The following is a 58,749-nucleotide window of genomic DNA, read 5'->3' as shown; positions in this document are numbered from 1 at the left end:
TCCGCGGTGGTGCCTGGCAGGATGAAATACCCAAGGAAGAAAGGACCTAGCCGGCTGCAGCCAAGCCCGGCCTCGCTGGCCTCCTCCCGCCGCCCCTTCCTGGAGCCACTCGGGCTCCTCGCCCGGCTGCCGGCCGCCATGAGCCCTGATGGGAAATGCTCATTTAACGCTCCACAGTGGAGAGCTTCAACAAGCCGCTAAACGGTTCTGGATGTATTCGTGAGGCCTAACCTGTTGGAAGCCGTGGAATCTGAACTTGGCTTGGAGGGGTCTGATGGTGGTTGAGAGGACTTGGGGGGCCCCCCTCCCCCAAAGGTTCAGTGATCCTCACAGTGGGGGAGGAGCGTGCCTGTGATCCAAGGAAATTCTGACATGACAGATGAGAATTGCTAAGCCTTTTTAATACACTGAGAGAAAGTATATTTTCGGGCTACGCTGCCCACATCCTCAAGTGAACCCAAGCCTTCTGTTAAGTTGAATTTAACTACATTAACCGTTGAGGACTGAGTTAGTGACGTCAGAGACATTTTTAGTCGATTCAGAGTTTTTTGCCGAAGTTCTTTTTTTTTTTCATTTTCACTGAAAATTTTACTTGGGTAGATTTCATACATCTATGTGTACACACATGTAGATTATATATGTAAATCAGCAAATCTCAAAAATTTTAAACACTTAATTCATATTGATGATAATCACTGACATTATAAAATCTTTTTTTCCGCTCTTTCTTTTTCTTTTTTTTCTTTTTTTCGGTGCCAGTCATGAGGCTGAGCTTTTGTGCTCAACGCTAGAGCTATACCACTTGAGCCACAGCTCCATTTCCATTTGCTGAAGTTTTGTATCAAAGACGCAATGGAATGATGATCCCAGAAGTCATCCTAGCTCTCTTAAGGTTACTATTTTCCCCCCCTTGGCATCACATTTTAGCTACATCTTCCTTTCCTTGTCTTCTCATTCCTAGTGGGGTCTATTTTTGGACTGGCATAGTAGCACCTAGGTGACCTTGCCCTCAGACTCTTCCATTCCATTGTAAAATGGCCGTTGTAAAATTCGTCTAAAACACGTTTATTATAGCAGTCTCTAACCTAGAATTTGCATGCAAAGTAAAGTCTTATATTCACTGTCTTCCACATGAACCCGGGGCATGGGCTCTGTACAGACTCTGCGCTTTTGCACTCAAGGCTAACACCCTACCACTTTCAGCCACAGCACCACTTCCAGTTTTCTGTTGGTTAATTGGAGATAAGAGTCGCAAAGACTTTCTTGCCCAAGCTGGCTTTGAACCGCAATCCTCAGATCTCAGCCTCCTGAATAGCTAGGATTTCAAGAGCTACCAGTGCTCAGCCTAATCAAGATTTTTATGCCAATAACTTTACATCTTTTCTAAACATACTTGAGGGGCTTACTGACAAGGTAATTATAGTTTCAGATGTCCTTTTAATACAAGGAAACCTTATTTTCCTTTTTTTTTTTTTTTGGTATGGTATGGTACTGAATACCAAACCCAAATGTTCATACTTGCTAGGCAAGTAGGCAAGTCTACTGAGCTAAATCTCAGCCTGCTTATTTTCCTTTTTAAAATGAACTATTGGGGCTGGGAATGTGGCCTAGTGGTAGGGTGCTTGCCTAGCATGTATGAAGCCCTGGAATCAATTCCTTAGCACCACATATGTAGAAAAAGCCGGAAGTGGCGCTGTAGCTCAAGTGGTAGAGTGCTAGCCTTGAGCAAAACAGAAGCCAGGGACAGTGCTCAGGCCCTTTGGTCAAGGCCCAGGACTGTCAAAGAGAGAGAGAGAGAGAGAGAGAGAGGAGAGAGAGAGAGAGAGAGAGAGAGAGAGAGAGAGAGAGAGAGAGAGTTGTCAATGTTTACTGACTACAGTGGACATTTTCTCCATATTTGTAATTCTGGATCCCAGCAGCTAAACTCAGACATGCTTCAGTGTTTTTCACTTTCCTATTCCTCGTCGAATAAAACAACTTTTTGCAGCAGTGGTTCTCAATAAACATTATATTGAAACATTATATTGAACTATACAACTTGTGAGTGGGGATGGGAGGAAAAAACTGGGAGAGAGCAAGGGAACAGGTGACATTGTCCAGAAAGAAATGCGCTCTTTACCTGACTTATATAACTGTAGGCCCTCTGTATATCACCTTTATAATAACAGTAAAGTAAATTGCAGAAAAACACCTTTAGTGAGTCATTTGCATCAATTTCAGTAATACATCATAACCAATCATACTGATGACCTTCTCCCCCCCACCCCCCAGTTCTTCACTAGAGCTCAATTGAAAGTTCTGCATTTTCTGTCAACAAATGAAATTCCCATATGCTTCATTTTCTAATACTTCAGGGGTATTAGATTTTAAAATAATCTCTGATTAGCAAATAAGCAGGAATTCCAGTGTAGTCACTTCTTCCTGCCTGACTAGAGCCCAAATCTTTACCAACAGTTAAACTGTAGCAGTTCTAGAAAAAGACTAGTGTGGTGCATTTTGATATTTTATAGTAAATTTTAGTGGAAGTTATCATCTAACTGTGTCCATGAACTCTAGGACGATATGGGCACAAAGATGATGGCTGGATTTGGCAAATGATCTTTCTTGGTGTCCCTGATGAACTTGAAAACAAAATTTTTTACTCCAGGAAAATAAGGTTGAACTCAGGGGGCCTGGTCACTGTCCCTTAGCCTTTTGCTCAAGGTTAGTACTCTCTACCACTTGAGCCACCTTTCAAATTTAGGTTTTTTGTTTTGTTTTTGTTTCCTGTCCTGGGCGTGGCCTCAGGATCTGAGCACTGTCCTTGGCTTCTTTTTGCTCAAGGCTAGCACTCTACTTCTTGAGCTACAGCGCCACTTCTGGCCATTTTCTATATATGTGGTGCTGAGGAATCAAACCCAGGGCTTCATGTATACAAGGTGAGCCCTTTACCACTAGGCCATATGCCCAGCCCTAAAGTTTAGGCTTTTTAATGGTTAGCTAGAAATAGGAGTCTCAGACTTTACTGCCCTGGCTGACTTTGAAACGAAATCCTCAGCCTCCTGAGGAGCTAGGATTTCAGACAGGAGCCAACAGTGCCCAGCTGTGAGGGTTAATCTTGTTTGCCAACTGATTGCGTTGAGGAGCATCAAGAAGATTAAGTCAGTTTGGCAAAAAGAAGAAGATTAAGTCACATCTCTTGGGTTTGTCCCCGAGACTACACCATTTCCAGAGAGGATTAATTTGGGAAGAAAAACCCACCCTGATCACCCTGAATGTGGGGCAAGTCTCAAAGGCTGGAGCCCAAAGGAAACGAAAGAGGAAAAAGAGAGAGCCTACCTAGTACAGCCATTCATTCATTCTCTCTCTTCCCGCCTCCTCTCTTCTAGGGTCCTCTCCCTTTTGCCCTTCCTCTTTGCCATCTTTCTTCCTCTCTCTCTCCATCCCATGATAGCAGCTGCATGCCTTTCCTACCATGAATGACTGAAACCATGAGCCAAAATAAACACTTGCTCCCTTAAGGTTTATTTTATATATATTTGGTCACAATGATAAAAACCTTAGCAGACACACATAGCCTGGGTATAATCCCCTTCCTTTTTGGGGGGACACTACTATACCCAGCCCAATCAGCTAGGTGAGAAAGGATTGGATTTTAGGAGCCTCTGGTCAGGGACTGGGTAGCCAAATGTACCTGATGTCTACACAATAAGATAGCAGAACAAAATTGTCCCTAATACTGTGTGGTAGAATGTGAGTCACAGTGATGGCCTATCCACAGGAAAAATATATACCAAATAGAAAACCCTCCAGAAAGGTCAGAAAATCTAAGAAATCAAGTATATTGCCCAAGAGCTAATGTCCCCCCACCCCAATTAAAAAAAAGACCAGGATCAAATAGTTCTGTAGAGGAACTCAAACACTGACTAGGGTAATAGGTTTAGTGTTATTTGGAGTGGTATAACATATAACAAGAGAAAAGCTTCCAAATGCTTTTCCCAAACAAAATGCTAATTACAATTCTAGCAAAGATAACCTTCAAAACAAAGCAAAAAGATGGAAACTAGACTGAGATACTATTTTTTCATCTGCTATGATGAAGAGTTTTAAATTGATTTTAAAATTGAGGCTATGAAGAGAATGGCAATTCAGCAATTTCTGTCAAAATAAAAAATACACATATTCTTTTACTAATATTTCCATTTCTGTGAACCTATTTAAGAGCTACAAAAAATCTTGCTTATTTTTGTTCTCCCTGTCCACTTGATAAGTTAGATAAAGGCTTACCTATTTTTGTTTTGTTTTTGAGGAAGTAGCTCTTTCTTATATTCATCAGTAATAGTACTTTACCATTTTTCTTCTCTATATTTTGCTTTTGTGGGACAGGGTCTTGATAAATATCCCAGACTGGTCTGGAACCTGAGATTCTCCTGTTTTAGCATCCTGAATGCTGAGATTACAGGTATATGCCACCATACCCAGCTTCTGTTCATTAAATTTCAGAGTGTATTCGTTTTTCTTTGTATTCTTATGTTTATTTCAATAATCTTTTTTATTAATTCTTCATAAGATCCCTAAGTCACTTATTCTAATTTTTTTCTTACTAACATAGGGACTTAAGACCTGAACTTGTCTTTTGAGCATTAACTCTAATGTAATTTGAAGTTTCTTTCTTACACAAAAGTTAAAAGAAAAAATGTTGTTTAGGTGTTTGCTGTTTCTTTGGCTAGTCAGCTGGTTAGTTTTCTTTCTTTTCAAGAAATGTTTTAGGGGCTGGAAATATGGCCTAGTGGCAAGAGTGCTTGCCTCTTATACATGAGGCCCTGGGTTCAATTCCCCAGCACCACATATACAGAAAATGGCCAGAAGTGGTGCTGTGTCTCAAGTGGTAGAGTGCTAGCCTTGAGCAAAAAGAAGCCAGGGACAGTGCTCAGGCCCTGAGTTCAAGCCCCAGAACTGGCAAAAAAAAAAAAAATCCTCAAAAAATGTTTTAGGACGGGATTCTACTCAGAGGTAGAACACATGCCTACCCTATACCAAGCCTAGGTTTGATCCCATCTCTGTGCATGTACAACTGCTTTAGCCAGATATGGTGTTACATACCTGTAATCCCAGTACTTGTGAGGAGGTGGGAGAATTACAAGCTTGAAGACAGCTGGGGCTAAGAGTGAGACTTTATCTTAAAAAGTAAAATATTATGTATTGAGTATTATATATGTGTATATATATATATGTATGTGTTTATTGGAACTAGGAAAGGGAAGGGGAACATCAAAATGGAGAGACAAAGGATAAAAGACGAACCAATGCAACAACAGTATTTACAAAACTATATGCCATAATCAAACTGTACCACTCTTGGTGGGGGGAAGGAAATGGGGAGGGAGGAAGGAGGGAGAAAAATGAGGGAGGAGGTAACAATTGATTTGATAAGGAATGTACTCACTGCCTTATGTATGAAACTGTAACCCCTCTGTGCATCACTTTGACAAGAGATAAATTAATAAGAAAATATTACATATGGCTGGACACTGGTGGCTCACCCTTGAAGTCCTAGTTATTCAGGTTAAGATCTAAAGATCACAGTCTGTCTATGCCAGCCCAGGCAGGAAAGTCCATGAAACTCTCATTTCCAACTACCAAAAAAAATTCACAAGTGGAGCTGTGGCCTAAGTGGCAGAGCATTATCCTTGAGCAAAAGGAGCTCAGGGATACTACCTAGGTCCTGAGATAAGCCCCAGGACTGCCCCCACCCCAATTATATATCATTTATGTATATATAATAGTTTGCGGTGGCAGGCTACTTTTCTGTTTTAATAGGAATTACTTCTCTTATGGTATTGTGATTAGGAAATCCCTGCATTGCTTGTTGTTGATAGTTGAGGAGGATCCCTTCACTTGTGAGCAGACAGAACCCAGAAGGGAACCATGTTGTTTGGGCTAAAGTCCAGCTACCATGCATCAGCTTTGTGACCTCCACACAAAGTAAGCATTCTCTGCCTCAGTCCTCTGTTTTGAACACCTAAGCCATATCATCGATCTATTCCTTATAATTTGTAATATTTAGATTACCTCCAGACTGTACATTTTTATCTCACTTCTCATGGACCGCAATTTTCTACTATTACTATCCTTGTGTCTCTCATCGGTTTTATTTTTGAGTAGTGATGCTATTTTCCTTGCCACTATTATAACTTCATTGAATAATGGATTCTTCATCATGTAAAATGCATTTCTTTGACTTGCGTAATGACTTTGACCTGGTTTCAACCTTGCTTGATTGTGACACCTGCTCTCATTTCATTTACATTTGCTAATTGTACTGTTGCCCATCTTGCTTTTGTGCATCATTTTGCTCTGAGTCAAAGCAAACAACCCAGAGTTGGATTTTGCTTTGCGATCCAATCTGCCACTTTTTTTTTACAAGGTGAGTTAAACCATCTACATTTTTTTATATGGAGCTTATGGTTGGACATAGTCTTTCACATTATGTTAAATCATTTCTTCTCCTTTAAGCCTTTTAAAAAGTCTCCTAAAGGGCTGGGAATATGGCCTAGTGGTAGAGTGCTCCTCATATACGTGAAGCCCTGGGTTCGATTCCTCAGCACCACATATATAGAAAATGCCAGAAGTGTCGCTGTGGCTCAAGTGGTAGAGTGCTAGCCTTGAGCAAAATGAACAGTGCTCAGGCCCTGAGTTCAAGCCCCAGGACTGGCAAAAAAAAAAAAAAGTCCCCTATAGAATTATTATTTTGTGTACGTTACTTCTGATCATTTGAACAATGTATTTTTTGTTGTAGTGAGATGATTTTAAAACCTTAATTTTGTAGTCTCTTTGGGCATTGTCTATAATGTCCAATGATGAAAATAATGTGTTGTATTTATTTATATTTTGTTTTTAACTTGGTCTTATAAAATATATTCATACATCTGTGACTCAGTTGATCACTTTAAATATTTTAGATGCCATTTGGTAAAATATTTGGTACAACATATATTTTTCTCATCAATTTTTCAGTGACATTCTCTTCATGTTAACTTTTTTCCTAATTCCCCTTGTGCTAAATTTTTATATCTAGTTTTTAAAATAGACTATGTTGTTTGTTTGATTTGGTTAGTCATCTCTGAGGAAAATGACTTTTCCTGCAACAGCTGTTTTGACATATCCAGCTGTTGGGTGAGCCTTATGTCTACTTAATAGGCATTTACCTTCTGACTCAGAGATAGTGTGGGGGCAGGGCAGGTGTGCACACGTGCACGTGTGCATGTGCATCAGTGCTAAGGCTTGAACTCAGGACCTGTGTTCTCCCTTAGCTTTTTATTGAAAGCTTAAGATTGGTGCTCTACCATTTGGGCTCACCTCCACTTCTGGCTTTTTGCTGGTTAGTTGGAGGGAAAAAAGCATGGCTTCTTCTCCCTAGGCTGGTTTGGGACTGTGATCCTCAGGTCTCAGCCTCCTGAGGGGCTGGGATGACAGGTGTGAGCCACTAGCACCCAGCTTCTGCGTCGTGTTCACCGGCTCATGTGATGAGCCGCCGGGAGCTCTCACTCTGATGTCTTTTCTACTTCAAGGCCAAGTGTGATTTCTACAATGATGGCTTTTCTCTCTGGTTATTTTGCTCAGTCTTCTCTACTCAGAAATATATTTTAGATTCTGTCTAAATGTGTCACATTACAACAGAATATGAGGGGGGGGTGTGACACATTATCTTCCACACAAATACACACATAGAGGTACCTACAACCCTCCATACACATGGAAACCTCCCATCTCCTAAATACCGTTGGATCAACAGTTTGATGTCAGTGGTCAGTACTTACATTTTTATAAGCATATAAATGTTCTTTCCTGCTGAGCCATGAAGTCCAAATAGTCTTCCTTCCAAGCACACCTTAGTAATTATCTTCTCATTTGCATAGTTCCCCATATAGTTTACCTCAATACTATCACCTGAATCTCCTCTCAAGATTTAAGAAGTGAGGGGCTGGGGGCTGGGAATATAGCCTAGTGGCAAGAGTGCCTGCCTCGGATACACGAGGCCCTAGGTTCGATTCCCCAGCACCACATATACAGAAAAAACGGCCAGAAGCGGCGCTGTGGCTCAAGTGGAAGAGTGCTAGCCTTGAGCGGGAAGAAGCCAGGGACAGTGCTCAGGCCCTGAGTCCAAGGCCCAGGACTGGCCAAAAAAAAAAAAAAAAGAAGTGAGGGGCTGGGAATATGGCCTAGTGGCAAGAGTACTTGCCTCGTATACATGAGGCCCTGGGTTCGATTCTGCAGCACCATATATACAGAAAATGGCCAGAAGTGGCACTGTGGCTCAAGTGGCAGAGTGCTAGCCTTGAGCATTTGAATGACAGAATCCTTACAATGTCCAGAATTGCAGTTGAGAAGTCTAGTGTCATTCATCTATCAATCCACTCATGGTGTACAATTTGTGTCCACCTCCCCTCCAACAGATGTTTAAATTGTGTCTGTCTCTTGTATTCCTTTTTCTCTGTTACTTCTGTTGGTGCTCTGGACTGATACCCAGATTGAATTCCCATCTTGGAATAAATTTAAGATTTTTTTTAAAAAATAGCTTTATTAGCTACCTGCAGAACCTGTGGGTTCATATTCATAATCCCAATATTTGGAAGGCTGAGGCGAAGGATTGAGAGTCTGAAACCAGAATGGGCAACAGGGAGTTCTAAGCCAGCCTGGGATACATATGAGACCTTGTCTATATAACAAAGCTTTATTTTAAAAAATCAAGATTAAAGTGTATAATTCCATTTGTTTTGGTAAATGTATAATCATGGGACAGTACCATATGTATGTACTTTAATGATTTTCCTATAATTTGCATAAAGTCCTATGGCCACTTGCTCCAGTGATAGTATGTTAGAGAATACTCAGCATTCAAGAACTGTAATATACAACTCTTAATTGACACTGTTTCCAGAGACCCAGAATGTCATCATGGCCCTTCTTGGAGTTGGGGAACCAGTGTTGGCCATCCATCAATCAATATAAATAAGATTATATATTATTTTACATATAATATTGTGCATCCATTTATTTATATAATAACACATTTATTCTAGAAAAGTAGAAAAATTCAGAAAGAAAAAGAATATGGTTACTCAATTCCACCATTTGAAGCCAATCATTATACTTAAGAATATTTTCTTAAAAATTATTTTCTTAGAAGTAGAGCTTTGGCTCAGAGAGCTAGAGCACTAGCCTTGAGCAAAAGAGCTCAGGGTCAGGGCTCAAGCCCTGAGTTCAAGCCCCAGGACCAACTACCAAGTTTTTTTTTTCCTTTTGGTTCTGTCTTCTGTTTTACCTCAGGTGCACTGGTTTGCAGTTGGTCATCATCTCTGGCTTAATTACACTCTCACCAGTGATCCTCTTGGATTAACTATTTACAGTTTACTAGTACATTTATAATTCACCAAGGGTTACGCCCCATGACTCACCATCCACAGGAAAATGAGACTTGCTGACGCAACCTCTTCCCTGGCTCCTCCTTTCCCAGTAACCCTAACCCACCTCCTGACTTCAGCTTTCCTCCTTCCCTCCCTGCTTCCCTTTGGAGAATAGATGCACTCTTATTTTAGTTATCTTTGACCTAGAAAAGGCTATGGCTGTAAGCAACTGACTGCTAAGCTTCATTCACATTGTTTCAAGAAGCTAGGATTTCTTTTGTATCATAGTGGGACTCTAGTAGAGTTCATTTATGGACTATCCCAACCATGGATACTATGTTGCTTTCAGTTTCCTCTTGAGACAGTGTTGAAGAGATTGCTCTCAAGTGCTTGTATACAGGGGTCTCTTGGGCACAGAGTGAAGACTGCAATGGCAGAATGGTAGCATGATACAAACTTGTAAGACTGGGCATATATTGTTTCCTCAAAGAAACAAAAATTTATCTATACCTGAAAATAAATAATTGAATGATTGGAGATCAAATTTCAGCACGTGGAAGGCTGAAAGTCTCTCTCTCTCTCTCTCTCTCTCTCTCTCTCAAAACACACAAATCAAAGTTAGGATTAAACATCTAGCTGGATGCCAGTGGCTCCTGTCTGTAATCTTAGCTACTCAGGAGGCTGAAATCTGAGAATATTAGTCCAAAAATCCATCTATGCAAAGAAGTCCATGAGATTCTCATCTCCAATTACCCACCAAAACCCAGAAGTAGAAGTGTGACTCAGGGGTAGAGTACAGTGCTGGGAATGTGGCTTAGTAGTAGAGTGCTTGCCCAGCATGCATGAAGCCCTGGGTTCAATTCCTCAGCACCACATAAACAGAAAAAGTCGGAAGTGGTGCTGTGGCTCAAGTGGTAAAGCGCTAACACTGAGCCCGGAGAGGGTCAGGGACAGAGCCCCAGACTCCAAGTTCAAGCCCCGGGACCGGCAAAAACAAAACAAAACAAATGAGGTAGCATGCTAAGGATTGAGTAAGAAGGGCAAGGGATAGTACCCAAGCCCAGTACCCACAATACACACACACAGAAAGATTAAATGTTAACATATTTTACTCAAAGCTACATTTATGCTGTTCTTTTTGCTTTTTCGTGTGTGTGTGTGTGTGCAATGTGTGAGTGCGTGTGTACATGATTTTGCTGGAGCTTGGACTCAGGCCTGGGTGCTGTCCCTGAGTTTTTGTTTGCTCAAAGCTAATGTGCTACCCCTTAAATGACAGCGCCACTTCCAGCTTTTTGGTAATTAATTGGAGATCAGAATCTCATGGACTTTCTTGCTCAGGCTGGCTTCAAATCGCAATCCTTAGATCTCGTAAGATTACAGGCATGAGCAACCAGCACCTGGCCATGCTGTTATTTTCTTCTGTCATAATTTACTTATTTTTGCCTAAACTCTTGAAGTGTTGGCTTAAGATTTTCTTCTCCCCTATGGTCTTTTCTGTTTAACCTACTGCACAGTTTTCCCCCTTGGAATCTATCAACAAATGTATGAGCTATATTACCCTAGGTCTTTACTACCTTTAAAAGTACACGTCACTGGGCTGGGAATATGGCCTAGTGGTAAAAGTGCTCGCCTCATAAAAGTACACGTCACTATTCTTCTTTCGAATGTTGGTACATACATTTTCATGCTAACATGCTTATAATTTTAAAAACTTGAAAGATGTCTTCAGTCTACCCTAATAATCACTCCTTTGAAACTGGCAAAGGAGAATGTAACTAGTTGCATGTTTATAAAGAAAACTATCAGTAGAAGGGCAAGTGCAATTATTGAATTGTTGTCCAATTGTTTCAGTGGGAAAGAGCTGGGCTAAAATCAAGCTTGCTCTGAAAAACCTAGTTTGCAAACCTATGACTGTGCCTGCCATCTCAGCTACATGGGAGGCTGAGATCCGGAAGATTGTGGTTTCAGGCCCGTCCAGGCAAAAAGTACTCTCAAGATGTCATGTCAACAGAAAGAGCTGGGGGTGGTGGCTTGTTCTTGCCATCCCAGCTATGGTGGAAGCATAAATACAAAGACTGTGGTCCAGACTGGACCATGCCAAAAGGAAAACCCTATCTCAAAAGTACTCAGCACCAGGGGCTGGGGATGTGGCCTAGTGGTAGAGTGCTTTGCCTTGTATGCATGAAGCCCTGGGTTCCATTCCTCAGTACCACATAAACAGAAAAAGCTGCAAGTTGGCGCTGTGGCTCAAGTGGTAGAGTGCTAGCCTTGAACACAAAGAGGCTCAGGGACAGTGCCCAGGCCCTGAGTTCAAGCCCCCCTCTCCCCAGAAAAAATACTCAGAGCCAAATGGGCTGGAAACATGGCTCCCCGTAGTAGAGTGCCTGCTGGGGAAGAACACCGTTCTGAGTTGATGAACAATCAGAGATCATGGCAAATCCAGCTCTTCCTTTTAGGTAGTTGGTAAACACAAATGGACTATGGATTTTATATCTGGTTTTATGTCAGCCCTTGCTTTAGTTGAGAGGAAGCTTGAATTTACCTCAAATTACTCCTGGAACATAGTGAGATATAACTGACCAAATAAATATATGAATATAAAAAAATAAGCAAATTACATACAATGTACCCATGGCCCTCTCACCTGAGATTAGCCTCTCACGGTGTTTACTCTTTATTATCTGAGGCCTAAAAGGTGTGTTCTCCTATGATGGATGGTCCATGGTTAGACCTACTACATTTCTTTGTTCCTCCTTCCTCACTTCTTCTTTCTTCCTTCTCTTCTCTCTTTTTTTTTTAAACCAGTAGACTCAGGCGTCCTTGCCTTGCTTGTTCAACTAGCACTGTTACCATGTCAGCCATGCCTATAGTCTAGCTTGTTGTTGGTGGTGGTGGTAGTAGTCTTGGGCTTGAACTCAGGGCCTGGGCTCTGTCCCTGAGCTTCTTTGTTCAAGGGCAGTGCTTTACTACTTGAGCCACAGCCCCCACTTCTAGCTTTTTGGTAGTTAATTAGAGACAAGAGTCTCATAGACTTTCCTGTCTCAGCTGGCTTCAAACCACAATGCTCGGGTATAAGCCTTTTGAGTAGAGAGGATTGCAGGCTGGAGTCACCAGCACCCAGCTTTAATCGAGCTTCATTAGTCCAGGGCCGATACTGGGACTTGAATTCAGGGTCTGAGAGCTGTTCCTTAGCTTTTTTCCTCCAGGCTGGCACTCTACCCCTTGAGCCATACCTCTACTTTTGGCTTTTTGGTGGTTAACTGGAGATAAAAGTCTCACCAACTCGCCTTCCCAAGCTAGCCTTGAAATTGGTTCCTCAGCTCTCAGCCTCCTGATTAGCTACAACTACAGCCATGAGCCACTGGAAGCTAACTTAGTCTAGCTTTTGGCTGGTTATTTTAGAGATGGAGTCCAGTGAAATTTTCTACCCGGACTGGCTTTGAACTCTCATCTTCCCAGCCTTAGCCTCCTGAGTAGCTAGGATTACAGATACGAGCCCCAAATACCCAGCCCACAGCCTTCTGTTAGCCTTTTGTCCCTGCTGATGACATTAATCATCTACTGTATCCAGCTGTTAGACAGTGTACCAGTTCTCTTAATATCTGCTGTACCCTGCATAGGTTTAGCATACAACACAACAATCATCAGGCAGGAACAGGAATCCATGAGGTTTGATCTCACAGCTGCCTTGCTCCACCAGTTATCAAATGTGTAGTTCTTTAACCAGCCAGTAATTAAGAGTGTTCTATATGTGAGGCACTGTACTATGTACTGCTCATACAACTTCTGAGTGGACTGTAATTCAGCAAAGAGCCAAACCTAGATTCACCAGCTCTTCGTGGAAAAAGCTTCTTAGGAAATATCTACTTTCCTCTGTTGTAGACAGTGACCTGTGGGGCTCAAAACTTTTTTTGCTACCTTCACTGCAGTGCCAGGAAAGAAAGGGAGATGGCTTATGACATACCTGAGACCCTGTACTCAACACATGAAACAGAATGCCATGATAAAAACCAAGTAATAAACTTTAATTGGAATATAATACAGTGGTATGTAATAATTATTTTTAGGTACAAAAATAATTGCAAAAGATTTTGTTTTCCATTTGCAAGTACTGTATACTTCAAAACTATAAATAGTACATTGATGATATAAACTATATACATCACATTACATCACTATGCCTGGACCTTCCTTTCTCTCCATCACCGCCTGTGAAAAAACAACATGCAGCCTTAAACCCTGACAAGATGTTCAGAAGCAGTTTCCTTGATGACAGAATTGGATACACTTCTCTTTAGCTGAATCTGTATATTTCTGGCTCAATCTTACAGATTAAAAAATTTAAAAAGATTAGTCTAAGATTCTGCTACTTTTTGGAATATGCTTTCTTTCCCCTAAAAGACAAGTGACTGTCAGGATGAAGAGTAAATTGTTAAATTCAATAAAAACTCATTGAGCAGCAAGTCACCATTAGTGGAAAAGCTTTCCAAGTCAAGAAAATTTAAAAATCATAACAATTCACTGGAAGACAAAGTTAATTGCCAAAAGCTACCAAGGAGATCTGTTCATTTTTCCCATTATTGTGTTTACCAATATTTTAAGCAAGGTAAAATTTTACAGGAATAATTTTTTAAAATATAACAGATCTGACCCACCCCATACCTTTGGTGCTGAGAACTAATTTTTATTAAAACAGCAGGAATGACATAATAAGCAGTCTGAGAAGCCTGACAGGGATGTCACTTTGCTTTCCAGAATCTAGGCCAGTTGATTTTGATTTGTGCTCTAGAATGAGTGGAATACAAATGAGTGGAATATAAAAGATAGCAGGCCGGCCATCTTCCTGAGTAGAGAAGGACCCTTCCCATCATCCAGTGGTAGGGTTCTCTTCAGTGACTTATCTCTCTCCTAGGGTACCTTTAGTGTGGCTGGATGCCCATCGCCATTCTATACAACACTGCCTCCCCCAGGGGGCTGTTGGGGAACCAGAGGAAAAATCAATGCAGTAGAAGAATGATAGGAAGTCTTCTGATGTGACTGCCTCAAGGAATTCACACCCATTTTTGATGGATAAGGATGGCTCTGTGCTTTCTGGACTTCATAGTGGGGATAGTAAACTTATGAAAATCATATGATACAGAAACAAAGGTAATTAATATATAAATGGATATGGATCCATCTTCTGAAAATAGGCTATGAGCCTCAGAATGCTCTGCTGTCGAGGAGGTGTGTGTTAAGAGAGCTCGGAAACATGGTGCCGCAGTGCCCATTAATGAAGTCCAGCCGTGAGGAGGTCCCTGCCAGGCCATCATGCCACCGCGACTCACTATCGTCACACAGTAAGTGCCTACAGTAACTACATATATATTTGGTACCCCTACTTTCAAAATCTGTGTTTATTCAGCAGATATATTTAAACTCAATGAGCTTTGTTACCTAAAATACACTGAAGAGATGACTAATGAGACTTGTAGACTTCGTTTCATGAATTCCTTTAGAGACATTACAGAATTTTATTTTTTTTTTTGCCAGTCCTGGGCCTTGGACTCAGGGCATGAGCACTGTCCCTGGCTTCTCTTTGCTCAAGGCTAGCACTCTGCCAGTTGAGCCACAGCGCCACTTCTGGCCGTTTTCTATATATGTGGTACCGGGGAATCGAACCCAGGGCTTCATGTATACGAGGCGAGCACTTTGCCACTAGGCCACATTCCCAGCCCCATTACAGAATATTTTTTTCATGCTACTTACCTTTTAAAAAACCACAGAACTCAGTTGACTCCACTGTAACACTAACATTATTATCGTGGACAATCATTTACTGAGAGGGCGGAATCCCATAAGCATCTTTTCCAGTGATGGCTGGACAGTTTGATAGAGAATCTTATGGCCATTGTTAGTGTCACATAGCTAAGTAATTAAAACCCTGTTCTCCCAAGACTCAGAAATGTGTTACAAAACTCTTTATGGAATTCCCTTTAAAAAAGCGGGATAATTTTCATAAATGAGAGATGGTCAGATGACAAAGTGATAGTGATTCGTTATCATCGAAGTTACTTATTATTGCACTAGGAGAAAATACCATGAAACCTACCATGAAAAGGAATGTCTTAAATGACATGAGAGTACACTGAAGAAAGGCACCAGGTAAATCCAATGACTTATTGCTGGTAGGATCCTAACAGGGCCACAGCGCAGACTATGGCACTTGATTAGGCCAGGAGACTAGGTCTTAAACAGTCGGTTACTGATCTTGGGTCTTGAGCAACGAAGGTACATGTCAATCAAGTAGAGCTCTGTATCTTTGCTTCAACTTAAGGAAAACATCTTCCAATTGTATGTCAAAGTTGAAGCTGGTCCATAGGCTTAGACCACAGGGCTATTTTAGATAGGTACTCTGTTTTCTTTGGCCCATTTCTTCATGATTCGGATGATGTATTCTACTTGGGTGTTACCTGTGCTTCTCAGTAAATGGAGAACTTCTCGAAGTGTTTCTCTGAGGAAAAGGTTGGGATAACAGAATGTTTCAATAATGAGAAAAAATTGACAAATAAAATTAATATATAACTTTGTAACTATACAAAGTACAGTCTATACAACTTACATGTTATTTATAGTAGTGTGATGTACAGTTTGCAGTACTTTATTGCTGTACTGTAATTTGTAACTTTGTGGATGTGTAAGTGCACGTCTAGTAAGGCAGGGTAACAGACTCCTCTACTGCGTACTCACAACCTAACCACAACCTTCCTAGCTTTCTAGTCTGGTAATGGCAGTACAAAATGGAAATTCTGTGGAATCCATCCTGTCAACCCAAGTTTTCCTTATCGATACAGTCTACATACATATTATTCATCTTTTTACCCCTTTGAGATGATCTAACCACTCCTGTTTCTATGTTTATTTTGCATAAAAAGGTAGAAAGTATACATCCATGAGCAGGAGGTTCAATTAATTCTTACACCAGTACCAAAAGAAGGTAAGGAGAAGGAAGAGGAGGAAAGGAAGAGTGGAGGAAGAGGTAGAGAGGGAGAGGAGGAAGAAGAGGAGGAGAAAAAGAAGGGGAGGAGGAAGAGAAGAGGAGGAGGAGGAAGAGGTGGAGAAATAAGAAATAGTAGTAGGATATCCAGGAGTTGGACCTAGGGAGTTGGATTCAAATTCTATCTACATTACTAACAAGTAATATTATTTGTCTGAGTCTTAGATTTAAGTTGTTAATCATTTTAAATGGGGTATCACTATCATATTTCTTCAAGAAATTTATTCCAGAAAGGCCCACATAATAAAGATGGTAGAGAAGAGCATCAAACATGAAGATGTGGCAAACTCTCAGAATTTATGTTTTAAATGATTCCAATTTAATACAATTTAAATGCTCAGGCATCCCTTTTCGCTCACCTACATGGCTCACTACATAGCTGCCTACAGTTCCCCTTTCCTAACACTCATTTCATAGTTTCTACTTCTTCTCCCTCCATAAGCAACTTTCTTTACCTGACCAAATGCTTGAAACTTATTAAGGACTGGAAGTGTTGACAAGGTTATTTCCTTAAAAATTATTACATAAGGGGCTGGGAATATGGCCTAGTGGTAGAGTGTTTGTCTTGTATACACGAAGCCCTGAGTTCAATTCCCCAGCACCACATACACAGAAAAAGCCTGAAGTGGCACTGTGGCTCATGTGGTAAGAGTGCCAGCCTTGAGCAAAAAGAAGCCAGGGACAGAGCTTGGGCCCTGAGTCCCAAGCCCCAAGACTGGCAAAAAGAAAAAAAAAATTACACTTGGGGCTGGGAATTTGGCCTAGTGGCAAGAGTGCTTGCCTCGTATACATGAGGCCCTGGGTTCGATTCCTCAGCACCACATATACAGAAAATGGCCAGAGGTGGCGCTGTGGCTGAAGTGGCAGAGTGCTAGCCTTGAGCAAAAAGAAGCCAGGGACAGTGCTCAGGCCCTGAGTTCATGGCCTAGGACTGGCAAAAAAAAAAAAATTACATTTCTTATTCATATATGTCAGTAACAAATGCATTATGTGAAGCTATGTTTAGAGCCTGAATTTAAAGTATTTTAATTTTTGTTCAGATGGAGCTATATGTAATCTAATGGCTTAGAACAACCCAATAAGCAAAGAAAATAGTAGAAGAGTGAAAACCACTTTGTTTATGAAATTGGGTATTCATTTGAAACCAAATATACAACTTGCCTTTATATTTCAGAGCTTAGCTATATCCAATGTTCCTAGTAAATATAAGTTAGGATGATTTTGTTCCTTAAAATAAAGACATTTCTGAAGAAAAATGACCATATGTTAATTTTAAGCATCTTAACCTTTTTTAAATCATTCTAAAGCATGTTTCTAATTTTGAGTTTACAGAAGGTATCATCCAAGGACACAATTATTTCCCATCATACAACAGCAAATGCAGAGGCAGTAGTGTCTATCTGGTTACTTACTTGGGTTCTCTCCCTGCTAAGATCATCTGGAAAATGCCCACGCATGCGCCCCTTTTGCCTTCCCAATATTCAGGGTTGGGATCTAGCCTCTCCAGGACATCAAAGGCTTTGGCTGAATAGTAAAACTGGCCCATCTGAACAAAACAAGTGTGGGCTAACAGTTATACTCAAAAGGTTAGACATCATGAAACTAAACACACAGATAAGCACAACTATATGACACATAAATGTTTCAAGGAAACAGTATAAACATTAAAAATAAATTAAATATACATTTAAATCAAACATATAAATGCACAAGGAAGTGACACAATTTTTGACTAGCAACTTAAATTTCATTTACTCAAGAAAACAGGAATATATATAAACTGATTTTATATGTATTATGTAACTTGTATATAGTCATTATGTGTGTATTATATACACACACATACATATGTGTGTGTGCAAATATATATGTAGTATCTTCCCTCCCCTCTGCCTTGACAGTTTCTACTTCTTGTTTTTTGTTTTTTTTTTTTTTTTTTTTTTTTTTTTGGCTAGTCCTGGGGCTTGAACTCAGGGCCTAGGCACTATCCCTGAGCTCAAGGCTAGCACTCTACCACTTAACCACATTGCCACTTCAGGTTTTTTCTGTTCATGTGGTGCTGAGGAATTGAACCCAGGGCTTTATGCATGCTATGCATGATAGGCAAGCACTGGTAAGCCACATTCCCAGCCCCAGTTTCTACTTTTTGACACTTCGCTTTGACAGTCTCTACTTCTTTGGTTTATTTATTTATTTTTGGTGCCAGTACCAGGGTTTAAACTCAGTGCCTTGGGCTTTTGCTTGTTTGTTTTTTGTTTTCTATCACTCAAAGCTAGCATTCTACCACTTTAGTCACAACCCCACCGCCATTTGTTTCTAATATTTGTTTTGTTTTTTAATATTTCTTTTGTGCCAGTCCTAGAGCTTGAAATCAGGGCCTGAGCACTGTCCCTGAGCTTTTCCGTTCAAGGCTAGTGCTCTGCCACCTGAGCTACAGCTCCACTTATGGCTTTTTCTGGTGGTTATTAGGAGATAAGCTCTCACGGAGCTTGCTGCCTGGCCCAGCTTACAATTGTGATTCTCAGATCTCAGCCTCCTGAGTAGCTAGGGTTATAGGCATTAATCACCTGCACCTGGCCTCCTCATTGCTTTTGAGGGCTTCAATTACTACTTAAATGTTGGTGATGATTCCTAATTTATATCTAGACATCAAGAGAAATCTTCCTTGACTTTAGATCCAAAGTTTCAACCTCCACATGATTATTGCTCAGTAGATAGTACCTACAAATCCATAACTTTTAAACATCTAAAACTTTTGTATATGGATAAAACTCTGAAATCTGCCCATCTCTGAGTTCAGACCATTCATAAAGAGAATGGCATTTCTGACAGCACCACGCAAATATCCTCACCAATAGCTACTTCGCATCTAGGACACTTCTCCCTGCTATTTAGCCAGTACATCAACTGGACACGGATCTTCACTTGTTCTAGGTATTCGCATCCAAACTTACCTTGTAACAGTCATTAGCAATGAGCTGCAAGAGACTGAAGGATTCACCAGAGGTTTCCATCTTGAGATAAAGTTCCCAGGCTAATCTTGGTTTCTTATTCATGATATCTACAAAAAGAAACAAAGATTTATTTATCTGTACAGTATTTTTTTTTTTTTTTTTTTTTTTTTGGCCAGTCCTGGGCCTTGGACTCAGGGCCTGAGCACTGTCCCTGGCTTCTTTCTGCTCAAGGCTAGCACTCTGCCACTTGAGCCGCAGCGCCACTTCTGGCCATTTTCTGTATATGTGGTGCTGGGGAATCGAACCTAGGGCTTCATGTATAGGAGGCAAGCACTCTTGCCACTAAGCCATATCCCCAGCCCCCTTACGGTATTTTTGATATAGTGTCTCACTGTGTGGCACAGGTTGTCCTGGAACGAGCTCTCCTCCTGTCTCAGCAGCCTAAGTGCTGGTGATACAGGTGTACACCACCATGCCCATCTCCTTAAAAGAAAGTACCTGCCACTCTCTTCATACTTCCAGCCTAAACATTTTTGATAACTACAAAACCTTAATGAATATATATATTCCCCAATCCCGAGGCTTGAACTCAGGGCCTGGATGCTATCCCTGAGAGTCTCTGTACACTCTACCACTTGAGCCATAGTGCCACTTCTGGCTTTTTCTGAGTCGTTTATTAGAGATAAGAGTCCCTTGGACTTTCTTGTTATTGGCTGGCTTTGAACTGCAATCCTCAGATACTGCAATCCTGAGTAGCTAGGATTACAGACCTGAGCCACCAGCACCCAGCCTTAATGAATATTTTAATCTGAGTGAAAAACAGGAAAAAGAAATGTGTGTGTGTGTGTGTGTGTGTGTGTGAGAGAGAGAGAGAGAGAGAGAGAGAGAGAGAGAGAGAGATTTTATTTGAAATTTTGGCACTTTTCAGAGATGAAAAGCAAAAGTGAAAAATCAATGTAATGCCATCACCTCAGAAACAACACTATAACCAGAGCCTGGAGACTAACACAGCAAAAGAAAAAATTGGTATCTTTCATAACTCTAAGTGGCAAATCAAAAGAAAAATAGTGGGGCCAGATACTGGTGGCTCACACCTATCATCCTAGCTGTTCAAAAGGCTGAGACCTGAGGATCACGGTTCAAAGCCAGCCCAAGCACAAAAGTCTGTGAGGCTCATACCTCCAATTAACTCCAAAAAGCCAGATATGGTTCTGTAGCTCAAAGTGGTAGAGCACTAGCTTTGAGCACAAGAAGCTCAGGGATAGTGCCCAGGCCCTGAGTTCAAGCTACGAGATTGGTACCAAAAAAGAGAGAGAAAGAGAGAGGGAGGGAGGAAGGAAGCAAGCAAGCAAAAAGAAGATTCCTGTTATAATATTTAAAGCAAGACTTACAGCACCGAGCTAACCAGCTGAGGTAAATGTAATCATTTTTCATCTTCTCGCTTTGAATCAGGAGGAACACCTGCAACAAGAGGGAAAGGGATAGGGGCTGGGGATTTGGCCTAGTGGCAAGAGTGCTTGCCTCGTATACATGAGGCCCTAGGTTCGATTCCCCAGCACCACATATACAGAAAATGGCCAGAAGTGGCGCTGTGGCTCAAGTGGCAGAGTGCTAGCCTTGAGCAAGAAGAAGCCAGGGACAGTGCTCAGGCCCTGAGTCCAAGCCCCAGGACTGGCCAAAAAAAAAAAAAAAAAGAGGGAAAGGGATAAACATGAGGCTGTCCTTGCAATACGTGTGCACATGTGTTAGTGTATGTGTGTGTAATCACATATGTATCAGCATGCCTCAGGCTGATGATCACTATAGCCTCACAGATTAATGGCCAAATAAGACAATTTAAACACATCTTCCATGGAACTTGAAGTGTGGCCAGAAGTTAGCCCTGACAGAAGGGGGCTTCCTTAAAAAGAAGAGTGTTGTGTAAGTTATGGTTATGGATAGGCTTGCTTTGCATACTTCTTTGTACATAAGTTCTACTTCTAGAAAAGTGTTCAAAAAGGGAAAATATTATCATAGTGATAATAAAATCTTTGTCTATTCACTTTGTGCTTTTTTTGGGTCAGTTGTAGGGCTTGCACTGACATCCTATGCGCTGTCTCTGAACTCTTTTGCTTAAGGCTAGTGCTCTGCCACTTTGAGCCATAACTCCATTTCTGGTTGGCTGGTGGTTAACTGGAGATAAAAATCTCACAGATTTTCCTGCCTGGGCTGGCTTTGAACTGTGATCCTCAGATCTCTACTTTATGAGGAGCTAGGATTACAAGCATGAGCCACCAGTGCCCTGCTAACCTTGTGGGGTGTTTGGCCAGTCTTGGGCCTTGCACTCAGGGCCTGAGCACTGTCCTTGGCTTCTTTTTGCTCAAGGATAGTACTCTACCACTTGAGCCACGCCATTTCTGGCTTTTTCTATAGATGTGGTGCTGACGAATCGAACCCAAGGCTTCATGTATACGAGTCAAGCACTCTACCACTAGGCCATATTCCCAGCCTCATGTTTTTTGTTTTAAATTGTTCTTGTGTGAGGTACAGAGGGGTTACAATTATATAAGCCAGGTAATGAGTGTGAGGTTCTTTGGGGAAGGCCCCGGGCAGACTCCTCCCTCCTCTTGGTTAAGTGTCCACCCAGTACCTGCATTACCTAGATAACTGGCATACCAGGAGCTAGTTACCTCTGAGGTCACATGTGCATCTGGAGTGGCCACACCTTCTTTCTGCCCCAGCCCTAGACAAACCCTGGCCAGACAGTGGCCCACCCCTTTGGTCTCGCATCTCCACCACACCAGCAGACCCCAGGAGGGCGAGCAGTAGTTTGGGAAAATACAGTTCTCTCTCCAGCCTGAATACGGGTGTGATGTTCTCTTCATAGATTACCTACTTCACCTAACAAACAGTGCATTTCTTTTTGAACAGTGTAACCTCTTCCCTCATTTTCTCCAACTTTTTCCCTCCTAAGTTTTTTCCCCCACCACAAGTTGTATAGTTTATTTTCAACCTAGTGTCTAGTGAGTATCACTGCTGCATTTGTTCATCTTTTGTCCCACCATTTCAGTGCTTCCCTTTACCCTCTCCCAAATAGATAAACTGACATACAAGACAAAAGGAACAGAAAACAAAAACAGTGACAAAGGAGAGAAGAAAAAGCAAAGTAACAAAAATCCTGTTAGGTCTGCCTGGGAGAACAACCCCTCCCCCTTCCTCTTTGTGAAAGACAGCAGGTGGCCTTGCCAGAAACCAGTCATCACCTGAGTAACCAAACGACCCCAGTCATCAGTTACAGGTGACATTGTCCAAAAGGAAATATACTCATTACCTGACTTATGTAACTGTAACCCCTCTGTTACTATAAAAGTGATGTACAGAGCAAAAAGAAGCCAGGGACAGTGCTCAGGCCCTGAGTTCAAGCCCCAGGACTGGCAAAAAACAAACAAACAAACAAACAAAAAATAAATAAATAAAATCTTTTGGCCATATTGGTGTTTAAACTCAGGCTAGCAAGGACTCTACCATTTGTGTCCTATTTTTCAAATAGTGTTTCTCACTGGCATCAAGGACTCGCGGCTGTAATCCTGGCTACTCAGGAGGCTGATATCTGAGGATCATGGTTCAAAACCAGTTCAGGCAGGAAATTCTATGAGATACTTATCTCCAATAAACTACTAAAAAAAAGCCTGAACTAGCGCTGTGGCTCAAAAGATAGAGTGCTACCCTTGAGCAAAAACAATTCAGGAAAGTTGCTCAGGCCCTGAGTTCAAGCCCCAGGACTGGTCAAAAAAATAGTAAATAAATAATAAGGTCTCTCCTTTTTTTACCCTGGATAGCATTAATTCACAATCCTTCCATTTTCGCCTCCCAAGTACCTGGGATTACAGGTATATACTACTACACTTATCATGGCCATTTTATTTTAGTGAGAAAAAGGTAAGGATGCTTTAGACAGAATCATTCAACTGCCCTCAACAACAGGTACCTTAAGAAATGTTATCATTTACAAACCATAAGAAGCAGACACCTACCTCTTCTCCCTCACTGGTATTTCCTGTTGCAGCTTTGGCTTGGGCGTAATTAAAGTTAAAGATGTCATCGTTATAGAAGTAACTCTAAAAACAAATCCCAAGAACAGGTCATGTTGGGCATTAATAGTTAAAATATAAAGTCATCAGTTACAGGTGACATTGTCCAAAAGGAAATATACTTATTACCTGACTTATGTAACTGTAACCCCTCTGTACATCACTTTTATAGTAAAAATAAATTTAGCAACAATTTTTTGTTGTTGTTTTTGTTTTGTTTTTTTTTGCCAGTCCTGGAGCTTGAACTCGGGGCCTGAGCACTGTCCCTGGCTTCTTTTTGCTCAAGGCTAGCACTCTGCCACTTGAGCCACAGTACTACTTCTGGCCATTTTCTATATATGTGGTGCTGAGGAATTGAACCCAGGGCTTCATGAATACGAGGCCAGCAGTTTACCACTAGGCCGTATTCCTAGCTCCAACAACAAGTTTTTGAAAAAGAAACATAATACAAAAAAATAAAAAATCAGTGATATTGATTATACACATACACATATTCCTGAGGAATTAATTTATTGATGTTAGTAATGCCACCAGAGAAAAAGGACTATCTGTAAGAGTGCTGTAACTTCTGACAAAAGGTTGCATGTACAATTCCATACTGACCTTAAATGAGTTGAGGTAAATCAAGACATCATCAAATTGCTTCAGCAGGAAGAAACAGGAAGCCATGCACTGCCTCCCTGGTATTGTATCTGAAAGGGAGGGCAAAGAAAACCATGTGGGACATGAAACAAAAAAGTTATCTTTAGCTGAAATTTGGGATACTTTTATTTATTTTTGCTAGTCCTGGGGCTTGGACTCAAGGCCTGAGCACTGTCCCTGGCTTCTTTTTGCTCAAGGCTAGCACTCTGCCACTTGAGCCACAGCGCCACCTCTGGCCATTTTCTATATATGTGGTGCTGAGGAATTGAACCCCGGGCTTCATGCATGCTAGGCAAGTACTCTACCGCTAAGCCCCATTCTCAGCCCCAAAATTGAGATACTAATCTATAAAAAAAAAAAAAAAAGGTATTTTAAAATGTCTTCCTAGATTTTGAAAATAATTTCAATTTTTTCAAAACCCCAGCATTTCACAGGGGTCACGGTAACTGAGGGGTGACTAAGCATCTGAGGGGTTTAAACTGAATGCATGTCTGGCAGTGCACTGTCACAGCCGTGGATTCATCCATCCAACCTCATCCCCTGCAAACTAAGTTCATGTGGCTGGATGTCCATTTCTTTTCTGCCTAAGACAACCTGGCACCTCCAATTGTGAATCAAGCAACAATGTGCATGGAACTAACCTGATTATAATTCTGACTTGGACACAATTTTTTTGCCTGTAACAGACTTCAGTTGGGAGTAACAGACTTCAGTTGGGAATAACAGAGGACAGCAGGATCCCAAACTGAAGACTCCACCCTCTTCAATTTTTATCACTGTGACACTTTATCACAATCTTATATACTATGTATTTGAAAATTTTTGTTGAATGGGTGAATGACATTGGGAAGGAACTATTCTTCATATAAATGTTGGTGAAAATTTGTGAATTTCCAGGTGTGGTGAGAATATTTAACAATCTGTTCAGAATGAACACTGTTAATTAGAGTAGTTGTCTATGGTACCCACAGACAAGTGCTATGAATGTATTCATGCTTTGTATGGCCCATTCTTAAATCTTACACTATTAACGTTTTATGCACGGTCTCACTATGGATCCGAGGTTGGCCTTGAACTCACAATACTCCTGCCTCAGCCTCCCAAGTGGTGCAATTACAGATGTGTGTACCCTACCATACCCAGCTTTATTTCTTTATATTAAAGAAATTTAATAATTTCTTATTAAATTTTCTAAATGCAAAATTAAATTTTCTAAATGCAAAATTTTATAAATGACCCACTGAAATAAATATATGTAACATGTCAAAAAGACAAATATGTCTGGAGCTGTTGAAAATTCACTAAATCTTAACATTTCATATCTAAAACTGATTTAATTTAAATTTTTTTCAGGAGCTAAATAATATTGTTTTACTTATTCACTTACTTTTCTACTTTAGCTGACATGTTCAGGAGGGCCAATTCCAGTGTTTCTGACCTCCTGCTTCATAAGATAAAGCCCAATATATCCCCCAGACAGAGACTGTAACTCTACCAGTCAGTACTGCCCAAGGCTAACTACAAGTCAAGTTTCAAACACAGATTTCAGACATACCACATTCACTAGCTGAGCCTCCCACCAACTGGAAGAACTGCTGGGCAATCTTCATATGATCTCTCTGAAAAAATCAAAGAGAACTGGTAGACACAGATCAGGTAAAAGTATTTTATTTATATTGTACTCAATGGTACCAATGTATTTGTGATGATGCCATCTGGTGTGTGTGTGTGTGTGTGTGCGCGCACGCGTGCATGCATGTATATGTGTGTGTATAATATATATATAATACCCTGTTTTAAATCATGCTAGAAAATAATACTAATTCTCATTAATGAAAGCAACTAGAAAATGATAACCTGAAATGAAATGAAAATGTACACTGTATCAACAGAATAGGCTAAGTGAGAGAGAGAGAAAGAGAGAGAGAGAGAGAGAGAGAGAGAGAGAGAGAGAGAGAGAGAGAGAGAGACCTAATTCACCAGTTCTGTCCTTAAGGATCTATATTAAAGAAATTATTTTATTTTATCTTATATTTATTATTATTATTATTATTATTATTATTATTATTGCCAGTCTTGGGGCTCGAACTCAAGGCCCAAGCACTCTCCCTGGCTTCTTTTACTCAAGGCCAGCACTCTGCCACTTGAGCCACAGCGCCACTTCTGCTTTTTTCTATGGATGTGTTGCTGAGTAATCGAACCGAGGGCTTCATGTATGCGAGCAAGCACTCTACCACTAGGCCATATTCCCAGCCCCATCAGCAGGTTTTAAAGTTAAAGCTTTTTGTTGTTGTTTCTGAATAATGGTGGTGTTAACATGGAGTCTGGATTAGGGGATTCAGAGAAATAGCAGGAATAGGTGAAGAGTCTATTTATTGGCAAGGCTGTTACTGGCTACCTTTGAAATCCATTTACATCTTTTACAGGTCTCTAACTTTGAGAAGACTGGAGTATGAGTGATTCCATACTCACCGAACCCATTTCCTGGCCAAGGGCTGCATTCACCACTCCTTTAAGGATGTACTCCTGGAAACATGCAATTAAACAGATTAACAGGAAGATGAAAGTATGTTATGCCATCCTAGTTAACCCTTTGCAGCAAATCAGAATTTCTTATATTGGGTTATTCTGTGTTCTACCTCTGGCTTAATTGGAAGAATGAGGGAGGGGGGGCTTTCATTTAATTTCTAGCAGGCAAATGTCCACATAACAGAATTCACTATACCTGCAAATTCTCAATCTTAAGAACTCAGTGGAAGCTCTAAGAGTTAAGTTTTATTCCAATTCAAGATGGAAAAAAGTAAAGATTTTTTTTTTTGCCAGTCCTGGGCCTTGGACTCACGGCCTGAGCACTGTCCCTGGCTTCTTTTTGCTCAAGGCCAGCACTCTGCCACTTGAGCCACAGCGCCACTTCTGGCCATTTTCTATATATGTGGTGCTGGGGAATCAAACCCAGGGCCTCATGTATATGAGGCAAGCACTCTTGCCACTAGGCCATATTCCCAGCCCAGTTGTTTTTTGTTTTTGTTTTTAATTTTATTACCAAACTGATGTACAGAGAGGTTACAGTTTCATACGTTAGGCATTGAATACATTTCTTGTACTGTTTGTTACCTTGTCCCTCATTCCCCCCTCCCCCCTCCCAACAGTAAAGTTTTTACAAGATCATTTTTATTACCTTATCAGCTACTACTACTTTCTATAAACATATCATATATACATGTATATATACACACTATGTATATATAAAATATGAATGTATGCATGTATTTACATGCACAAATATGTATGTCTCCAGTGCTATAATAACCTTCACCATTGATCCTTTTCCTCAAAAACAAAATAAAGAAAATAAAAAATGTCTACTGAGGGCTGAGGATGTAGCTTAGCGGTAGAATGCTTGCCTAGCATGCATGAGGCCCTAGGTTCCATTCCTCAGCACCACATATACAGAAAAAGCCAGAAGTGGCGCTGTGGCTCAAGTGGTAGAGTGCTAGCCTTGAGCAAAACGAAGCCAGGAACAGCGCTTAGGCGCTGAGTCCCAAGCACCAGTATTGGCAAAAAAAAAAAAAAAAAAGTCCTTTGATTCCCACTTATCTTCTCAGTCCTGGGGCCTCTTCTGCTTTTGTATTTTTTTCCCTCTCATATTTGGTTCAATTTTTTTTTAGTAGATAACCTCCCTGATAGTTTTATCCATTTTCATTTATGGGGGCTCATTAAAAGAACACCACAGGGGCTGGGAATATGGCCTAGTGGTAAAGTGTTCATCTTGTATACATGAAGCCCTGGGTTCGATTCCTCAGAACCACATATATAGAAAAAGCCGGAAGTAGCGCTGTGGCTCAAGTGGTAGAGTGCTAGTCTTGAGCAAAAAGAAGCCAAGGACAGTGCTCAGGCCCTGAGTTCAAACCCCAGGACTGGCAAAAAAAATCCCAAAACCACACAAAAGAACACCACTTTTTAAAAAACTGCTGAAGCTTTTTTTTTTTTTTTTTAAATAGAGAGAACTTTCAAAGTATTTTTTTGTTCTATTTTTGTGCCAGTCCTGGAGCTTAGGCTCAGAGCTGGGGTGCTGTCCCTGAGCTTGTTTTGCTCAAGGATATAGCACTCTACCATTTGGGCCAAAGCTCCACTTCCAGCTTTTTGGTAGTTTTATTGGAGATAAGAGTTTCATAGACTTTCTGCCTTGGGTTGGCTTGGAACTGTGATCCTCATCTTCAGATGTCAGCCTCCTGAGTAGCTAGGATTACAGGTGTGAGCCATTGGTGCCCAGCTTAAAACAGTTTTTATTGACACAGAATATTTCTATATATTAAGAGATGGAAAGCCATGTTTTGACTTATGTAAATATAGGACAGTGATCAATTCAGGGTAAAGAGAATTTCTATCACATGAAACTGCTATCTGTACAATCACATTCCTCTTGTTTGTAGATATTTAATGTGTTAGTGTTAATTATGTTCACCTTGCTGTCTCATAGGATATCAAAACATTGCTCTTATCAAACTACAGCATTAGGTGGGCACCAGTGGGCTCACACCTATAATCCTAGCTACTCAGGAGGATCACAGATTGAAGCCATCCTGAGCAGGAAAGTCTGCGAGACTTTCCACTAAAACTATAAAAAAAAAAAAAAAAGAGAGAGAGAGAGAGAAAAAAACCAGATGTAGAGCTATGGCTCAAGTGGCAGAGCTCTAGCTTTGAGCAAGAGGCTTAAGAACAGAGCCCCGGCCCAGGACTTGTTGGGAACCAAGCCAGCAGCTAAATTCTTCCTGACCTCTGGCTGTGTTTTCAAGGACGTGCAAGGACATGGCTTAATGGAAAATCGGAAATGCTTTACTATGTCTGCCATGAGTCCATTCTTATGTTAACCAACCTCATCCGTTCTTAGCTATCATCGGGTATTGCTAACTCCAAGCCTTTTTGTGTTCTGGAATTTTAAGCCTATGCTATTTCCTGGTTTTCAAACTGCATATAAGCTGGATGTTAAGAATAAACATGGCTGCAGTCTTGAGTTACAATCTCCCCATCTTTGTCTCTTGTCTTTTTTCTCTTGTCTTGTATTTTTCCTTTTCTTTAATCCTCGCCCCCCCCCCCCCCCCCCATTCAGGATTCCCTTTCACTGCCAGGTGGCTCCGGCAAGGACTGGCACCAAAAAATGAATAAAGGAACTATAACATCATACCCCTGTCCCCTTTCCTCATTGCTGAAGCTTTCCATACACAAGAAATGCAGTGGTTCAGACTCCATGGGGTTACAGCTTTTCATTTGGTTTTCCATTCAAGAAAAGGAATGCTTATAATGTACTTAAGAGAAATTGCACAGTTTTGGGGGAGTTTTCAGGGCTGCCTCATGAGCCAGATCTCCAGCTCTCCAATATACTTGATATAGTCTGGGTCAGAGAGACAGACAACAATAGCCATGACACAAGAAGTGGCTAGTTTAACTGTGAGAAAAGACATACAATTATTCTAGCTAGATAACGGTCTATTTTTAATTTCATCAGAATTTTAGAGTTGTGTGTGTGTGCGCGCGCGTGCGCACGTGTGCACGCCAGTAATGCAGTATTAGGTTCTGAAATCAGAGCCTGGGTGCTCTCCCTTAGCTTTTTCACTTAATGCTAGCACTCAACTACTTGAGCCACACACAGCTCCACTTCTGGCTTTTTGGTAGTTAATTGGAAATAAGAGTCTCACAAACTGTCCTGCCCAGGCTGGCTTTTTTTTTTTTTTTGGCCAGTCCTGGGCCTTGGACTCAGGGCCTGAGCACTGTCCCTGGCTTCTTCCCGCTTAAGGCTAGCACTCCGCCACTTGAGCCACAGCGCCGCTTCTGGCCGTTTTCTGTATATGTGGTGCTGGGGAATCGAACCTAGGGCCTCATGTATCCGAGGCAGGCACTCTTGCCACTAGGCTATATCCCCAGCCCCCCCAGGCTGGCTTTGAACCTCGATCCTCAGATCTCAGTCTCCTGAATAACTAGGATTAAAGACATGGGCCTTCAGTGCTCAGCTAATATTTCTAACTTTAACTTCTCCCTCCTTTTTTGGTATTACTGGGGCTAGAACTCAGGGCCTTGGGCTTACTAGGCTAGCACTTGAGCCATACCTCCAACTTGTTTCATTATAGCCTGTTTCATATATAGACTCTTGTCAGGGGAGTGATCTCAAGCCACAATCCTCCTAGTGCCTCCATAATTCCTCCCAAGCAGCTGAAATTCAAGGCATGAACCACCATGCTCAGCTTGGTGAGATGTGGTCTCAGTTTTTGCCTGGGATGGTTTCAAATAGTGATTCTTCTGATCTTGACCTCCCATATAGCTAGGAGTACAGGCATGAGCAAGTATACTTTAACCCTTTTTGAGGAACCAACTACATATAAAGAAGTTTAGCCACAGCAAAATGTAGTATGGAGGTCAGATCTGGCCAGCGCCATCATTGGCCACATGGTGAGTTGCACTATCTGGCATCTTGTCTTGATGGGTGTGCCTGGATTCCTAGAGGGGAAGTACCACCCCCAGATTATGGGTATTCCTGAATCCCTGGCGACAGGGGTGGGCCCTTGGCCTATAGTTTACTGAACCTGTCAGTCAAGTGCTTGGGACTGGGAGCTTCCTGTGACCCAGCCCCCTGACCTGACCCTATTTAGGTTCAGACCAGCCCGGGTGTCACTATGCTATGCCACATGTTTCTGTCTTCATATCCTGTGTCCTGTCTACTGGCTTGTCTCCAGTCACCGTGGTGTCCCAAGTCATTTCTCTATTGAAGCTGAATTGGTTTGTTGGTATTGCTTTTGTTCTTTCTTTCCCTCTCTAGCCTGTTTCCTGATAGTGTTAAGTGTATTTGTGGACTGCCTACAGACTGCTAATGCTTTAATAAAGACTCTAAAATTCGATCCTTCAAAATGTGGCCTCCTCTATAATTTACTATTTTACCAAAAACCTGTGACATTCTTACATCCAAAGTGTCACATGTTCCTAGGTCATGGAGAATCAAGGCTCAAAGCCAACATTGGTAGAAAAGTCTGTGAGGCTTTATCTCCAATTAACTAGCAGAATGCCAGAATAAAGATGTGGCTCAAGTGGCAGAGCACCTGTTGTAAACAAGAAAGCAAGCTAGAGTTAAAGCCCTGAGTCCATGTCCTGGTATTAGCACACACACACACACACACACACACACACACACACACACACACACACACACACACACACACACACACACACACACACACACACACACACACACACACACACACACACACACACACACACACACACACACACACACACACACACACACACACACACACACACACACACACACACGGTCCTAGGCTAATATATATGGTTTTTCCTGGGACTCTACAAGCTGGAATATTCTCTAATATACTTTCTACTACATGTCTGAAGTTCCACTTTCTGTACTACTTGTTTAGTAAAAATGTACAACACTTGCAGTTACCTGAGGAGTAGTAGGTTCCAGATCCTTAATTAAGTTATAAGCTTCTTGTACATCATCTGAAATATAAAACATGGGTAGTTTATACTGGTCCTATGTGCCTGAAATCATCCCAAGAAAAATAAACAATTATCAGAGAAGGGGAAGGAAAACAATAGAAAATGAGTACTGAGTGAAGGTAGAGAGAGGAGGATAATGGGAAAAGCAAAAACAGAGAGGTACAGTGGGCAACAGCAGCAGAGGGAAGATAAAGAGAAAATACACAACAGATAAGCACCACTAAAATCTGTTTTGTCTCATGACAAATATATCTTTGGAAGAATTGTTAATTTAAAACCTACCTATAGTTCAACCACTGATTAAATATCTAAAATATGTCATTATAAGAAAGAATAAAACAAAAATTTCTAACCTTGACGAAGATAGTAAATCACTAGGTTTAGCCTTGCTTCAGGAATCACATCAACCAGAGGAGGTAAGACTTGCAAAGCCCCTTCGCCTCCCCGGAAAACCACCTAGACATGGAGAACTTGTGTTACTGCGGCCATAGGTAGGTACAATATGTTGGTGGAAATGTTAATCATAACTGGGTTCGTCCAACTACAACAGCACTGGGCCAGTTAATGTACTGAGAACTTTTACATTGGTTGAATTTAGTATTGCCTAGATGAGCCCATGCCTTTTATCCTCTTCTTTCCTTTCCCTACTGCTCTAGATCCTTCTAATCACCCCTGCTGTATTCACTTTCACTCTGCCTAAAACCTATCTCCACCCTCACTGTCGGTCCTGTTTCTCTTCTTCATTCATAGTACACATCATTGCATCTTATCACTTATTTCTACATTCGTGTTTGTTACACCTAGGGAAATAAGAGTGCCACACAACAAAGAACTCTTTATTTACTGACTGATATTGTTATCATGTTTATATATTTTTTATTTTTTGGCCAGTCCTGGGCCTTGGACTCAGGGCCTGAGCACTGTCCCTGGCTTCTTCCCGCTCAAGGCTAGCTAGCACTCTGCCACCTGAGCCACAGCGCCCCTTCTGGCCATTTTCCATATAGGTGGTGCTGGGGAATCGAACCGAGAGCTTCATGTGTAGGAGGCAAGCACTCTTGCCACTAGGCCATATTCCCAGCCCCATCATGTTTATTTTTTGAAGAGATAAGTATGTTTTTGAGCCTCTCTATATACAGACGGCCCTGACCTTATTGGAGGAAAACTATTATTTATATTACGGTAAGAAACAGAATACCACAGAACTTTTCTCTCTCTGGCTCTCAAGCTAGCCTTTGCCTCCTGAATGCTGAAACCACAGGTGTGTGCCCAGGAAAGTCTAAGTCTTGATGTACAGATTTCCTTTTCTCCTTGTATGAATGCAGAAAACCCCATTTCTTACAACTGTTTTCTCCATTCCCTCCTTTTAAAAATGTATTTGTTTGTGTCAGTGCTGTGGATCAAAGCTAGGGTCTCATGTATGCTGAGCATATATATTATCTACCAATTAGCTATACCCTCAACCTAGAAAATAAATTAGCCAGTAGTTAATACAATTTTTTCTACATAAAAAACTCCATGATGGGCTGGGAATGGGGCTTAGTGGTAGAGTGCTTGCCTAGCATACAGGAAGCCCTAGGTTCAATTCCTCAGTACCACATACACAGAAAAACCAGAAGTGGCACTGTGGCTCAGGTGAGTGCTAGCCTTGAGCACAGAGAGGCTCAGGGACAGGCACCCAGGCCCTGAGTTCAAGCCTCAGGACTGGACAAAAAAAAAAAAAAAGGCAATGCAACTAAGTGGAAGAGTTTTCAAGAGAACAAAAATCCCATGTGTTTAAAGTGAAGAAGTTGGGCCAGCCAGTATTCTAGGAAGTTTAAGGACAACCATGACTAGTGAAGAAACAAAGTCCAGATGATGTGAGAAGTGGAATCAGGAAGACAGGTGGAGGAATTGACTTTGGCAAGAGAAGGAATACTACAGACAGGAACAAAAAAAGATAGCCAAAAGAGATGTCCAAGGTAGAAATGAGATAGTACAGCTCACACTCTAGAATTTCTTTGTGTGTGTGAAACAATGTACTCTACTGGGCCATTGGACTTGCTTGTGAAACCTATTGTCCTTTTATCCAAGTTGTGTGTGTGTGTGTGTGTGTGTGTGTGTGTGTGTGTGCTTCTCTTTGTGGCACTCATGATCATCTGATGACATACTCATTTGTCTATTCGCTGAAGGGCACCTCCTCCACACTTGTAGTTTATATGGTGGCAGGGAAGTGACTTATTTAGTGAAACAAGTCCTTATTAATGGCAGGCATATAGATGCCACTAAATATTTACTGAATTATCCATTATCTACTATGTGCTACCCATGTAGCCCACTTCAACCCATTTAATCCTCAGAATAACTCTGAGGGGCTGGGAATGTGGCTTAGCAGTAGAGTGCCTGAACGAAGCCCTGGGTTCAATTCCTCAGCACCACACAAACAGAAAAAGCCAGTAGTGGCACCATGGCTCAAGTGGCAGAGTGCTAGCCTTGATCAAAAAGAAGCCAGGGACAGGGTTCAGGCCCTGAGTTCAAGCCCAGGACTGGAAAAAAAAAAAAAAAAAGGATAACTCTGAAAGCTGGTGAAGATGTGAGAAAAGGGATAAGAGGCTTAGAAAGATTATATAAATTTCATCTTTTGTGGTTTTTGTGATGCTGGGGACCACATCATCATGATAGGAAGTTTTTTTCTTGTTGTTTTAGGGTGGGTTTTTGTTGTTGTTGTTTTTTGCCAGTGCTAGGCTTGATGAACTCAGGGCCTGGGCACTGTCACTGAGCTTCTTTTTGCTCAAGGATGGCACTCTACCACTTGAGCCACAGCGCCACTTCTGGCTTTTTCTATGTATGTGGTGCTGAGTAATCGAACCCAGGGCTTCGTGCATGCTAAGCAAGCACTCTACTGCTAAGCCACATTCCCAGTCCGGCCCCATAGCTCTTTTTTTTGGTTGTTGTTGTTGTTGTTGGCCAGTCCTGGGGCTTGGACTCAGGGTCCAAGCACTGTCCATGGCTTCTTTTTGCTCAAGGCTAGCACTCTGTCACTTGAGCCACAGCGCCACTCCTGGCCATTTTCTATATATATGGTGCTGGAGAATCGAACCAAAGGCTTCATGTATACAAGGCAAGCACTCTTACCACTAGGCCATATTCACAGCCGCTTCTCTCCCCGCCGCCCCATAGTTCTATCTGGGCAGTGCCCTGCTTTTCTCCTTTCCTTCAGCACTCTTGCCACTAGACCATATCCCCAACCCACTACCCTCTTATTCTTGACCACCCACCAAACTGGTTTTTGTTCCTAGTCCACTAATAAACTTACTCTCCCAGGTCACAAATTAAACCTCTTAACTAAACCAAAGGATGTCTCCTTTAGTTTTCTCCACAAGTCTGCAGTTGCAATAGAAACTAAGCTACAGGATGACAGTTACAGCCCAGTTTTCCACATGCTTCCTACAGGTAGAGAATCTCTAATCCAAAAGTCCAAAATAGGAAATTTTCTGAGTGCTGAAATGATGCTACAGTGGAAAATTCCACACATGATCTCATGCGACAGGTTGTAGTCAAAGTGCAGGTTCAAGTCAGGAATGGTGGCACTTGCCTGTAATCCCAACATTCAACTCGCAGATGGATCTAGAGTTTAAGGTCAGCATGGGCTACTTAAAAAGTCAAAAAAAAAAATTGCTGGGTGCCAGTGGCTCATGCCTGTAATCCTAGCTACTCAGGAGGCTGAGATCTGAGGATCGTGGTTCAAAGCCAGCTCAGGCAGGAAAGTCCATAAGACTCTTATTTCGAATTAACCAACAGAAAACTGGAAGTGGCGCTGTGGTTCAAGTGGTAGAGTGCTAGCCTTGAATGGAAGAGCTCAGGGACAGCGCCCAGGCCCAGAGTTCAAACTCCACAACCAACAAAAAAAAATAATAAAAATAAAAGGAGGCCCACTGAAAATATTATCTGAACGACCTCTAGACCATTTATAATTAGATCTATATGAAACATAAGTGAATTTCTTGTCTAGATTTGGGTCCTTTCTCAAGATACCTCCTTATGCATATACAAATAGATATAGCACCGTGGTTTGAATCCAAAATGTCAGATTCAAATCTCAGATATTTTGTCAGTGATGCATAGTGGACTCAACACACAAATAAAAACTACAAATTCCATGGGCTGGGAATATGGCCTAATGGTAAAGTGCTTGCCTCATATACATGAAGCCCTGGGTTCGATTCCTCAGCACCACATACATAGAAAAGGCTGGAAGCGGTGTTGCAGCTCAAGTGGTAGAGTACTAGTCTTAAGCAAAAAGAAGCCAGGGATGGTGATCAGGCTCTGAGTTCAAGGCCCAGGACTGGCCAAAAATAAAAAATAACAATATGTCCAAACAAGCCACAGGATTGGCAAAAATAAATAAAATAAAATAAATGTAAAAAAATTATGAGTGATGTGTTCATTCAGGAAAAAAATCTAATATCCAGCATTTTAAATAAAAAAGAGGAATTTCCATATTCCTACTTATCTAATTCCACTTTCCAAAGACGATTTCTATTTACGTAAGTGCTGATAAGACTCTTTGAGTCATCTGCACAGCTAGTATTTCTTTACCTTGAGCTGTATATTATATTCATCTGGGAAGCTTTTAAGAAAAACTCTGGGGGCTGGGGATATGGCCTAGTGGCAAGAGTGTTTGCCTCGTATACATGAAGCCCTGGGTTCGATTTCCCAGCACCACATATATAAAAAACAGCCAGAAGGGGCGCTGTGGCTCAAGTGGTAGAGTGCTAACCTTGAGCAAAAAGAAGCCAGGGACAGTGCTCAGGCCCTGAGTCCAAGCCCCAGGACTGGCCAAAAAAAAAAAAAAAAAAAAATTATAAAAAAGAAAAACTCTGTACCTGGGGCCCCAACTGAACCATTAAATGAAAGTTCCTGGAGGGCTGGGCATGGTGGTGAATGCTTGGGAGGCTAAGGCAGGAGGATTGCTGGAGTAGGGGCTTTCCAGGTCAGCCTGGGCAACATAGACAGATCCTGCCACCCTTCCTGCTGGGAGACTGACATTTGAAATTCACTTTGCATCCCTGTGGAGAAAAGTAGCATTTGCTGAGGCATTTCCTCTCATTCTGCTCTCTAATTGCTATGATGTACCAAGTAGATGAGGACTGAAGCCAAGAAACAGTTATTCATACCAGATTGTGTCGGATGAGCTCTTTAGCAAATTCGAAGGGTGATGAAGCATTGTCCATCAAGCTTTTGAGTTCTGCCTGCAACATAAAAAGGAAAGACTGATGTGATGAAAGTAACACAGGCATCATTTTTCTTTCTTTTGGTTTTTGGGTGTGTGTATATGTGGGCTGGTTCTGGGGCTTGAACTCAGGACCTGGGCACTGTCCCTGAACATTTATGCTCAAGGCTAGTGCTCTACAATGTGATCCACCACTTCACTTCCAGCTTTTTTGTGGTTATTTTGAGATAAGATTGTCACAGATTTTTCTGCCTGGGCTGGGTTTGAATTGATATGATAGCCTCAGATCTCAGCCTCCTGAGTAGCTAGGATTACAGATGTGAGCCACAGGCACCCAGCCAGAAGCATAATTCTTAACCCATATGATTTGCACAATGCTTTCTAGTTTACAAAGATTAATATTTACTCACATTTAGCTTCATGACTAAGTCAATGTAATTACTATTGCCCGTCCGTTAACAAATAAGTATAATGGTTCCATGCCTTAAGCTTACACTTAGGCCACAAGTTTGAAAACACGCACACTCAAGCCAGAAGACTCCTCAAGTAGGTCTTTATTTTCAGTGACAAGCATTTAGGAGAAGCCAAGATCTGGTGGCTCACACTTGTAATCCTTGCAACTCAGGAGCCTGAGATCTGAGGACCAAACTTTGAAGCCAGCAAAAAGAAGTGAAACTGTAACTCAGATAGTAGAATGCCAGCCTTGAGCAAAAAGAAAAGCCACTTAAGTGAATGTGTGCCGAGTTCAATTCAACCCCCAGTACACACACACACACACACACACACACACACACACACACACACTTTAGTAGCTGAGCCTTTTTTTCTTTTTTCTTTTTTTTGCCAGTCCTGGCCTGGGCACTGTCTCTGAGCTTTTGCTTTTTGCATTCTACCACTTGTGCCACAGCACCACTTCTGGCTTTTTCTGGTTACATGATACTGAGGAATCAAATCCAGGGCTTCATGCATGCTAGGCAAGCATTCTACCACTAAGTTACATTCCCAGCCAAGTGTTAAGCCTTTAAGGCTGATTCGTCAACTTCATTTACATCATACACTCAAGCACCTTCATGCTCTGGTTTTGGAATGCCCTTGGTCCGTCGTGTCTCTTCTGCATTCTCGTTCCCCCTTAACTCACCTTAGAACAAAAAGGCATCATTCCCCCTTCCTTCCTCAGCTTTCTGTCCCCCTACCTCCACCTTGCCAAGCCATACTTGTGAGTAATCTCTTAACTTTTTTTCTGTTTCCACCAGTGAGTCGCTAAGCTTTCTCGGTATCATCACAGCATTCTTGATTGTTCTCTCCCGCAGCTCATTCAGCCTGATCTCAGCTGGGAGCACACGTGTGCTCAGCAATCCTTTTCTTCATCTCTTGTCCACAGCAGCAGTTCTCTCGTTTTGGATAATGCGAGGCTAGCTCAGCAGTTTCCAAGCTTTTTGGACTCAAGATCCCTTTCAGACTCTTAAAATGATAAGGATCTCAAATGTGGTTTTTTTTTTATTATTGAAAAACTAGATTAACCCACAACAACTTAGTGGGCAGAGTGGCTGTGGTACATTTCTCACAGGTCTCTCATCAGAGGACAGCCACGTGGGCTGGGCAGACACTCAGGGTGACAGATGAGGGGTCGGGGCCGAGCGTGACTGGAGTGCTCCTACAGGTGGGAGTGGTATGAGAGCTGGCGCCTCAACTCTGTGGGCCTTGTTTTAGCCCTGGTCCAGACTCACAGAGCCTCTGAAGGGGTCTCAAAGGCCCTGGGGTCCCAGATCACTCCCCCCCCCCACTATTGGGTATTGAACCCAGGGCTTCACACATTCCACACAACTGTCCTACCATGAGAGTCACACCTCGAGCCCCATTGTTTTATTTTGTTTTTGAAATAAGGTCTCAATAACTTTGTCTGGGCTGGCCTTGAGCTCTTAATTCGCCTGTCTCCACCTCCCAAGTAGTTGGGATTACAGGTGTGTACTACCGTACCTGGCTCCAGATCATATTTTGATAGTTACTGGGCTGGAGTTCAAATTAATGCTCATACTGACAACTAAAAAAATGAGAGAAATTTTATTTTAAAAAAGCCCACATGTTCTTAGGCACTTTACAGAGCTGATAAGTGTAAGGTTATTAGGTCCAAAAATGAAAGGCTGAGGCCCTTGCTCAAGTGGCAGAGCACCTGCCTTAGCAAGTACAAGGCTCTGAGTTCAAACTCTTTATTTGTGTGTACATATATGTGTATATGTATGTGTATGTGTATGTGTGCATATGCGTGTGTACTGGTACCAGGGCTTGAATTCAGGGTCTTCTACATTTCCTTAGCTTTTTCGCTCAAGGCTGGTGCTCTACCATTGCAGCCGCACTTCCACTTCAGATTTTTGCTGATTAATTGGTAATAAGAGTTTCACAGACTTTTCTGCCTAGGTTGGCTTTGAACCTTGATCCTCAGGTCTCAGCTTCCTGAGTAGCTAGGATTTCCAGGCATAAGCCACTAGTGCCTAACTCCTGGGCCTCATTTCTTAAACAAGATACAGAAAATAAATTAATTAACTAATTAAAAAAAGAAAAAAAATGTGACGGTAACATCTTTGACAATTGTTAATATTTACTGAACATTTATTGTTTCTATCATGTTAAGGACTTTACGTGCATCCTCTCATTTAGCCTTTATGTCTACCTACAATGAATCAGTTCTATCACTTCCCTTATTTTACTAGGAGGTTAAGGAGTTCACCTAAAGTCACATATCTGTTAAGCTAGTGTGCTAAAGTGCTGAAGTTCTGATATATTTGATTCTAATTTCAAATTGTTCATCACTACCCTAAGATGCCTTCCAAGGTGGGGAGAAAGTTCTTCAATCCTTTATCTTCTGAAACCAGCCTCCTCTTTAGTACTTTTACTTCTTTGTTTTTTCTTTTTGGTCATGGGGCTTGAACTCTGGGCCTGGGCACTGTCCCTAAGCTCTTCATCTCAAGGCTAGCGCTCTACCACTGTGAGCCACAGCACCACTTCCAGTACTTTTATTTCTTGATCACCTACTTGCTACCTTGTCTGCCATAACCTTTATGAAAATTCCCCCACAGCTTTATTACTCACTCCTCGTCTTAGAACTGGCTTCAACCCCCAATAATAATGACATCCTAATCAGAATAAAAATATAGAAATACTAGTAGAGGTTGAACATCCCTAATCCAAAAATACACAGTACAAAATGTTCTCAAATCACTAGGTGTCACTGGCTCACACCTGTAATCCTAGCTACTTAGAAGGCTGAGATCAGAGGATTGAGGTTTGAAGCCAGCCTGAGCAGATGTCTTCCTATCTCCAATTAACTACCAAAAAGCCAGAAGTAAAGGTGTGGTTCAAGTAGCAGAGAGCCAGTCTTGAGGGAAAACCAAGAGTGAAAGACCCTAAGTTCAAGCCCTGTACTGGAACATGCACATGAGTACACACACGCACAGGAACGCATACACACATACACACATACACACACACACACACACACACACACACACAGTCAAACTAAACTGTTTGAACACTGACGTGATTTTCAGATTAGGAAATTTTCTTTTTTTGGGTGCTGGTCCTGAGGCTTGAACTCAGGGCCTTGGCATTGTCCCTGAGCTCTTTTCTTGCTCAAAACTAAGGCTCTACCATTAGATCCACTGCTCCACTTTTGGCTTATGGAGGTAAGAGTCTCACAGCTTGGTGCTGGTGGTTCACACCTATCAGGATGCTGAGATCTGAGGATTGTGGCTCAAAGTCAGCATAGGCAAGAAAGTCCATGAGACTCTTATCTCCAATTAACCACAGAGCTGTGACTCAAAGTGATAGAATGCTATTCTTGGGCAAAAAAAGCTCAGGGGCAGTGCCAGGCCCTGAGTTCAAGACCCACCACACACACACACACACACACACACACACACACACACACACACGAAGAAGAAGAAAGAAAGAAAAGAGCTTCACACTGGGGCTGGGGATATGGCCTAGTGCCAAGAGTGCTTGCCTCATATACATGAGGCCCTGGGTTCGATTCCTCAGCACCACATATACAGAAAATGGCCAGAAGTGGTGCTGTGGCTCAAGTGGTAGAGTGCTAGCCTTGAGCAAAAAGAAGCCAGGGACAGTGCTCAGGCCCTGAGTCCAAGGCCCAGGACTGGCAAAAAAAAAAAAAAAGAAAGAAAGAAAAGAGCTTCGCAGACTTTCTTGCCCAGGCTGTCTTCAAATCAGTCTCCTGAGCAACTAAGATCATAGGTGTGAGCCAGCAGCCCCTGGACAAGATTGGGGAAATCTTACCTGGTAAAGTCTGTGTGTGTGTATGTGTGTATATATATATTTCCAAATTTCAAAAAACCCTGAAGTCTTAAAAAAACACAAAGAACTTCTGGTCCCAAGCAGTTCAGATACAGGATGAAATCAAAGAGCCTTTTCTCTTCCAGGTCTGAGACTTAAACACGAGACCTGGCACTTGTGCTCAAAAGCTGGTGCTCTACCACCTGTGCCACCCCTCCAGCCTCTCAAACAGCCTCTTCTCAGTTTTCGTCTTTTCTGAATTCTTTTTTTAAAATTTAATTTAATTTAATTGTAAAGGTGATATACAGAGGGGTTACAGTTACATTTCTTGCTGATTGTTACCCTTGCTCTTAGTTTTCTCCCACTTTCCCTCCCCCCGACTCCCTCCTGTTACTCAATTCTTTTGCACTTCCTCCTCGTCAGACAGACTTTGAATTCAATGAATATGTATTTGGCATTAACTATATTCATGCACCTGTGCCTGGTCTGGAGATACACATGTCGAAAGATGCACCTTTACCCACTAACAGCTCATCTAGATTGAAGATAGTTAGGAATTACCAAATACTAAGCACAATGATAGAAATACATATACATACAGTTATATGTTGGTATGTGTGTGTCTTAAGAACAAAGTACACCTAAATTAGCATTCAGTTCCGGGTGTTAAGTCTGTAGGCTTTAGAGTCAGTCAAGCAAGGTTTGAGACCTCAGTTTGCCCCTTGTGGTCCTGAGCAAGTCGCTAGAACTGTGTTAAGGGTTATTGCAATCATTACAGATTATTATTATTATTATTATTCCATGCTTACAATAGGAAGAACAGACACTGCAATCACTGATGAGAGAAGTAGCAAGTTTCTAGAAGTCATAAGATACAGACAGCGCTAAATTCAAACAAAAAAGATAAATCTGACTATGTTTAAAAAGTAAGTTTCTAGGGGCTAGGAATATGGCTTAGCAGTAGAGTGCTTGTCTTGCATGCACGAAGCCCAGGGTTCGATTCCTCAGCACCACATAAACAGAAAAAGCCGGAAGTGGTGCTGTGGCTCAAGTGGTAGAATGCTAGCTTTGAACAAAAAGGAAGCCAGGGACAGTGCTCAGACCCTGAGTCCAAGCTCCAGGACTGGCAAAAAATAAAATAAAGAAAAAAATAAGTTTCTATAAGAGTGCTTGATTTTCAATTGCTTAATAAGATCATCATACAGCCAGGCACTGGTGGCTCACTCCTGTAATCCTGACTACTCAGGAGGCTGAGATCTGAAGATCGCAGTTCAAAGCCAGCCAGGGCAGAAAAGTTCCCACAGGACTCTTATCTCTAATTCACCACTCAAAAACTGGAAATAGCACTGTGGCTCAAAGTCGTAGAGCAGTAGCCTTAAGCAAAAGAGCTCAGGGAGAGCGCCCAGGCCCTGAGTTCAAACCCCACAACTGACAAAAATTAAAAATGAATTTAAAAAGATGATCATAATCAGATTGAAATTATACCATATTGCTACCAAAAACTGGGAGGGGAAATTCTTTTTTTTTTTTATTAATTGAACATAAATTTTTTTACAAGGTGTTGTGCAAAAAGGGTGCAGTTACATAGTAGGGCAGTGTGTACATTTCTTGTGATATCTTACGACCTGTTTTTCTATCCCTTGTCTAGGTCAGGTAGACATATATGCAATATACAATGTATCAAGAACATATACAGTATTCACAGACTTGGTCTCTACTGTCTCTCCGTCTCCCTTTGTTAACAGTCATATATCAGGGAGATCATGCCCCTTTGTTTTCTGTGTTCTAGGCTTGTCTCACTCAACATTATTTGTTCGAGTTCTGACCATTTCCCTGCGAATAACAATATTTCACCATTCCTAATCGCTATGTAGTATTCCATTGTATATAAGTACCATATTTTTTGGATCCATTCGTCTGTGGAGGGGCATCTGGGTTGTTTCCATATTTTGGCTATTGTGAATTGTGCCGCGATAAACATGGAAGTGCAAATGTCTTTTTGATATCTTGGGACCTGCTGTTTAGGATAGATGCCTAGGAGTGGTATGGCTGGGTCATAGGGTAGGTCTATATTGAGCTTTTTGAGAAACCTCCATACTGTTCTCCAAAGTGGTTGTACTAATTTGCACTCCCACCAACAATGGAGAAGGGTTCCTCTTTCCCCACAGCCCGGGAGGGGCAATTCTTAAGGTACCTTTAGCACAGCCATCTCTAGCTGGATTCTATTATAACATTAATATGTAAACTGAACTGATACAGTTTTAAAAGAAAAAGCAAGCCTTTGTAGTTGAGAAGGACAGTCTAGAGTCCTGACCCCAATAACTCTAGGTATACAGAGTTCTGAGAAGGTATTGATTTAAAGAAAGAGAGAGAAAGAGAGACAGAGACAGACAGAGACATCCAGGTCTGGAGATGTAGCTCAGTGTTAGAGCTAAATACTCAGGAATACCTGCTTGTCTAGCTGGTAGCAAGGTCCCCCCACCTCACCATGAAAAACAGAGAAAATCTTTTAACATATAACTGGTAAAAATTGGGAGATGAAGGAGAAGAGGCCAAGAGAATGACAGCTATTCCAGGTTTCTCATAAGCTTTTTTTTTTTTAATTCAGTACTGGGGTTTGCACTTGGGGCCACACAGGTAAACTTTTTTGTTCACATCTGGTGCTCTGCCACTTGAGTCATAATTCCACTTCCGGCTTTTTCCTGGTAACTGGAGATAAGAGTACCCATCTCTGATGTGGTTTCAGAGGTTAGCAGCATTCGACCATAGACCCACCAACATATTTTAAAGGAAGAAGCTGAAGCATTTGGTTTCAGACATGTCTAAGTTAGCATAAGGCACCTGGGTAAAATTATCTAAATATATTAGGCACAATATCATAGACAATTTCAAAGTCAACATTTTTTAGCCAGGCGCTGATAGCTCATGCCTGTAATCCTAGCTATTCAGGAGGCCAAGATCTGAGGATCACAGTTCAAAGCCAGTCAGGGCAGGACAACTGTGAGACTCTTTTCTCCCATCAATCAACCAAAAGGCTGGTACAAGTAGAGTGGTGGCTCAAGTGGTAGAAGGCTAACCTTGAGTGGACATGCCTAGGCCCTGGGTTCAAACCCCAGGACCAGCACCCACACACATCAACAAAGAAAAAACGACCAACCATTAGGTTTCTACAGAATCATAGTGGCAATGACTACAGGGTGTTAATGAAGACTCACACGAATGACAGAGCTTAATTAATGTCTTGGAACTTGTAAGGTAATTCGATTGGAGTTAAGGAAACCAGAAACATGTTTGCATCCCTACCTCAGCTGCTTTGCCATTGTAAAGGCGAAAATGATTACAGGCCTTAAGATTGAGTGCAATGGTGCTATCAGGAATTTGCTGAAGGTAAACAGCCAGAACTTCTTGAGACACATCGTAGTAATCCAGCTTGTAGTAGCAGAGAGCCACGTAAACGTTGAGAGCCAGGTACTCCCTGTGTGAGGGGAGAACAAAGGGTTAATAGTTAAAGTGTTCTTCCGAGAAATGCTGTCAGACTACAAAGCTCAGATAGACAAGGACAGGCCAACTATTTGCCTTGGGAAGAAAGCAAGCAAGATAGAATCAGTGCCTCTTCCCCCTTCTATTTGCTTTGTAATATTTCAGTACATTCAGTTTTTACTTTTACTTGTTTGAACTAGATTCTTCCTATGTTGTCCAGACTGACCTCAAATTGGTGAGCTTTCCCCCTTGGACTCCCCAGGAGCTAGGGATTACAGGCATGCGTCACCTTGCCTGGCTTTTGGGGGTTGTTCTGACATAAGTAGAGTATAAGATGGCAAAGCAAGGGAAAAGGTCATGCGGTGCATCCGGAGATGTGAACACATGCTACAATTGAGTGTAAACAACTAAGCACACAGTGTACAGGGAATGGACAGTGACGGCGGGTAGGCCCAAAGACTGAAAATGAGAACTGGCGGGAGACTGGAGGCAATGCAAGAGGAAGGAAGGAAGGCGGATGAGCTCCAGAGATGGGAGAGAGACAAGAGTTAAGTGATGCAGTTGGGTGTTAATTGTTCAGAATAGTTTGTGTCTCAATCTTTCAGCAGGTTATTTCCTTCCCTCTGTGTTTTCCTCTCTTTCTCTCCCTCCCTCCTTTCTTCCTTCTAGTACTAGGTGGTGAGTCCATGGCTTCCTTTTAAGCAAGTCTGCATCGCTTGAGGTCTCTTGCTTTCACTGTTTTTGATAGTGGTGGTATATCCACACCCCTAGCCCTTCTATTTTAGTTTTTTCAAAAGTATTGTGCTTTTGCTGTAGCTGTCCTTATATAAAAATTCTCCTATATTCACCTCATAGGTAGATGGAATTACAGGCATAAGACATCATGCCTGGCCTCTTCTATTGACATAGTGTCTCACTAACTTTTTACTTGAGCTCGCCTCAAACCACAATCCTCTAATTTCTACCTTTGAAGTTGCTAGACAGTTTTTACCTTATTTTTGACACCAATTCTTGCTACTTTTATCCAGACAAAACTTGAGACTCTCAGTTTTCCACTTCCTGAGTAGCTATTATTATAGAACTGCACCATGTCAGCCTAGACAACACGTTTTTGTTTGTTTTTTGCCAGTTCTGGGGCTTGAACTCTGGGCCTGGGCACTGTCCCTGGGCTTCTTTTGCTCAAGGTGAATGCTCTACCACTTGAGCTACAGTGCTACTTCTGACCTTTTCAAGTAGTTTATTGGAAGTAAGAGTCTCACAAAGTTTCTTGCTCAGGCTGGCTTCGAACCATCATCCTCAGATCTCAGCCTCCTGAGTGGCTAGCATGCATTACAGGCATTAGCCACCCGCTCCCAGCTTAGAAAATACACTTTTAACAGGGGCAGTATCACTCTCAAAGAGGAAATTTTTAAAAAGACACTCATTTTACATGAAAGCAAATATATTACATAAACATAAATGTTTATAATTAAATATATTACAACATTATGTACTTACTGGTATAAATACCAGTATATCTGGAGGGGGAAAAAAGTGTCTAAAAATGCTCCTAATATGGGTGATTAAAAAAAGAAAAGATAGGGGCTGGGGATATGGCCTAGTGGCAAGAGTGCTTGTCTCGTATACATGAGGCCCTGGGTTCGATTCCCCAGCACCACATATACAGAAAATAGCCAGAAGTGGCACTGTGGCTCAAGTGGCAGAGTGCTAGCCTTGAGCAAAAAAGAAGCCAGGGACAGAAGCCCTGAGTTCATGGCCCAAGACTGGCCAATAAATAAATAAAATAATAAATAAAAATTAAAAAAAAAAAGAAAAAGAAAAGATAGAGAAAGCTAGGTCTAAATAACCCATATGGAAACACTAGATAATCAAGTTAACAGACTAAACTCATGGAGACTAGATCTAGAGAATACTAGTTATTCAGCCAACCTACTAATGAAAGAAGCTAACAGGCTGGGCACCAGTGGCTCACGCCACTAATCCTAGCTACCTGGGACCTGAGAATCAAGGTTTGAAACCAGCACCCAGACAAAATCTGAGAAAGTCTTCTCTTCAATTAATCAGCAAAAAGCTGAAAGAGAAAGTGTGGCTCAAGTGGTAGAACATCAGTCTTAAACAAAAAGCTAAGCAAGAACATAAAGCCTGAGTTCAAGCCCCAGTACTAACATAAGAAAAAAAGAAACTAAAAAAAAAAAAAAGAAATTAGCAAAATTAGACTAGAAATAGGTATGAAAGGCCACAGACCTGTTATCTAGTAGTATTCGCTTATATATATCGATAGCTTCTTGATAATGAGATCGCATGTAGTGGATTGAGGCCAAACTGAGCTGATCTTCTGTGATATCCTGAAGATTCTGATGAAAGTTCATCAATTTTTTCTCATCATTGAACTAAAATTGTAGGAGAAAAGACACATGAAGATCCACACTCGTGGAAATACACTGTTGGTGAGAATGTAAATTCGTGAAACCACTGTGGAAATTAGTATGGAGTTGCCTCATGACATAAAAACCAAATCTACCTTTTGACTGTGCTGTAACACTCTTGAGGACATATAATATACAAGAGAGATACCTGCATTCCCATCTTTACTGAAGCTCTGTTCATAGTAGCCAGGCTGTGGAATCAGCCTAGATAGCCAAAAACCAACGAGGAGATAACGAATGTGTGGTATATATACACAATGGAATATGATTTGGCCATGAGGAATAAAATCAAATTGTTTACAGGAAAATGTATAGAACTAGAGATCATCTGGTTGAGATAAGCCAAGCTCAAAAAGCCAAATATCACATGTTTTCAACTCTTATGGAATCTATACCAACCATGAAGGCTGCTCCAGAGGACCCGAGTCTGACATCCATGAATAAATGAAGCAGATAAAAAGCCGTGAGGGGGGAAATCCTTTTAACACGGCCACCTAGATTCTAGTTAAGTATCTCTCACTATTGTTGGTAACAAGAAGACACTAGAGAAATGTTTTCCAAACAAAACAAGGGAGAATGAAAACAGAAAATACCTTGTGAGCCAAATGGAACAGCAGGCGGTTTTGGAGCCGGCTCTTTGGAGCTGGAGAAAAAAAAAAAAGAAAAAGATGATCCAAGTGTCTTTTTAAAGAACTGAATAGTCTAGCTCTCAGTCTCTTACAAGATTAAAAAGAGACTCGGATAACTCATTCCTAGCAGATGCGGGTGTGCGTCCGCTCTCTGTCCAGCGCAGCAGCAGGAATGTGAAGAACCAGCTTTCCCACAACCTCAACCTGTTTCCACTACGGTGACCCATGGCACACACGGCACACAGGACAGCCACAGTCTACTCCCTGTCCATCACACACTGACAAACACGGACAGTGGACACAGCCATCTCAGCACACGGACAGACCCTCCTGATCTGCCCCTTCTCAAGTCCTGAAATCTCCTTTTCCAGTTAGACTGTCATATTTGCCTTACATACTAACTCTGTTTTCACAGTCTTCCATGAGCTGTGGCACACTTAAATAGGCAGCCAAAACAAGAGGTTCACACTCTTGTCCATCGCCTCTGCACTCTCGAAATTCTGATTCTGGACACTCAATTTTATACCTCTTATGCAAAAGGAACTTTTTTTTGCCAGTCCTGGGGCTTGAACTTAGGGCCTGGGCACTGTCCCTGAGCTTCTTTTGCTCAAGGCTAGCACCCTACTACCTGAACTACCATGTCATTTCCAGCCTTTTCTGCTTATGTAGTACTGAGGAATCATACCCAGGGCTTCATACGTGCTAGGCAAGCACTCTACCACTAAGCAACATTCCCAGCCCTGCAAAAAGAATTTGTACTTCAATTCATAAAAAGAAAATACAGGGCTGGGAATATGGCCTAGTGGTAAAGTGCTCCCCCTGGGTTCGATTCCTCAGCACCACATATATAGAAAAAGCCGGAAGTAGTGTTGTGGTTCAAATGGTAGAGTGCTAGCCTTGAGCAAAAAGAAGCCAGGGACAGTGCTTAGGCCCTGAGTTCAAGCTCCAGGACTGGCAAAAAAAGAAAAGAAAATAAAATAAAATACATATATACATAGGCCAGGGACATAACTACTAAGCACTTTTGATGTGAAAACACTTCTAGGCACAAAGTCTAGAAGCAATAGGTAAAGTGAATACTTTAAAGGGTCTTATGCTGGGCTGGGAACATGGCCTAGTGGCAAGAGTGCTTGCCACCTCATATACATGAAGCCCTGGGTTCGATTCCTCAGCATCACATATATAGAAAATGGCCAGAAGTGGCGCTGTAGCTCAAGTGACAGAGTGCTAGCCTTAAGCAAAAAAGAAGCCAGGGACAGTGCTCAGGCTCTGAGTTCAAGCTCCAGGACTGGCAAAAAATAAAAAATAAAAGTAAATAAATAAAGGGCCTTATGCCTAAATTAGGAGGAATAACACTAGTAGCTAAGACATTATTTGGGTGCAAATGAAGAAAGGCTTCAGACTTTCAATTATAGGTTTTTTTTTGTTTTGTTTTGTTTTTTTTGGCCAGTCCTGGGGCTTGGAGTCAGGGCCTGAGCACTGTCCCTGGCTTCTTCCCGCTCAAGGCCAGCACTCTGCCACAGTGCCACTTCTGGCTGTTTTCTGTATATGTGGTGCTGGGGAATTGAACCCAGGGCTTCATGTATAGGAGGTAAGCGCTCTTTGCCACTAGGCCATATCCCCAGCCCGATTTTCAATTATACATATAGAAATTCTACCCTGGATAGAACCAATTTCCTAATGAACCTTCTCTTGCCCATGTTCTCTGCATTTCTTTGAATTTCATTTGTACTATCACTATCCTTAATCTTTTTCCCAAATTTCCCTTTCCCCTTACTCTTCTTTTCAGATCTGAGTACTATCCTCTTGAGATGGCCGTCCTGGGGGTAAGAAAGCGACAGGGAAGAGGAGAGAGGAGACATCTGCAGTCTTCAAGGGGAAATGGCAGGTTCTCCCTCAGTAGCTGACCTGAACAACTACACCTCAGTGCTGCACTCCCAACAGCGTGACCACACTACTGAGCTGGCCTGACGATCAGACCTTGCTCCCTTCCTTCTCCCATCCTCTGCTTGTCCCGTTGGCAGACGGCTTTGTGAGGAACATGAGGGGAATTAATTCAAATGCAGTATTTTTTTTCAAGAGCATAGTTTTGTCCTTTCTTTGTAGCTTTTCAGCTTCTTAGCTTTCTTTTTGTGGCAGTACTGGGATTTGAACTCAGAATCTCATGCTTTGCAAAGCAAGTACCATTGTTACTTAAGCCAAGCTCTTGTTCCTTTTTGCATTGGTTATTTTCAAGACAGGGTCTCAACTTCATGGTTGGGCTGGTCTATACTCTGATCCTCCTATTCGTGCTTCCCTTTATTGCTGGGACGATAGGTATGTGGCGCTGTGCCCAGGCACTGCTTGAGATAGAATCTGGTAAACTGTTTTGTCCATGTTAAGTCTTGAGCCACGATCCCTTGATCTCTACTTCTCATGTGGCTAGAATTATAGGCATGAGTTACTTGCCTGGCACATTTTAGCTTTCATTTTTCTTCTTGTGCTTCAGCTTGAACTCAGGGTTTTGGACTCTTGCTTACTTTTTTTTTTGCCTGGCTGGTGCTCTATCACTTGAACCATGCCTACAGTTCAGCTTCTTTTGCTGGTTAATTGTACACAGGGACTTTTGGACTTTTCTGTCCAGGCCAGTTTCCAACCATAATTCTAAAATCTTAGTCTCCTGAATAACTAAGATTATAGACATGAGCTACCAACACCCAGCTTACTTTTTGCCTTTCTAATGTCAGTTTTGTCCTCATTAAAAAGGACTAAGGAAGCCAGGTGCCAGTGGCACATGTAATCCTAGCTACTCCAGAGGCTGTGATCTGAGGATCAAGGCTCAAAGCAGCAAAGTCTGTGGGACTCCAATAAACTACTCAGAAAAAGCCGTAAGCGGCTCTGTGGCTCAAATGGTAGAGTGCTAGCCTTGAGTAAAGAAGTTCAGGGACACAGCCTTGGTCCTGAGTTCAAGCCCCAGAACTGGCAAAAAAAAAAAAAATCCAAGAAAAGTGTTAAGATCTCCAAAATGATGCATACTCTGAGTGAAGAGTCTCAGACATAAAGTGGAGGGAAAAAAGTCCATTTTACCTTTAAATCCAGCTGCTTCGGCTTGTTTATACATCCCAAGAAAAAAGTAGGTGCAGGCTAGGTTCACCCAGACTTCAGGGTTGCAATTTTCCTCCTTCGTTACGTTTTCATATTCCTGAAACATACCAGAAGGGGTGATCTGTGGCAGTGAAGTAGATGATGGGGGAATGGGATTTCTTCCTGAGAGAGTGCAGGGCAACCTCGGGTACAGGAAACCCTGCGGGCCCCCTGCCCCAGGCAGGGCTGTCCTGATGCAGCCTTTTACAAGGTTTCCCTAGGTGGTTTGCAACTGCACCAACTAATTTCAGAAATGAGGGGGAAAAGGCCATATGCTATGTTTGTAAAAAAGACTTAAACAACAATAACAAAAAACCATACACATAGACTCGATTCATCTTAAACCCTATAACTTAGGAAATTTTATTTTAAAAAGTTTTGTGGGGCTGGGAATATGGCCTAGTGGCAAGAGTGTTTGCCTCGTATACATGAGGCCCTGGGTTCAATTCCCCAGCACCACATATACAGAAAATGGCCAGAAGTGGCGCTGTGGCTCAGGTGGCAGAGTGCTAGCCTTGAGCAAAAAGAAGCCAGGGACAGTGCTCAGGCCCTGAGTCCAAGGCCCAGGACAGGCAAGAAAAAAAAAAAAAAGTTTTGTGCTGGTACTGAGCCACTTGAAGTCAGGGCCATGTGCTCTCACTCCAAGTTTACCACTTGAGCCACAGCTCTACTTCCGGCTTTTTGCTGGTTAATTGGAGGTCAGAGTTTCACAGACTTTGCTGCCTGGGCTAGCTTCAAACCATAATCCTCAGATCTCAGTTTCCTGAGGTAGAAAAGGCACGAGTCAAAAGTGCCTGGCTAAACCCTGTAACTTTGATACACTGGAATTTCAATTCGTTTTGACTTTGGTGGTTTTTGTTGATTTGGCCTTATATTCAAAAAGGTTACATTTTCCTGCCAAGGACACTTCTGAGATTCACTGTCAAGCACATTTTTTCTTGTACATACCTGTGATCAGTCTTTCTCAGTGCCCCTCTTGCTTTTTCTTGCTGTATTTGGGTAGCCTCTCTCTCCCCTCTACCTTCCTCCACTAGAAGCCGCTTTTCTGTCCTTTTCCTATTCCTTCAGCAAGTTTCTTATTCTTCACCTCACCTCATTACTTTGCCCTGAGTATTTTCAAACTTGATGTGTGTTTGTACTGGGGCTTGAACTCAGAACATGAGCACTGGCCCAAAACTTTTTGTTTCTTTGCTCAAGGATAGAACTTTACCACTTGAGCAGCCATACACAGCCCCACTTAAAGAGTCTTTGGTAGCTAGTTGGAGATATGAGTCTCATGAACTTTCTTGCCCAGGCTGGCTTCAAGCCTCTTTATTTTTTGTTTTGTTTTGGGTTTTTGCCAGTCCTGGGGCTTGAACTCAGGGCCTGAGCACTGTCCCTGGCTTCTTTTTGCTCAATGCTAGCTAGCACTCTACCACTTGAGCCACAGAGCCACTTCTGGCTTTTTCTGTATATGTGGTGCTGAGGAATCGAACCCAGGGCTTCATATATAAGAGGCCAGCACTTTACCACTAGACCATATTCCCAGCCCCCTCAAACCTCTTTAGTAGCTAGGATTACAAGTGTGGGCCACTAGCACCAGGCATCAATTTTTTTTTTTTTATGTAGGCTCTTCAAATTGTATTACTTTTTTTGTTGTTGTTGGTAGTGGTGGTACTTGGGTTTGAACTCAGGGCTTAAGTGCTAGCAAGGCAAGTGCTCTACCACTTCAGGAATGTCTCTAGCTCTTCTTCACTTTACTTGTTTTTAGGTAGGGTCTCACATTTCTGCCTGGAGCCGGCCTCAGAATGATTACACTCCTATCTACAGCCTTCTGCATGGCTGGGACCACTAAGGACATAAGCCACTAGGCCTGGATCACTCACTGAAATAGGCTCTCACTAACTCCTAGGTTTCATTTTTTTTCTTTGCCAGGGCTGTACTCAAATGAGGATCCTTCTGCTCTAGCTCCCACATACCTGGGATTACAGGTTTGCAAGCCGAGTGGTTTTGTTATTTTTGTTATTTTGAGACAGGATGTCATTGGGTAACTCACACTGGCCTCAATCTTATGTAGCGTAGGCCTGTCTTGAACCTTTTATATAGCAAAGGCTGGCATCAAACTCACAATCCTCCTGCTTCAACCTCCCAAGTGCTGGAATTACCAATATGTGCCACTATATCTGACTTTCCTTAGATTACATGTTGGAAATAAGATTATATGTGAAGACTAAATGCTCTAATCCATGGGTTCAATACCAATCTAATGTCATATGCAATCTCATTAGTAAAAGTAAACACAATACATTCTCATATGCTGGAACATATAGAGAGAATATCTCTGAATCAGTACACTAACAAAGTGTCAGTGTTTTCTTCTATTAACAAAGAAGTGGAATGGGGGGGGCAAAGTGGCTTCTTTTTCTATGTTACTGCCTTCTGCTTTGTTTGGATTTTATCATGCGTCATATTGCTGCTATACACAGTTTAACCCCATTTTTAAAGGCCTCTGTTAGATTGCTGTTGTTTCACTTACCTCCAGAGCCCTCTTGTAGTCCCCCAGATGAAAGGCACAGTAGCCAATCCACAGATTAGTGTCTTCTTCTTGTTCTCCAGCATGGCGTTTGAACTTCAGGTGAGAAAATCATGGGGAAAAAAAAAATCGTGAACACTTTGACTATTAAACCTTCAGGATAAAAACATTCTGTGTGAAAGTATGATGAATATTCAAGTAAGACAAGATGCAGTTTTATTAAGTCCATATCTACAAGACTTGGCACCACTCACTACCTTCCAGTTGTCACATACGTTCAAATACCTCCCATTTGCTTTTCTGTGTTAACAGATGTCTTATTCCAGGAAGTACTTAAGTTATCTACCCAATTCTGAATGACAGATAAGGAACAGAAAAAATGGATGTGAAATTTTGAAAGCCAAGTAACTAAAGGTTAGAGAAGTTGAGCAGTGCAGTCAAAGCCACACAGCAGTGATTTGTTAAGACCTAAAGTGCTGTCTGCTTCCAACCCATGGCCGAAGCCGCCTGTACTTAGCCCCATACTTCCATCCTGTGCTATTAGCGTACACATGGAGTTATTAATAGCTCATAACCTTCCTTTGAGGAAAATCCATTCAATTGTTCTACTAAGCTTGCCAGATCTACAAGAGTTAAGAATATGCAGAGGGGCTGGGAATATGGCCTAGTGGCCAGAGTGCTTGCCTCATATACATGAAGGCCTGGGTTCCATTCCCCAGCACCACATATATAGAAAACGGCCAGAAGTGGCGCTGTGGCTCAAGTGACAGAGTGCTAGCCTTGAGCAAAGAGAAGCCAGGGACAGTGCTCAGGCGGTGAGTCCAAGGCCCAGGACTGGCAAAAAACAAAACAAATATTATTATTATTTTTTTTTTTTGGCCAGTCCTAGGCCGTGAACTCAGGGCCTGAGCACTGTCCCTGGCTTCTTTTTTGCTCAAGGCTAGCACTCTGCCACTTGAGCCACAGCGCCACTTCTGGACATTTTCTGTATATGTGGTGCTGAGGAATCGAACCCAGGGCCTCATGTATACGAGGCAAGCACTCTTGCCACTAGGCCATATTCCCAGCCCCACAAATATTATTTTATCAGAGGTAAGAATTTCCTCTTCTCAATTGTTATTGACAGGATCACTGTCATATGGCTACAGAGTAGAGCTTTTGCAGAAATGTAATAAGATGTGGTATAATACAACCAGAACCTGGTGCAAAAGCTTCCACTTTGGTGCATTCTGCACTCTCCTCTAACAGGTGCATCCACTAAGCAGCTCTGCAAAGTTCTGTTTCCTTGGACTACTAGTACTAATAGTACTTAGACTACTTACCTACAGTGCAGAGACCAAAAGAATGCAGTCCTAAAGAATGTGAATATAAGCTGGGTGCTGGTGGTTTAAGCCTATAATTCTAGCTATTCAGGAGGTAGAGATCTGAGGATAATTGCTTGAAGTTAGCCTGGGGCAGGAAAGTCCAAGAGACTCCTATCTCCAATTAACCACCAAAAAGCCAGAAGTGGAGGCAGGTGTGGCTTTAGAGGTAGAGTTCAAACCTTGAGTGAAAAAGCTTAAGGAAGAATGCCTAGGTCCCGAGTTCAAGACCCAGGACTGGCAAAAAAAAAAAAAGTAATAAGCACAGTAGAATTACTTAAAGTTATGTGTCTCCATATTTGTAGGTTAGCTCCATCATCTATAGGACTAAACATAATCCAAATTTAGCCCCTGGGCTGGAGGCATGGCTCAAGCAATCAAGGGAAAGTCTAGCAACATGAAGCCATGCGTTCAGGCCCCCAAGACTATCAAAAGAAAAAGGAAAAAAATTGGCCTTCAACTTTTTTTTTTTTCTTTTTTGCCAGTCATGGGGCTCAGGGCCTGAGCACTGTCCCTGGCTTCTTTTTGCTCAAAGCTAGCACTCTGCCACTTGAGCCACAGTGCCACTTCTGGCCATTTTCTATATATGTGGTGCTGGGGAATCGAACCCAGGGCTTCATGCTTAAGGAGCAAGCACTCTTGCCACTAGGCCATATTCCCAGCCCAACTTTTTTTTTTTTTAACTTTATCTTCAACCAGGTTTATACTTAATTTGGAATCTGGAATCTATAACTGAGCAGATTTAGTAGGGGCTTCTTTGAAGAAACCTTGGAATTCGCCCGGAATAAATAACATTCACGCCAGCCCTGGTCTCTCATTAAGCCAGGTATTCATCCGAAGCAATCTTCTTTGGACATTACCTCCAAGAGGGTAATAGCTCCGGTGAAATCTCTTTGTGAAAGTAGCTCCTCTAGTTTTGGAATCTTCCTACCTTTCTTCTTTCTTTTGTCAGTGTGCTGTAGTTCCCCACCTACTGCAGGTTTGGCTCTTGAAAGCATCTGCAAAAGGAGCAACAAAGGTATATCAGAAAAAAAAAATTAGGGGATGTGGGGATGTGGTTTAGTGGTAGAGTGCTTGCCTAGCATGTATGAAGCCCTGGGTTTGACTCCTCAGTACTACATCAATAGGAAAAGTCAGAAGTGGCACTAGGGCTCAAGTGGTAGAGTGCTAGCCTTGAGCAAAAGAAGCTGAGGGACAGTTCCTAGGCCCCCAGATCAAGACCTGGGACCAAAAAAAAGTAAAGCCTGGAGCTGGTTGTTCAGGCTGACAATCCTAGCTACTCAAAAGGCTGAGATCTGAGGATCATGGTTCAAAGCCAGCCTGGGCAGGAAAAGTCCATGAGATTCTTTTTTTTTTTTTTTTTGACAGTCCTGGGGCTTGGACTCAGGGCCTGAGCACTGTCCCTGGCTTCTATTCCTCACTCCTGTAATCCTGGCTACTCAAGAGGCTGAGATCTGGGGATTTCAGTTCAATACCAGCCCAGGCAAGAAAGTACATGAGACTCCAATGAACCACACGAAAACTGGAAGTAGCACTGTGGTTCAAAGTGGTAGAGTACTAGCCTTGAGCAAGAAAGTTCAGGGACAGCACCCAAGCCCTGAGTTCAAGCCCCTCGACTGACAAAAATAAATAAAAATATTCTTATTATTATAGTATTTTACAGAAGGGTTATCATTTCCTAAGTTAGATAGTGAGTATATTTCTTTTTTTAACAATGTCACCCCTTTCTTTGCTTTTCCAAGTTTGCTCCTCTCATCCCTACCTATAAATTACATAGGTCATTCTACATAGTATATACTGAATATCACAACTATATTTGTTCACCCTTCCTTCCTCCCTTTGTGTCCCTCCTTTACCCCACAGAAAGAAAACCCAGAGTAAACACACAAACACCACCACCAACAACAACAACAATAACAAGACCCCACATTTCCCATGTCCTGGAGTTCATTCTGGCAAATGGTATTTTAAATGTTCAGAGTAGTGATGGTTTGAGTTCCTCTCCTAAAGTTATCCCCCTTTAGTCTGACTGACTGTGTGTGAATGCCCAAGAGCCCTGTATAAATTATCATGTTCAGGGCTGGGGATATGGCCTAGTGGCAAGAGCGCCTGCCTCTTATACATGAAGCCCTCGGTTCTATTCCCCAGCACCACATATACAGAAAACGGCCAGAAGTGGCGCTGTGGCTCAAGTGGCAGAGTGCTAGCCTTGAGCGGGAAGAAGCCAGGGACAGTGCTCAGGCCCTGAGTTCAAGGCCCAGGACTGGCCAAAAAAAAAAATTATCACGTTCAGTTATACTTTAGCTCTAGCTTTCACATGAGAGAAAACAGGCAGTTTGCCTCTGAGTTTCAGTTGCCTCACTTAGCATGATTTGTTCGAGGTCCATTCATTTCTCTGCAAATGACAAATCTTATTCTAATAGGTGAGTAAAATTCCATTGTGGATATAGCACATTTCATCGATCCACTCATCTGTTGTGGGGCATCTGGGCTGTTTCTATAACGTGGCTATTGTGAATAGTGCGGCAATGAACACGGGTTCTGGGTAGATGCACAAGAGTGGTTTGGCTGGGTCATAGGTTAGTTTTATGTTTTTTTTTTTTTTTTTGTTTTTTTTTTTTTTTAAGGAACCTCCAAACTACCTTCCAGAGTGGTTGTACTGGTTTACAGTGCAAAAGGTCTCTCTCTCTCTCTCTCTCTCTCTCTCTCTCTCCATCCAATTCTGTCGACCAGTTTTTGAGAGTGACAGCCCCACCATTTACAAGACAAACCCAGAAGAAGCTACTCAAAACACCGGCCTATTTTTCTCTCAAAGATCTATCACCCTGCACTTAGCTGAGCCAAGGGGTCTCAAGTTCTTTATCCACAGAAGGATGCGTCCACGCAGCTTCTGCCATCGCGGCCTCCCCTCGTTAGGTTGTCCCTCCCACGTGTGGGAAATGAAGAAGCGGGAGAGAAGAAAACACCAAGGTTTTACGTTGGCCTGCCTTCCTTTCCCCGGTGGGAATCGGGGTGCACCAGGAACCCCACCCCAACCCCCAGTTTGTCATACCTAGAGTTTCCCCCCAAAGTGTGCTGGGAATCTCTGACCTCAGGCCCCAGCACCTATTCGAAGTTCTCCCTTATCATTAGAAGCCACTCACCATCTTGGCGGTGGTCCTGCGAACCCCGTCTGTAGATGGCGAGCCAAGGCCGAGCTGGGGCGCGTCGCCGCATCGACTCAGCACGCTCTGTCTCCAGGGCAACCGCGCCCGGTGCTGCGGGAAGAAGAGCTCGCCGGAAACACCGGGTACTCGGCGTCTTGGTTCCGCGCTCCTCTCGTCCCTCGCTCCGAGTGGAGGTTCCCTCGGTGCGCGGTGACAAGCATTGTGGCTGTTGGTGCTTACAGCGAGAGTGGCGTCGTGTCTCCGTGTCTGAGTTTACTTTAGGATACGACAGCACGGGTCCGAATGACAGCGTTTTAGAATGCGTGTTTCCCGGGACCCTCATTTTCAAGGACCACTTCCGCTGTGGACCCTATCGGGCTCCCTGGCGGCCCCTGGCTCTGTCTGGAGCCGGGTCTTGCCTAGGCTGGTGCGGCAAGCACTAGATTTTATTTATATTATTATTATTGTTATTATTATTATTATCATTTTGCTGAACCGAAGGAGTTGACCTTTGGGGGGGGGGGGAAGTGGGACCCAAACAGTTCCTTTTCGGCCTCAGTGCACCTGCACACAGTGAGGAACAGAGAAACGTCTGCTGCCGGGACGGCGGAATTGAACTCCTGAACCCAGTGGACGCCGCTGCACACAGGTCGCCTCGACGATGCGCTGCGGGGATGGATGGTGGCGTCGGAAGAGACCTTAGAGAACATCCCATCAAGACCCCCCCACCCCCCAAGACCAACAGACTAGAGCTGGCCGCCGGGGGCTGACACCTGTAATCCTAGCTATTCCGGAGGCTGAGATCTGCCCTGGCAGGAAAGTCTGCGAGACTTTTATCTCCGATAAACTACTCAGAAAAGGCTGGACGTAGTTCTGTGGCCCAAGTGGTGAAGTGCTAGCCTTGAACATAGAGATGCTCAAACACAGCGCCCAGGACCCGACTGAGTTAAAAACCCAGGACGGCAATCAATCAATC

At 42.2% G+C, this 58,749-nt stretch overlaps 1 protein-coding gene across 1 annotated transcript; it reads right to left on the bottom strand.

Annotated features, from left to right (window-relative positions):
- Positions 1–15,331: 15,331 nt before the first annotated feature.
- Positions 15,332–57,873, bottom strand: Ttc26 (tetratricopeptide repeat domain 26). Its single transcript, XM_048340298.1, has 18 exons — positions 57,771–57,873; positions 55,488–55,625; positions 53,270–53,362; positions 50,698–50,812; positions 47,596–47,645; positions 46,821–46,966; positions 44,400–44,571; positions 36,754–36,828; positions 31,954–32,056; positions 31,545–31,600; positions 26,561–26,614; positions 25,644–25,707; positions 24,050–24,138; positions 23,390–23,473; positions 20,768–20,837; positions 19,377–19,483; positions 17,835–17,968; positions 15,332–15,879 (listed from the first exon to the last, which is right to left on the bottom strand). The coding sequence occupies exons 1-18, from the start codon at positions 57,771–57,773 to the stop codon at positions 15,768–15,770; spliced, it is 1,665 nt and encodes a 554-aa protein (XP_048196255.1). The 5' UTR covers positions 57,774–57,873; the 3' UTR covers positions 15,332–15,767.
- Between the last annotated feature and the right edge of the window lie 876 nt (positions 57,874–58,749).

Source organism: Perognathus longimembris, chromosome 2 (assembly GCF_023159225.1).
Source record: "Perognathus longimembris pacificus isolate PPM17 chromosome 2, ASM2315922v1, whole genome shotgun sequence".
Classification (NCBI taxonomy): domain Eukaryota; kingdom Metazoa; phylum Chordata; class Mammalia; order Rodentia; family Heteromyidae; genus Perognathus; species Perognathus longimembris.
Note: the sequence above shows the minus strand (reverse complement) of the source record. Positions and strands in the feature narration are given on the sequence as shown.

Bases quoted from the DNA above. Each gene is read 5' to 3' on its own strand.
- Ttc26 (XM_048340298.1), bottom strand. The intron at 25,708-26,560 runs GTGAGTATGGAA...TGATTTTTTCAG, and splicing joins TTGGCCAGGAAATGGGTTCG to AGAGATCATATGAAGATTGC. The intron at 24,139-25,643 runs GTATGTCTGAAA...CCTCCCTTTCAG, and splicing joins AGGCTCAGCTAGTGAATGTG to ATACAATACCAGGGAGGCAG.